General features: G+C 43.5%; 1 protein-coding gene across 2 annotated transcripts; it reads right to left on the reverse strand.

The window, feature by feature from the left end:
• Positions 1-34694: 34694 nt before the first annotated feature.
• On the reverse strand, positions 34695-39888 carry LOC123327091. Of its 2 annotated transcripts, none has more exons than XM_044922498.1 (3): positions 39532-39888; positions 35245-35374; positions 34695-35145 (listed from the first exon to the last, which is right to left on the reverse strand). In XM_044922498.1, the coding sequence occupies exons 1-3, from the start codon at positions 39612-39614 to the stop codon at positions 35041-35043; spliced, it is 318 nt and encodes a 105-aa protein (XP_044778433.1). In that variant the 5' UTR covers positions 39615-39888; the 3' UTR covers positions 34695-35040. The 2 variants fall into 2 exon arrangements, 1 of the variants encoding a protein (XP_044778433.1); XR_006541553.1 differs by having other exon boundaries at positions 34696-35145; positions 39382-39872.
• Between the last annotated feature and the right edge of the window lie 18575 nt (positions 39889-58463).

Here is a 58463-nt window from a genome sequence, read left to right on the forward strand (position 1 = left end):
ATGTTTCATTTATATTGACGACATCATCATCTTTAGTAAAGATGATGAAACACATTACCAGAACCTTGACACGATTTTCAGAACTCTTCAGCAAGCCAACATGAAATGTCAGTTGGATAAATGCGAGTTCATGAAGAGAAAAGTGGAGTTCCTAGGCTTCGTCGTGTCCGACAAGGGCATTGAAACCAGCCCAACCAAGGTACTGGCAATCTCAGACTTTCCAATTCCAAGGACACTCAAAGAACTGAGATCATTCTTGGGATTATCCGGATATTACAGGAGATTTATTCCTAACTACGCTAAGTTAGCAAAACCACTTAGCTCGCTTTTGAGAGGGGAGGATGGTCGAATTTCCAAGACATTATCGTCAAAAAAATCCGTCTCCCTAAATCGCGAAGCAATAGAAGCCTTCAAGAAATTGAAGAGCCGCTTGGTATCTCCAGACGTAATACTCCACTACCCGGACTTTAAGAAAGAATTTCACCTAACAACGGATGCTTCCAATTTCGCAGTAGGTGCTGTTCTTTCACAAGAGAACAGACCCATCTCATTTTTATCGAGAACACTCTCGAAGGCGGAAGAAAATTATGCCACGAATGAGAAGGAAATGTTAGCCATTATCTGGGCTCTAAAAAAGCTAAAAATTTACCTTTACGGTAAAGCAAAGGTGAAAATCTTTACTGACCATCAGCCTTTGACCCATTCTCTCAGTAGTTGGAATGGAAATGCGAGGATTAAGAGATGGAAAGCATACCTTGAGGAATATGACTACGAAATTTTCTACAAGCCAGGCAGAGAAAATACTGTAGCCGACGCTCTGTCCAGAGGACCGACAGTCGAACAAATTAACACAGTAGCCTCAACAATGCACAGCTCTGACAGTTCAAGCCATGGGCTGATACCTAGCGTTGAAGCCCCGATAAATGCATTCAAGAATCAAATTTTCTTCAGGGAGTCCGAGTCAGAGAACTACTCATTTAGCATTCCATTCCCGACATTTCAAAGGCATTTAGTAGATCGCAAATTGTTCACACCCGATAGTCTCTTGTCAGATTTGAAAGAATATCTTAACCCATCCGTGATTAATGGAATTTTTACATCCGAGGATGTAATGGGGAAAATACAAATTCTCTACCCCATCCATTTTCAGGGTTTCAAGATTAGATTCTGTCAAACCAAAGTCAAAGACCTTGTTAACGAAGCCGAACAAGAGGAAGAAATACTTAGGACACATAACAGAGCACACAGAAATGCTGTGGAAAATAAAGCTCGGTTGTCCGAAAGAGTATACTTTCCTAAAATGAGGAAAAAAGTTTCGGCTATCGTGAATCAGTGTTTGGTGTGTAAGACTGCTAAATATGACAGACATCCCACGCATCCAGAAATAAGACAAACTCCCTTGCCAGAATACCCCGGACAAATTATTCATATTGACATCTACTCGACAGAACGACATCTGGTGCTCACGGCGATTGATAAATTTTCCAAACTGGCCATGGGAAGAGTTATCAAATCCAAAGCTGTAGAAGACATTAGGAAAGCCCTAAGAGATATCGTGTTTTATTATGGAGTGCCTAAATTAATAGTAATGGACAATGAAAAGTCCCTCAACTCAGCCTCTATCAAATTCATGTTGACAGACCAGCTGGGTATTGAGCTCTACAAAGCACCTCCGTATAAGAGTACAGTAAATGGACAGATAGAAAGATTTCACTCCACACTCTCTGAAATAATGAGATGTTTGAAAGGAGATGGAACACATAGGGGCTTCGAGGAACTTCTCGATAGGGCCATCTATGAATATAACTACACTGTCCATTCTGTCACAAAAAAACGACCTCTAGAGGTGTTCTTCGGCAGGATAGCTACCGTAGCTCCAGAAAAATATGAACAAGCTAGACTGGACAATATAGACCGACTTAGGCAAAAACAGGAAACCGACATAGAATACCACAACCGGACAAGAAAGCCCATAAAGACCTATATCAAAGGGCAAGAAATTTTCGTTAGGGTTAATACAAGATTAGGTTCTAAGTTATCAAGTAGATTTAGGAAGGAACTAGTTAAGGAAGACCGAAGTACCACAATATTAACAGAATCAGGGAAATTAGTACATAAAAGTAACATAAGATCATGATTGCTTCAGAATAATTACTGTGGCCACATCGATAGACAAGTAGAACATAGAAACATTAAACATACTGATTAACGTAACCACGAGAATTAAATTTGAAACGATTCGACTTTGACAGATGAGTTGGCCATAGGTTTGCAGAATTAGATTGGGCTCGTGAAAGAAGAGATTGCGTTGTGAATGCGTTTCTGCGGAGCGAGTTTAAATTGAATGAGATCAGTAGCCTACTTGAAAACAATATACCGATTTCTGCCTTGACGGTCAAATAAATGTTAAAACTTTCACACGTTCTCGCTTTACACAACGGAACTACAATTTGAATGCCATTAAAATCTCCATATTGAATCAGTTAATTCCTTATTTCTTATATTTTAAAACATGATCAGTAAAGGAAACTAATAATAAAAAATAAATAATAATTTAATTTGAATAATAATAAAATTTACCAATTAAAGACGAAATGTACGGAATCAATGCCTTCTGCAAAGGTTCCAATGGTCTAAAAATATGTAGATATAAATTCATTAGTAATTTAGTAAAAACCAGAATTTTTAATAGAAGCAATCAAGTTGTCAATGCAGAACACATCCGAGTTGCACAAACCTCGAACGCACGCAACAATAAACACCTGGCATTCAAACCATTAATGCGGTGCTCAAACCACCACGAATCACACCACCGACGATGCGGCTCAACAACATTCTGTCCTTATGACGACCGCTCGAGGACAAGCGTCAATTAAGAGGGGAGGAGTTATTGCCCTGCAATTGATTCTGTAACATCTTGTGGTTCTACATAGTTCTGGGTAAACACAAGTGCCCAAAACGCTGACCAGAGGTCTGCATAGTCTCCGCTGCCATCAACGCCAACGAACGGTTAAGCGCGACATCAGCACTTCTCCGCTGCGCCGCGGCCGACGCCCGCTGCGCCGCTGCCGACGACTTCACTTGATTGCTAGGGACTGTGGGAAACATTTTGTACACTAGTTTTAGTTTCAAATGATAAATTGCAATAAACGGTCGCTTGCGATCTTCAAAATCAAATCAATAAACTGTAATTATTAACTTGTATATTTGTATGACAATGATTCTTAGAAATAAAGTATTTGATAAAGCAGAACGAGTTTATATGTATGTATGTATGTATTTACATGTGCTGCCCTGTCTACGAGAGAAGAATGTGGTTTCAGTTTTTTGAGCGGAAGTCGGCGGCTGACCGGCCGCACTATCCGCTGGTGTAATGCCTCTGATATTTATGTTGCAACTTTGTCCGTTGGTATAACAAAGCTTCCCGGTTCAATGTCTTCTATGTGTGTGAGCGTGGTGGCTTAGGGGGAGGAGTGGTGTACTTTGGGTTTTCTTTCTGGGTATATGGAGCCGTGAGCTGGTGGCGGCCCCCATTTCCTCCAGAATCCTTCTGAACGCCCTGCTTGTGAAATGCACTCTGTTGTTCGTTATCATCACCTTGAGGACCCCGTATCTGCCCACTATCCGCTCTCGAACAGCCTTTCGAAGTGTCTCGGTGGTTGCCCTTCGCATCGGGCCCTTTCCACGAAGACCAACATCATCGAATTTCCGTGTTTTGACCTCGGTAAGGGCTCACAAAATCAGCGCACACTGTGTTGATATTTCAACACCCCTTAAAATTAAACTAGCGGCCAATGCATTAGGAGCTTCAGTAGGAACTGAACAGGCGTCTGTTGGGACTGGCTGAGACAGAGCAAGGTACAGAAGGTTGCGACTAGCAACGCGTTCGCCATGTGAGCCCAGCTCCTATTATCCTTAGTCAGACCACCTCCTCGCCACCGATTACGCGTGGCCGCTGCAGTATCACGTCCAGTCGGCGGAGAGAATAAAAGTGTAGAGCGAGTCAAAATAAATACTAAGGAAACGAGAACTGCTAAGTGTGGCTACTGGTACCGGGTGATCAGGTTTCATTTAAATTTTCTGTTACGAACACATGAAATCTTCTGAGCTAGCCACAAAAATTAGTGTGTTATAGTGCGTTAGCTGTTAACGGTGCTTGCGGTTGATTTCTCTCTCTTTCCCTCTCGTGCTCGAAATGGTTGTTTGCTGTATCGATGCGGCGGATAGCCTACTTCACATTCGAAATCTACTGCCTCCGTCTTACCATTTGGTGTGCCCGGTTTCAGGTCGCTGATGTTCCTTTTTTACCTTCTTTCATTTTTGTTATCCTGGACGGCACGTTGAACCTTCGTCCCCACTTTGGGTTTTCAGGAGACTATAATCGCGTGCTTCGGCTTGCGCCACCTTCCGCGTTCTCTGTTGGCGAGATATTACAACTTTTGTAGGGGGGAAAAACTTAACGTTGCAGATAAATATTTTTGTACGCGCAACATCTGTTTTTAACAGCTGATTTCTTTGTTGTTGCGCCATCCATATTAGTTTTTGGTATGCAGAACTAAACATGGGTCAATTATGAATGCATGCATTTTATTATTCGACATACTTTCAGAAAATGGGTTTTGGTCAGAAAAAGTGGGTACATTCCCCATAGTGCTTTGGTGCCTCCCCTTTAAGGTGTGCTCGCGCTTCTTTTTGATGTAGTTGGAACGCGCGCTAAATTACATTTGGAGAAAGCGCGGGTATAATCTGACGGGTTGCTTCTCCTTGGAGCATAAGTCTCAGCCGTTCTGCTCAGTGCTGACCTTTGTCTTAAAGAATGGAAGTTTTTTTTTTAATTTCCTGAGTCGAAAACATATCCATGATGGCCTCTAATGTCGGATACCTTTCGCTCAGGATGGTGTTCGTTTCTTCTCAAGCTGGGATCTCAAGATATTTGGATATTAAGGACTGTTCACATAAGGAGAGTGTCAGCTTTGGCAGCGGATATGTGAGAATGCGCTAGAGCTGTTAAACACATCTAAATCGTGGACTTCAGCTCCTTGAGAGCATGACCAGATTTTAGGGATATCGAATTCAAGCTGAAAAGATGCTTGCGTTGGCTGTTGACTAAAAGATGTTTGTTTAGGAACCGCGTCCCACGCCGAAGCAAACCCCTGTCGTAAGAGGGGATTTGGATGCGATGGCCTTTACCTCGTCGCTTGTTTTTTTAAATAGATGAAACAGCTCCACGACTGGTGTCATCCTGGGGTTAAGCAAGTATATATAAGTTAAGTAAAATTCGGAATTGGAAAATTTGAAACAAATCGTTTTAACAAATAGCTAATAGTTAATATCTGGAATATAAAGTTGAATCTAGCTATTAATATTGTTCGAAATTATAAGCCAATGAAGTGATATTCTCGTCTTCGAACTTGGTTTAGAAACGACAAACAAACCGCACAACACTGTGCGACGTTCAACAGCTTGCTGTCGGACGCTAAGTGAGAATACAAGGTCGCGCGCTTTAGATAGGGCTCGGCGTGGCTTCCTGTACCCGCCGTTGGTGTGGAATTTGACCGATTCTGTGTGTAATTATTTAATAATTATTTTTTTTTTCGATTGCAGGGTATAGTCTCCTCGGCACTGTGTTCCCGTTCTTTGTCGGTGCAGTGTGTAAGTATGTGTACCGATTTGCGTGCACCTGCTGTCGGAGCAAAAAAGGAGACGAGAGAACTTACACTTAGGCAAGCCTCTGTAATGGTATGTATACACATGGAATTGGCGCTAAAGGCAGATTAGCGCTGTAAGTATATGTCGCAGAGTTGTTATTTTCTCGTGGCTGGTCTGCCATTTTGACACACAAACTTTTCGAGGGATGCGAATTCCAACCGGAGTGTACCATCGTCTGCATGTCACTGCTCGCATTTTCTACTCGCGCATCGATCTATGCTTCACACACGATAGCTGGACTACACTCGGCGACAGCGCGACAACGTCATATTCTAGCTGTAGTCACATTCTAAGAATGATTTCACTATATACCAAACTCATTGCGCAGTAGCGTTTTGCAAGCGCAGTGGTCAAACCATGTTAATAATGTGACAGACACGTACAGTGGTCAAAAAACATTCACAATGCGAAACTGCCTTTCTGACATAATACACGTTCTCGTGTGTTGTCTCAAATCTACCACATAAGGGACAATACTTCAGGATTCAAAGACTCTCTGAATATTGCAAAGAATTCTCCCCATTCAAATCAGTTCCAAATTCATTCTTATCGTAACATAATAAAATCATTTCAATTATCGTAACATAATATAAATTTAATAAATCATACCATTCGTGTAATTCTTTTAACACCTTTTCCTTTTACACGTTCTTAAATTATCATTTGTGTGGTTCCATTAACATATAATTTTTTTTTTTTAAGCGTTGCTTTGTTTATGAAAGCTTCTCATTATGAGACTAACAATAAGCTTACAAATCTTAAAAAGTACTTAACTAACAGCCACTATTGCAACTGATATGTGGTGGCCCTAATAATTATCGTTGGGTTGGCATATCATTACGACGAAGTCAGGTTCGGCTAGATAGCCGTGTTAAGTCTCTCGCAAGCCTGTTCGGATGGGCACGTAGTTGGCTATTTCATCTCTGACCGGAAGTATGAATAAATCCCTATGTAAGTTACCACGGTGCGCCGGTGATGGTTCTTAGAATTTTCGATTGGGCTCGTTGGCTGATTTCTACGCTGCTGTTACTGGCGTTCCCCCATAGCTGGGAGCCATAGGTTTTAGGACGGAATTGAAGAGTAAGACCTTAAATTCTAGTCTTAAAGGAGAGCGTATACTAAGAAGCCAATGTAGACTATTGGCTTTTAGTTTGAGCTGTGTTCTTTTTGCCTCGATGTGTCTACGCCAAGTGAGTCGTCTGTCAAGATGAATACCTAGATACGTAACTTCATTTGATTTTGGAATAAAAGTGTTATTTAGTATGAGCGAAGGGCAATCTTGTCTGTTTAGGATAAAATTTACGTGTTACATTTCTGTGCATTGACTTTTATTCGCTAGTCAGAAAGCCATTTATAAATATGTGCCAGATAGAGAGCAAGTTGTGCAGTAGCTTGCCGTGGAGATTAAGAGCGGCTCAGGATTGCAGTGTCATCGGCAAATGTAGATATTGTTAGCTGCCTCGATGTTGGTATATCGGCTGTATATAGTAAATATAGTGTTGGGCCAAGTACGCTGCCTTGAGGAACCCCAGCCCAGACGTAACAGTGCCGCATCTAACTGAGAACACTCTATTGTGAAGGTATGACTTTAAATGCTTACGGGTGCATTCAGGGAGTGTTAATATAATTTTATGCATTAGGCCATCTAACCAGACTCTGTCAAATGCTTGGGCCACGTCGAGAAAAATGGCAGTGCAGTACTCTCTCTTTTCGAATTCAGTTTGAATTTCAGTTGTGAACCGATTGACTTGTTCGATTGTTCCATGTTTCTCTTGAAAACCGAACTGATGCTCCGCTATTTTGTTAAAAGTTCGCAGATAGGGTATAATAAAGGTCAGCAGACATTTTTGCCGGGGCTCTTATTAGGTTTTAATTCCTTAATGATTTTAGGAATTTCAGTTGGTCGAAATTCTTTTGGATCCTGTTTCGTTTGGCTTACAACTGTTTGCTTTTGTAATACGAAATTGTTCGTTGCTGAGTTTGGTTGAAACACGTTTGGAAGGTGCTCCGCGATAGTAGAAGCTCTATGTTTATCGCTGCGGACCCATTCACCTGCAGAATTTCTTATTGGCACAACAGATTCCACCGGGGGGCTTAGAGATGGGTGTGCTCTCCATAATGGGTATTTTGTGCTAAAAAGTGATAATTGCTCTATGTAGCGGCGTTGTGCGCATTCCTGCTCGTTGATTAGCTCCTTTCTTAATCTACGAGTTGCGTTTTTGAGCCTTTGTTTTGCAAATGGCGATCTAAAAGATTGCCATTCTCGTCGTAGGCGGCGCTTTTCCAAGACAAGCTACTCAATTTGAACATTTGTCTTACGTTGCATATACTGTAAATTTTTTTTTTTTTTTGTGTTGAGGCATGGGCTGCTGCAACAAGGACATACTTCAAAAGTTTAGTTGTGCTTTCTATGTCAGCATTATTGATGATTCTTGGGTTCAGTTCAATTTGCGAACTTACGAATTTCTTGTATTTTGGCCAGTTAGTTCTATTGGATGTCAATCGACAGGGTGAATTTTTCAGATCCGGACATTGAAGATCATTAAGGAGTACCGGCGAGGGATCAGAAGATAGGTCTGGGAGGGATTCGGCGCTTATATGATTATGTGAGATGATCTTTCTAGGGTCCGTTGGCCAATATGTAGGTGTGCCCGGAGAGGCGCAACTAAGCTTGTTGCTTTCTTTAATAGTTGTATTGTACAATTTTTTTCCCTTTGGGGTTACACGACGAGATCCCCAGTGCGTATGCTTAGCATTCTAGTCACCAGCAGCTATGAAGCGATCCCCTAGTGTGTTGAAAAAATTGGTTTTCGGATATCGTAAAGCGATGTGGGCAGTATACAGCAGCAAGTGTTATTTGTCCGTTACCCAGCTGTATATTTAAAAATGTTGCGTGTAAGTAGCAGCAGCATCTGTATCAATAGATCCTGATTACGCATAAGATTATCCATGGTTGTTCTCATAAATGTCATGAATTCGGTCATGCTTTGTTGCAAGTTAAAGATAATTGTTTCAATATTGCCTTGTGGCTGTCCTGTTGGAAGCGGGCCAAGAACCGAGCCTTGCGGGAATCCACCGGTGACCTGGTGCCTGAAGGCTCCTTCCGACGACTCGCACAGTAGCACCCGTTCCGAGAAGTAGCTGAGAATGATCTTGACTAGGTAGGCTGGAACGCCGAAGCCAATTAGTGCTTCTAGGATCCAGTCCCACCTCGCTGTGTTGAAGGCGTTCCTGATGTCTAGTGTGACCATGAGGCGTACTCATTGCTACCCCCCTTCCATCTAGTGCCCTCGATTGCTTGGTCCGGTACCTTCACCACTCTGTGGACGTCGACGGTGGACCGCGCTTTCCTGAATCCAAACTGGGACCGAAAGAGGTCACCCGCGTCAGCGATAGCCCTCTCTAGCCGGATGCACACTAGTTTCTCCAGGAGCTTGCCAGTTCCATCGATAAGGCATATCGGCCGGAACGATGAAAGCTCTTCGGGTGATCGGAAAGCCGTCGGGTCCGGGGGGGTTGCCGTCCTTCATCAGTTTTACGAGCTACAGGATCTCCTCACTGATGACCGTGGCATCGGTTTCGACGTGGTAACCCATCCATCAAAGGAAACAGATAATCCGCTACACTGCGGAGCATCGCTGGGTCCAGTAGCTTGGGAGTCCTCGTATATGCCTTCTTGACCACCACCTTGTAGGCACTTCCCCATGGGTCGCTGTCATCAGAATCGCATAGGTCGAGGAAGCATTTCCGCTTGCTCGCCCGGCTATCTTGAGTGCTTTCCTGTGGGCTCTGGACATGGACTCCGCACCTCTAGCGCGTCTGGCGGAGAGGCACACTCGACGAGCCGTGCCTATCTCCTGGTTCCACCAGTAGACAGGGGCCCTGTCTACTGTGTAGACCGTGGGTAGCAACTGCTCTCGGACTAACTGCGTGTCTAGGGTGTCCGACTTGTATTTCATCCTGGTTTGGGCTGCTATCTGGGCTTGGGACGAGGAAGGGCATTCCAGGTCGCAAATGTTTGCCAAATGGTCAGTGCCAGTGTATTCCTCGCTGAGTCTCCACCTCGCTAGCCTGAACGACGAGCCGCTAGTGAAGGTGAGGTCCCCCACAGAGCCCAGTCCGGCACGTCTGAACGTGTGCCGGTTTCCTTGGTTTAGAAGAGACAGGTCCAACGTCGCAAATGCCTCCAGCACCATCCTGCCTCTCGCGTTGGTGGTTGAACTGCCCCAGCTCTCTGATCATGCGTTGAAGTCGCCAGCTATGAGAACCTGGGTGCGGCCTCAAGCATCCGCTGCCAGTCTATCCAATGCCCGACTGAATGCGATTAAGGTCAGGCTGGGAGCTAGGTATACGCTGTACACCCACCATCTGCCCACCCTTGCACGAACAAACCCGATGTCCGAAAAAACATCGGTTAATTGTTGGGCTTCTCTGCTGCACCTCCAGATAGCTGCTTTCTTGGTTCTGCTTGCGAACAGGAAGCATATAGCCTCGTTGGGACACTCAGCGGCCTTGTGACAGGCGGACCCGCATCTGAAGCAGCACTGGCTTCTGTCTACGGTGCCTCTACAGTGGGCCGCTATGTGGCCTTCCTCCAGAAATTTGAAGCATCTTTGTTGTTACATGTAATGTAATGTTGTTTCCAGACATTCTAGTTAAGTGTTGCTATGAGCAGGGGAAAAAATCTGGTTCCGGGTTTCCATGGAATGTTGCCAAGGATACCCGTCAGCCGCCCATAAATGTATGCTACGTCCTGAGAATCGATCGTTTGGCGATTTCCGTAGCTGTTAGCTTTTGTCAGTGCGTACATCCACAGAGAAAAAAGCGCCACCTATGCTTGGGGACTCGTACAACCGACCAGAGCTGCCAGACCTGGGAGCTTTAGCCGTTTACCAGCACTGCTAAACCAGTTGACTGCGTGATCAGCTGGCGTGACCAGCAAGTCTACGTGGTGGCAGCCACTACACCAAAAGGCAACAACAAAGGGACAAAGAGAAAATAGTGAAGGGAAAAGTTTGTTGCTTCTCTCACCCTGTCCTGCCCCATGGCCCTGACGATCGGCGCCAGCGGGCGATGCATGGACACTTGTAGCTTTGTTTTGAGATTTTCCAGGAGCGCGAACTCGGTGCACCAGACTACTCGCGCGCGCGCATCTATCTGACACCGCTATGTAGTAATGTATGTGTGTGTAAGTATATGTAGTCAAGTGTTATACTATGGTACATATGCTACTATATAAGTTAACACAAGCCTCCATCCGTATAAGCCAGGGGGAAATCCGTGGCCTACGTGGGAACCCCTTTCTAAGGCTGGTGCTTCGCCTAGGTAACTTAGGCCATCCTGTAGTTGATGGACAGCTCAGTGGGGGGCAGTCCCCCTGATCGCAACGACCCGTTCAGGAGGAGCTCCCGACTTTCGAGATCCCCCACCAGAGGAGTCAGTAACCCGACCCATGGTGACGGAATCTCAGTCCCGTCGGTGGCGAGGGGTGAGCACGCAGGCTCCCAGCCGCCGTTGACTAGCGACTGCAGCGATGCTGTAGAGGTGGAGAACTTGGCTCCTACAGCAACTACGACCGCGACAAGTCAGAAGACGATGGACCACATCGTCGTGCCATCGCAAAAGACGGGAGGGAAGTCCCCAGCTGGTTCCCCTCATCGGTCTTCGGACCTGACCACGGCTCTCCAGAACGAGGACCTGAGGGGCATTCTCGCCAGGATGAATGGCAAGATAAACATCCTGCTATCCGCTTTCGAGACCCAACGGCACGTGACACGAGAGACAAAGGGCATAGCTTCCGAACTCTCAGCCCTTAACAACAGGGCTATAGAGCTGTACGAAGGTACTTCTAGCGAGCACCGCTTGAAGAGCAGTGGTACCCAGACGGAGGTACAAAAGCCTTCCAAAAAGGCTCCTCAAAAGGCGCAGGTACCCAAGGTGCAAGTGCCAAACGCCCAGGCGCCCAAGTCGAGCAACGGTGAAGAAAAGGCGTCCAGACCTATCGAGTCCAAGCCAGGCAGCTACGCATCTGTCGCCAAGAATGCTAGCACGGGTGCAGAGTGGACCAAGGTGAAGCCTACGCGCCTGCGTAAAAAACCTGAGGCACTCATTTTAAAAAAGACAGGAGAGGCTTCGTACGCAGAGATGCTTCGGAAGCTAAGATCGGACCCGAGCCTTAGCGAACTGGGCAGCCATGTACGTAAAATCCGGAGAACGCAGAAAGGTGAGCTGTTGCTTGAGGTAGAGGGGAAAGCTGCGGAAAGCGTCCCCAAGTTTAAGAGCGACCTGGAAGCGGCGCTCAATGACTTGGCCTCTGTGCGCACGGGAGCGCAAAGAATAGCCCTATCTTGCAGCGGCTTGGACGAGGCTACGACAGCAGTTGAGCTCCACAGCTGCATGGTCGCCAATTCCAGGGTCTGCAGATAAACCCTGAAGATATCAGGGGCCTTCGCAGAATGCGGGATGGCACGCAGATAGCCTCAGTGCTGCTGAACGCGAACGTGGCGATACCAGTCCTTAAACAGGGCACCGTAATCGTTGGATGGTCAAGATGTCGCTTTACCCAGGACGTCCGACCCACGAGATGCTACAGGTGTTTGGGATATGGACATCGTTCAGCAACCTGCAAGGACACCGACAGGGCAGACTGCTGTCTTAGATGCGGTGAGCGTGGGCACAAAGCAAAGGGGTGCGTTGCAGCTCCAAAATGTCTGATCTGCAGCAGCGAGGTGGACAGAAACCACCCGACGGGTAGCTTTGCGTGCCCGACCTACAGAGCGACCCTGAAAGAAGCCAAGAGCCACCTTAATGCACGCCCACATTAGCGTAGTACAGCTCAATGTCAATCATTGCGCAGCAGCTCAGAGCCTCCTGGCCCAGACTGCGGCTGAGCGCAATGTAGACATCATGCTCCTAAGCGAACCCTACGTCTCAGGTAGTGGACAATCATCCATGATCCTTGACGAGACAGGTAAAGCAGCTATCAAATGCTGCAGCCCTCTCCACGTCCAGGAAGTGGCTGCTTTACCTATGCGGGGTATCGCTTATGCGAAGCTAAACCACGTGCACATGTACAGCTGCTACGCTCCGCCGAGCGACACCCCCGATCAGTTCGAGGAGTTCCTGGAGGCGCTCGTGGACCATGCGAGAGGGCGAAGCCCGAAGGTCGTTGCCGGCGACTTCAATGCCTGGGCAGTGGAATGGGGCAGCAGGACATCCAACGCCAGGGGCCGAGCTGTGATTGACGCCATGGGAATGCTGGACCTTATACTGCTGAACGACGGAAGGAAGCCGACGTTCAACAACGATAGGGGTACGTCCTTTATTGACGTTACCTTTGTCAGCAGAGGGCTAGTGGACATCAACAACTGGATGGTCCATGACGTCATGACGCTGAGCGACCACGCCCTGATCTCCTTCAGTCTCTCCCCGGAGGGCATGCCCAGGAGACGGCAGAGCAGAACAGCCGGGAAAGCATGGGACACCAGGAAGATCGATGAGGCCATGCTGGCCTATCAGATCAATTCCCTGGAAATCCCAAATGGGGACGCAGAGAGTATGGCGGCAGGCCTTATGTTTATGCTCGAAGATATCTGCGACGCAACCATGCCTAGGAAAAATAAGGCACAGCGCAAACCACCCGTTTACTGGTGGAGTGCCTCCCTAAGCCAACTAAGGTCTGACTGCCTCAGGGCTAGGAGAACGGCGCAACGAGCCAGAGGCAGTACCCACCACGCGGAACTCTTAGAGGTTTTCAGAAGGAAACGCCTAGAGTTCAAGCACGGCATCGCGGCTGCCAAAGCTCGGTCGTTTAAGGAGCTGCAGGATGGCGTAGACAGCGATACCTGGGGCCTCGCCTACAAACTTGTCACCAACAAGCTAAGGAGGAGAGCGGCAACCCCATCCGACCCGGGGGTCCTGGCTAACATAGTAGGGGAGCTATTCCCAAAGCAAACCACTCTATGGAGGCCAACAGAGGCAGCCCCTGCCCCAGATTTCCAGTGCGTCACGGAACTTGAAGTCGTCGAGGCAGCCAAGCGCATCAAACCTAACAAAGCCCCTGGACTAGACGGTATTCCTGGAGCTGTTATAAAAGCAGTGGCGCTGGGTAGACCTGAAATCCTCAGGGCCACCTTCCAGCAATGCCTTCTGGACGGAATCTTCCCAACAAGGTGGAAAAGCCAGAAGCTAGTCCTGTTGCCGAAAGGCAAGGGACCAGCACATGCTGCAAACAGCTACCGCCCCCTATGCCTACTGGATATAGTAGGGAAACTATTCGAACGTATCCTGTATACTAGAATAGAGGCAATCACCGAGAGCAACAACGGCCTGGGAAGCCATCAATATGGCTTTCGGAAAGGAAAGAGCACACTGGACGCTCTTTCGGCCGTTAGTAACATCGCCAAGACCGCTCTATCTGGTGATAGATGGTTAGGGGGCAGGAAGGAATACTGCGCTATAGTGACTCTGGACGTAAGGAACGCATTCAACACCGCCAGATGGCCCGTAATACTCACAGCCATGAACCGCATGGGGATCCCGGAGTACCTAAGGATAGTCGTTGGCAGCTACTTTAGGGACCGGGTTCTATGGTACGATACTGAAGATGGCCCAAAAAGATACCGAGTTTCGGCAGGTGTTCCCCAAGGATCGGTACTTGGACCAATCCTATGGAACATTATGTACGATGGGATCTTGGGCATCAACAGGCCCGTAGGAGTAGAGCTGCACTGTTTTGCTGACGATGTGGCAATCACAGCTGTCTCCAAAACAATCGCAGGGTTGGAGGACAAATGCAACTCTACGATCGGTGCTGCCATTCTGTGGCTCGAGAAAGCCGGGCTAGCAATAGCGGCTCACAAGACCGAAGCAGTCCTTCTCAGCAGCAGGAAAAAGGTGGAGAACATGCTGGTCTTCGGCAATGGAACACAGGTGACCTCTCAAGAGTCCCTAAAGTACCTAGGAGTAATGATAGATCGCAGGCTATCGTTCAAGGACCACGCGAGCTACGCCAGCAAGAAGGCAGCAGTCACAGCCTCTTCGTTGGCCAGGCTGATGCCCAACGTCGGTGGCCCAAGACACCCGGCCAGGAAACTGCTGGTGTCAGTAGCAAAGGCTTCTCTGCTATACGCTGCACCAATCTGGAGCAATGCCACTAGCAGGGGCTCATACCTGAAAGGAGCTCGTTCGGTGCTACGTTCAATGGCCCTCAGGCTCATTAGAGGTTTCAGGACCATATCCGAGGACGCGGCGCTAGCCCTGGCAGGCCTGCCGCCAATTGATCTGGAGATCAAGGCTCTCAGCCTAATGCGAAGCGGCGCTTCCAAGCAAGAGGCACACGAGTGGCTAACAGGTGAATGGCAGAGCAGATGGCAAACTTCGCGTCGGGGGAGGTGGACTCATCAGCTCATCCCTGAGTTGACGGTCTGGGCAGAGTGCCAGCACAAATGCTTGGACTACCACCTAACCCAGTTTCTTACGGACCATGGCTGCTTCCGGGCCTACCTACTCCGGTTCCGTCACGTAGAGTCAGCTCGATGCTTGTTCTGCGTCAACGGTGAGGAAACAGCAGAACACGTGCTAATGCACTGCTCCAGGTTCACGGCGGAGAGGGAGCAGCTAAAGACGCTGTCAGGTACCCCGCTCAGCCCTAGTGGCTTGTTCGCGGCTATGCTGGCGAACAGCGAGGCTTGGGAGCTGGGACACAGCCTTATCACTAATATGATGAAGCGTGTCCGATCAGACGAGATGGCCAACAGAGTGGATGCCTAAGCCCAAACTGGCGCCCTGGGTGACGGCGGGCGAAGAATTCTACTCCAGAGTTCCAGGCTCGTCGTAAAAAATCAACTAAAGGAAGGAGGAGCCGCCAAGGACTACACTGAAGGCAGGGGGTGCGACCTGGCCTCACATCCTGCTCACCGAAGTCATACCTTGACTGGCAGTCCCGGTGAGCGAGTAAGGACTGAAGAGCACGCGGAGGTTTTTGTTTTAGTACGTAGGCATAATTCCAATAGGGCTTATGAATCGTGCATGCCACCTACGAACAGTAGGTGGTATCTTTAGAAGATTTTAATTTTCCTACCGTAAGTCGAATAAATAAAAAAGTTAACACAAGCCAACGGACTAGAACAGTTGGCTCAGTGTATGAAACATAATATCAAAGTGCTGACCCAGCATTGGTCCGGAAACCCGTGCGCAGCCGGCAAACACAGCATATTTGCGTGGCCGCTGCGAGTCTTTGTTAGCTTTAAGAATCATTTTAAGCTCAGTTTGAATTTGCATTTACAAGAATAAAGAGCGGCAGCTCATCAACTCCGACTAAGCGTCGTAAAATATATTTTTATTAGTTACTCTGCCAAACCACAAGGCTGGCAGTTGCATACCTAAACGAGTTGGACTGCTCATGCAGCCCGGATTCTCACAGTATAGGAATGATAGACCATACTCCACCGACTCAGAGTCCGATAGCGAAAATCAAGATTCCCCTCTAAGACGTGTAACCGCGAATCTCCCTGCAATGGCGATAGATAGAAAACAGCTCTAAGCTGTAATACAGGCAATTGTGGCACATACCTTAACGGAGGAGGCCGCCAAAAACGAACTCACACAAAATGAAATGCGTCAGAAAATTCAGGAGCTGGCCAGCGGGTTGGCAGCAGCACATGTCGCACAAGCGGTGATAGCCGCATATCGCATATTTAAAAATTTCAACGGCACCTCTCGCCATTACGAGGCAGTGACAATTATTAGAAACAAAGATAGGGGCGCGGCCGATAACGTTTTATCCTCGTTTGGCAATGTACTGAATTTTTACTGAATTTTCGATGCTCGATTTCACTTACAGTGACAAGCGTCCAATGCATATCATTGAACAACATGACCCTGTTACAATATTATGATGAGGTCGAGAAAAAACTCACCTTACTCACAAATAAAGCTCATATGTCTCACGAGCCATCGACGGCAAATATACGCCTTGCGTATTTTCATCTCGGGACCTAAACTCACTGACGTGCTTTTCGCGGCAAAGCCGAAAGACATTCCGTCAGCTCTGGCTTTAGCGCAAGAAGTGGAATCTAACCACGAAAGGTACGTTTTTGCAGGCAGTTTTGCAAAAAGTCAGGAAGACAAAGATCGCAAACCTACTGAAAAGCGCAGGGTCGTCAACTTGCCAAGTACGACCACCATGACCCACAACCTAATAATAGAAAAAATCCGTATTTCAATAGGGAGCACAGGATGCCACATACGGCACAGGCTCACGCCGACCCGCAAAATGTGCTTCGTAAATTTTTTAGAGGAAAATCTCTGTTACCTGTCATCATACGAAGAGTAGCAGGGGTACCAATGAATTTCCTTTTAGACACCGGCGCGTCAAAACATTTCATCCGACCTCGCCAAGAGCTAAAGGGTATCCGCCCGGTGGACTCTCTTTCGAAGTTTACTCAATTCATGACGCCACCACTGTAACAAAAAAATGCTTCGTATCGATTTTTAATTTGAAAGCGACTTTTTTCATTCTACCAGATTTTACAACGGGATAATCGGGGCCGATTTGTTACACAGGCCGGCGCATCACTTTGCCTCGCTTCCTCCCAACTCAATTAACGAGGTTGAGAAGATTTCATTCCATAAATGCACTGACGTCAACTTCACTAACGTGGAGCGCGCAGATGCACCACCTTTGGTGAAGAAGGCATTTCTGAGGATGATCAAAGGCCAAATTTTTTACGACACTGGACCTCAAGTCCGCGTATCACCAGATCGTCTTAGCGGAAAATGACCGCGAAAAAACTTTCCCCTCCGTAAACGGAGGGAAGTGCGAATTCAAGAGGCTTCCCTTTGGCTTGAAAAATGATGCCAGCATCTTCCAGAGAGCCATTGATGATATTCTCAGAGAGCAAGTTGGCAAGACTTGCTATGTCTACGTCGATGATGTAATAATCTTCTCAGAAAATGAGAAAAACCATAAGCGATGCAAATATGAGAGTCTCAGTAAAAAAGTCAAGTTGTGGAAAAAAAAGCGTAAACTTTCTTGGCTTTATAGTCACCAGTGATGGCACCACTACCGACCCAGAAAAGGTCAGAGAAATAAAAGAGTTCCCCGAACCAAAAACTGTATTTGAGGTTAGATCATTCCTAGGTCTCGCTAGCTATTACAGATGCTTTATTAAGGACTGTGCAGCCATAGCAAGGCCTATTTCGGACATCTTAAAGGGAGAAAATGGAAGTGTAAGCAGACTTAGATCGCGACACATCCAAGTACAATTCAATGAGGCACAAAAAAAAATCTTTCGAAAAACTGCGCAACATTTTGGCTTCCGAAGATTTTATGCTCAGATACCCGGATTACAATAAGCCATTCCATCTAACGACGGATGCTTCAGTCTACTGTATTGGAGCAGTTCTTTCACAAGAGAACCGTCCTATTACAATGATCTCGAGGACATTAAAGGATAGGGAAATGAACTACGCCACAAATGAAAGAGAATTATTAGCCATTGTCATTCTCGGTATCAGATTCTAACCCTAACGCGAAAATTAAATGGTGGAAGGGTCACATCGAGGAAACGGGTGCGAAAGTAGTATATAAACCGTGAAAAGAAAATTTGGTTGCTGATGCCCTGTCTATGCAGCAAATTAATGCCATAGAAGAACAGGACTTCATGCGCTGCGACCATTCACAGTGAGATTTCCCTCACCCACGCCATAGAATCAACGGATAAGCCCCGAAACTGCTTCCAGAAACAACTAATTCTAGAAGAGGTCCGCTAAAACGCTCTTTCGTTCTCTTCAAAGATAAGAATCGACACGCAATCAACTTCACCGACAAGGAGTCATTACTCCTGACCTTGCGGATTCAATAGTCCCCAAGGGCGTCCTCCATTGCGATTTGCACACGTTAGCAACGGTGCAGGACGATTTAGTGCGGAGATTCCCGACTACAAGATTCTGGCACTGCATAAACCGTGTTACAGATATTTTTGGGGTCGAGGAAAGGAAGAAAGTGATATTAGCACAACACAATATTGCCCACCGGTCGGCCAAAGAAAATGTGAAGCAGGATCTCACAGAGTTCTACTTCCCAAGAATGGCCAAACTGACCAATGAAATTGTCCAAAACTGCAAAGCATGCGCGAAAGGTAAATATGATAGGCATCCGAAGAAAATTGGCGAGTCACCGATTCCTTCTGATGTAGGAGAAATGCTACACATAGACATTTTCTCAACGGATAAAAAATATTTTCTCACTTGCATTGACAAGTTTTCGAAATTCGCCGTCGTACAGCATGTGCCGTCAAGAACAATTGAGGATATGAAACCGGCCATGTTACAGGTCGTGAATTTCTTCCCAAAGGCCAAGGTAATTTACTGCGACAACAAGCAATCGTTGAAATCGCACACGATCACGGCCATGCTAGACAACTATTTTGGCGACAGCATCATGAATGCGCCACCCCTTCAGTGTCTCAAACGGGCAAGTCTTGTTAGCCACTACCAGGTATAAAAAATCAATCTATTCGGTAATCGATAAGAGGCCAGTCGACGCAATACAAGAATCCATGGACGACACACAAGAACGGATTGTTGACAAAATTAAGAGTGCACAAGATGCGCTAAGGTCTAGAGAGAATACATCTCGACAAAACAGAGTCTTCGAAGTGGGCGAAAAGGTTTTGGTCAAATCTAATAGAAGGCTTGGCAATAAGCCTTGCTCATTGAAGGGAGGGTGGTCCACAAAGACAACTTAAAATGACTCTTTCGCTTAATATTAAGCTTTTTATTATTACTACCTATAATCAGCCGTTTGGCAAACTTCCATTTAATAGACATTAAGTCCGTTGCCAAAGGCACAATGTTTTAGTTTGAGGATAAAATTAATTGGTGATGGGATAAACCTCAGCGAACAAGAAAAAGCGACTAAAAAAATACATTTCCACGGGCGCAGAATTTTCATCCTTTCGGTCCCGTTCTCGGTCCCGTACTCGGTCCCGTACTCCTTCCGTAATCGGTCCCGTACTGGTCCCGTACTCGGTCCCGTACTCGGTCCCGTAGTCGGTCCCGTACTGGTCCCGTACTAGTCCCATACTCGGTCCCGTACTCGGTCCCGTACTCGGTCCCGTACTGGTTTCGTACTCGGTCCTGTACTTATCCCGTACTCGGTCCCGTACTAGTTCCGTACTGGTCCCGTACTCGGTTCCATACTCGGTTCCGTACTCGGTCCCGTACTCGGCCCCGTACTCGGTCCCGTACTCGGTCCCGTACTCGGTCCCGTACTCGGTCCCGTACTCGGTCCCATACTCGGTCTCGTATTTGGTCCCGTATTTGGTCCCGTACTCCGTCCCGTAATCGGTCCCGTACTGGTCCCGTACTTCGTCCCGTACTCAGTCCCGTACTCGGTCCCGTACTGGTCCCGTACTCGGTCCCGTACTCGGTCACGTACGCGGTCCCGTACTCTTGAGCTCTGATCCATTTATCACTGGTCAAAAAAAAAAACCCCGGCCCCGTACTTGGTCCCGTACTCGGTCCCGTACTCGGTCTCGTACTCGGTCCCGTACTGGTCCCGTACTCGGTCCCGTACTGGTCCGTACTCGGTCCCGTATTCGGTCCCGTACTCGGTCCCGTACTCGGTCCCGTACTCGGTCCCGTACTCGGTCCCGTACTCGGTCCCGTACTCGGTCCCGTACTCGGTCCCGTACTCGGTCCCGTACTCGGTCCCGTACTCGGTCCCGTACTCGGTCCCGTACTCGGTCCCGTACTCGGTCCCGTAGTCGGTCCCGTACTCGGTCCCGTATTCGATCCCGTACTCGATCCCGTACTTGGTCCCGTACTAGTCCCGTACTCGGTCTCGTACTCGGTCCCGTACTCGGTCCCGTATTTGGTCTCGTATTTGGTCCCGTAAAAAGCATAACAATACTCTCTCAAATACGCACACTAAGTGCTCTCCGACACAAACGGCCACCACAGCAGTTGGATATGACAAATTTTTTTTTTGATTAATTTACATTTTTAATTGGTAACATTTTATGAGTTAAAGTTTATTAATGATTCCGGTGCCTTATTAGCGATTGATGTACACATATACGGTCATCAAACACAGCAACTTGTTGGTATAATTGTTGCAAATTGTCCCGCACAAGCGATCCCGGTACCTTATCAACGATTGATGTACACAAATACGGTCGCTTGTGTAGCAATATGAACTTGATTTGGTTTGTTTCTTTTGTTTTATTTGCACTTACACGTCATTATATTTCAAAACCTTTTTACTTATTTTCTTATTTCACCACTCACTACTAAAATCCCCACAACCACTGCCGTCACATGTTCATCACCTCTTTAGAATTAGAACGAAAGCGTATGGGGCATTCTTAATCCCTTGTCCGTAGACCGGCTGCGCCAGTTACAAACCTGTGGTCGAGGGAGGAAAGCTTTAAAAAAAAACAACTGAAAGTTGTATGCTTCTCCCAAATGCGTCATCGTCCGAGTTCTTATTCTCGGTTCTCAGTCCCTTGTTGGGTCGGTGTTGTCTCTCTTTGCAGTACTAGTTGGCCGGAGAGAGGGGGTATGTTATCTAGCGTGCTCAAATATTTAAACTTGGCTTAAGTTCTTCACTTAGTTCTATTCTTCCGTCATCATATCTCTTATTAATATTTATATTTAATGTGCGCGGTACGCGTCTGTATCCCCGTTTTCCCTTTCGGGTGTTCCGTCTTTCTGTATCATCAGCCGATCAGCAAGAGAGGCATTTACTTTTTCAATTCGGCCAGACAAAAAAGCCCGTTTTACAAATTGCAAAAATTTTACGAATTTGAAAACCGGAGAACTTATTTTGCGATATTAAAATCGAAATCGTTAATTTTTTATGAATTCGATTGCCGGAGCATGCCCGATCATTACGGGTCATATCACATAGTTCAATGCCCGCTGAAACTTAACCGACGCGAAGTGCAGTCCAAATAGCATCATTTTCTACTGAAACTGGACCTTTCTTTCACGGACCTTGCGTTAATTTTTTCGGAAATCTACGCTTTACCAGGATACGGATGGCGAAGAGTCCGATTTTGATGACCACGAATGCGTCTTGGTGGGCGTTTGTCCACTCCCACCTTCAATGCTTCTTGAGGAGAGCATTCAGTGGTTGAACCAGCGTCGCAAAATCGGGTACAAAAAGTCTGTACCACGACGACATTCCTAGGTACTGCCGCGGCTCCTTGACGTTTACTCGGGCTTCAGCTTCGCTATTGCCGCCACCTTCTCCGGGTCCGTTTCAATACCTAAGTATTGCAGCTCTTTCTGAAAGAATTTGCACTTATCCAAATTTACTTTCAGGTTTGCCGCCCATATCCTCCGGAAAACCTATATATCACTATAATACCGTTCAGATATGCGAGGGCGTGTGGCTTCATCTCGGGTCCTACCAGTTGGTCCAATGCCTCTTGAATCGTAACAGACACGGAGTGCAGTCCGAATGTGCAGTCCGAATGAATAATTAATCAACACAAAAAATTATTACACCCTGATATTGAAGAAATGACACGACTTTTTAAAGAAACTCATTACTTTCCCGACTGTTGCTTAATAAGCTTTTAAAATAGCCTCGTTTGCTAAAATAACGAAGATTTTGTGTTATCGAATTTGAACGATTTATTCTTTTGGTTTTTCATGAAAATTTGGCAGCGATGCGTATGCTTTGGGTACGAAAAAAACATCGAGATCGGCAGGTCTTTCTAAATTAGATACTAAAGATACCAAGTAGTTGCTATGTCGGACCAAATTTGTCGTAGCCTCCTTCTTGTGCATATAAATCGTTTTAGGTCGTGCAAGAACGCAATTGTGGAAAGATCTTTAATGAGATCAAAGTGTTTCCCCTTGGTTGCAAAGCAAATAAAATAACAAACGCATTATTTTACGGGAGCCTTATTGTGCGCCGCAGGCTTGTAGAAAAATGGTCCACAGAAGTCGGTGCCAGAGACTTCAAACGCATGAGATCCATCCAGACCTCCTTTGAAGGATCCGACATTATGTGCTCAACTAGTCGAGGTATCGTTAGGAAATACCTAAGGCCCAGTACGTAGGATGCGCTCATGAGTGTGATTTATAATGGCCATTGTAACTGGGTGATCGCTTGGTAGGATGATTGGGTGACGGCCATTGAAATCCAACGAAGAGCTCTACGACCGACCATCTACTCGAAGAAGTCAAACTTGGTCAATGAAGGGTGACAGCGAGGCAAATGGACTAGACGGCGGAACTACACCATTGGTCTGCAAAGATTTAATGTCACTCCATAAATGAGCACGCTGAATCAGAGGCAGCAAAAGAATAGTCCCACCTTAACGTCAGTCACAGCAAGCTCAAAATGTCGAATGCGCTTGCAAAACTAATTTAGGGCATGCAATAATATCAGTTTACGGATATTTTATAAGCAAGACCTTTCGACGAAGTTCCAGCACTGGCTTCTCCGTTACTACTGATTGTGGCCAATCAGTTATGGGACTGCTAAGAAAGGGCGCTCTATGGGCCCACAAAGGGGACTTGTTAAGCTCACTGGGAAGATGTCCTCGCGACAGAATATCTGCTGGACTTAAAGAAGTGCAGCCACTCGGTTTGCTACAAATACGTTGAATATTGAGGGATCCTGCCGGATCCACTAAAGCACCACAGTTGAGTCGCACCAGCAGTAGAATTTATGGATCAATTTATGGATTTCAGCTATAAGCCGAGCTAGGGGTTCAGCTTCGCAAAGTTAAAGTTTTGGCACGGTTAGGATTTTCAAAGGAGCCACTCGAGACTTTGAACAAAGTAAATGGCTTCTGTGCGATTGCCCCCTAAAAACGACATATACACAGGGTCATAAGCATAAGCATCAAAGGATCGGAAAAGCCATGAATCTTTAAATCAGAGCTTGGAGACAGCCCCAATCGTGGGAATAAAGCATGCCGAATTTTCGCAAAACTACAGCATATATATTTCTATACCTGGTGCCAAAGGAAGGCTTTCGCTCCAGGACAACTTTTCCTTGCACAGCAGTTGAAGAAAAATCTTAAACTTTGTAATTACTGGGCAACAAAATCAAGAGGGACGTAGAACCGAGAGATTGCAGATAAAACTGAACGTCGGTAAGAAATGAGAAAAGTAGCTGGTCACATTGAGCGGTTGTTTATAGTTTTTGTTCGTGAATTTCACTATAACTTTTAATCGCAAGCCTGCATTCGTAACTGTGCAAAACAGCACACATTCTAAACTTTGGACTCTGCCTTGCAGAGTCGGCATATGGACAACAACAACAACAGTGGGTAAGGTGCGACAAACTTGCATTCTCTGCCCATTGGGCTCCACTCCACGTGGCAGCCGCCAAGGGGGTAAGCTTGCGAAGTTGTTTACAGTGCGTTATTTAGAAATAAACAATATCAATTGTAAAAATGGATAATAAACCAGTGACTCGCTCCCTATCCAGAGAAAAGCTAGAGGAGATGAGAAAAATAGCTGGAACAACCCCTGCAACAATTCGCACGCAGATACTAAACGGCGCAACTTCATCTAATAATAGATTACCGCTGCAAACAATGCACACTCTCCCATCGGTGACAACTAGTAGTAACACCAATGTTACCAACACCATAACCACGACTCAAGCTAGCTGTTCGACTACAAACTCATATACTATGGTAGTATCAGCTAGTTGCTATACGTCCCCAATAATGGCTTTTGGAATGCCTACGTTCTACGAATCAGCACTTCCCAGCGCCCAAAAAGGGAATGATACGAACAAGTGCTTGTTCCAATCAGTCATAGGCAGAAAACGTAGGGGAAATTCAAGTGCGTTTAAAAAAAAATGAAAACTAAGAAACAGGCTTCTTAGCTGCAGAAGATGCCATCTAATGTTGAGACACCTTCAATGTAGAACTGCCTGAAAATAGTTCTGATGAAGATGAAGCAACTCCATCTGCTGATAATAGAAGCAGACAATCATCAAACACGCTTAAGTCTTCAGCCATTTGTGTCCCAAACATTAGTAATCCTTACTCACTGGAACTAGATCTGAATTCGTGTGCTGGTGAGAGCAACTACACTTTACGAACATCGAAATTTGGAGTGTCAAGGATATACACGGTCAACTCGATTAACTTCTATTAATTGTAAGTTTTGGCATCATCAATTAAAAGAGGACAAACCCTACAGAGTCGTGCTCAAGGGAATGCATGCAAGTGTTCCCAAGGAACAAATAAAGAAAGCACTTGCTGATCTGGGTTACGAAACTCTCAACATATATTGCCCGAGAAAGGGAGACTGGTGGAAAGAACCAATTTGTGATGGGGATGACGAAGCGGCTATCAACCACAAGACCAGGCAAAACCTGTTCTTCGTTAATCTAAAACACTAATTAAAAATTTCCGATGTTCTAAAGGTAACGCAATTTGGTAGACACAGAGTCACCATAGAACGCGCTCGTCGCAGGCAAGAATTGCTGCAATGTCTGAGATGCCACATTTTTGGGCACTCCAAAAACTACTGTCTCCAGGATCCAATCTGTGGCAAGTGTGCTAGGCCCCACGCAACAGGCTCTACGCTATGCACGAGGGACAATTATTCGTGCATCAACTGCGGTGGTGATCAACTGCGGTGGTGCTGCAACTGATAAAAACTGCCCTGTCAGAATTGAAAAAGTGAAGAAGCTCAAGCCCAACCCAAGGCTCCCTACCTTTGTTGCTCATGGCAACACTGTCAATTCTAAAAGGGGTGAAAGCTTTACTCAAGGATTCATTCCGGCTGAGGCCATCAGAAGCAATATTTCATACGCTGATATCGCAAGGCCCAAAGGACCTCAATTAAGTTCACTTGCGACTCACCAACAACACAGCGAACTAGACTCACCACAAGATTCAGGCCTTGGAAAAAAATTTCGGGCGCTGGAAAGCGCCACTCGAGAATGGACAAAATGTTCAAACTCATTGAGTAGATTGTAGAATCCAACAAGGCTTTTAGAGAGCTAGTTCAGATCCTCATATCACGGACGTCAAAATTACGCAACCAATAATAAAAATCGGATTGTGGAACGCACGAGGACTAGCTAGGAACTTCGAGGAGCTTCAGCTTTTCCTCAGAATGCAAAATATTGATGTCGTGCTTGCCACTGAAACACACATGCGGGAAGGACAACGCATCTCCCTACCTGGTTACTTCACCTACCACGCCATCCACCCCAGTGGAAACAGCAGAGGTGGAGCCACTGTCATAGTGCGCTCTTCCTTGAATCATAGTCTTCAACCTCCAATCTCAACCAACGACCAGCAGATAGCGAGCGTGCAGACTTCAGAGGGCACGGTCACTTTAGCATCGGTGTATCTCCCACCCAGAGAGCGGTTGATAAAAGCTTATATTGAGTCAATGTTTCTCTTGGTAGCAAATTTATAGCAGCAGGAGACTACAATGCCAAACATCATTGGTGGGGAAACTCAAGAGCCTGCGCTAGAGGCAAACTCATACAGGAAGTAGTCGCAAACGGCCACTTCTGGAGAGCCAACATTTTTCTCTTCCAACACACAGGTAGCTCCATATGCATTAGATTTTTTTGTAACCAAGGGCTACTCCATGAACAGATTTAACATCCGAACTCTGCACGATCTTTCATCAGACCACACCCCTCTCCTGGCTGATCTACAAGCCATGCCACTGAAGAAGCCTCTACGCTCCCGATTCCTAGCTCCTGGTACTCATGTCGACACCTTCAAGGATCACCTGTCTGAACAAATTGACTTAAACATGGAAATTCAAGGGACAGAAGGTATTGGCAACGCCATAAGCTTATTATGGAAAAACTTAAAGAAGCAGCAACACATGCTACTCCGAGTGCTCCACGCAATACACAAGCCTTTGTCCAGTCGCTCCTACCTTCTGCAATAGTTGATCTCCTTCGCCTCAAACAGAATGTCAGAAAGGAATTTGCAAGAACAGGAGATGTCCGAATCCAGCAGATCTACAGGTTATCAAATCGGCTCCATAAAGTGCTGACCCAAAGGAAACAGCAACAGATAGACAACCTCTTGGAGAACTTGGGCACCGATGCCTCTTCACAATTCTCCCTGTGGAGAATCACGAAAAGGTTCAAGTTTCAGCCCATCTGGTGGTTGGTGCCGCACATCACAGGATAGAGCTGAAGTGTTTGCAAGCAGCTTGGAGCAAAGTTTTAAGCCGCTCGCACTTACCGATGCGAATCATTGCCGTCTGGTTGCGGAATCTCTTTAAACGCCATTTCAAATAGCACTGCCCGCGGATCCTGTCACTCTCGAAGAACTGAAACAACTTGTTTCCTTGTTGAAGTCAAAAAAAGCCTCGAGTCATGACCTTCTCGACAACAGAACCATAAAAATCCTACCAGTCCAAACTCTGCGATTTCTGGTATTCATTTTCAACAGACTTTTACTTGAGGGTTCTTTCCCAAAAGTCTGGAAGATTGCAAAAATAATTCTGATACTGAAACCAGGGAAAAAGCTAACAGAGGTAGACTCGTATAGACCAATCAGCCTCCTCCCTTCCCTTGGTAAAATTATGGAAAGGATAATTCTCAACAGGATGCGTGACGTTGAGCCTGTAGAATTGGCAATACCTGATTTCCAATTCGGATTCCGGACTTAACATGGAACACCCGAGAAACTCCAAAAAGTTGTCAATTTTGCACAAGAAGCCCTAGAAAGGAAAGAGTATGCAGTAGCAGCTTTTCTGGACATTCAACAAGCTTTCGACAGAGTGTGGCACCCTGGACTTCTACATAAAGCAAAGAAAATTCTAACACCCCAGCTATTCCAGCTTGTGAAGAGCTTTTTGCTAGGAGGTACCTTCTGTGTGACGACCGATGGATGCACTTAATGTATTAAAGCCATCAAAACGGGAGTACCTCAAGGAAGAGTGTTGAGCCCTACTCTATCCTCCATCTTCTCCGCGGACATGCCCACCCGGACAGCAGTCACTGGATTTGATCGCAAAGATGTTCTGATTGCAACATATGCTGACGACACAGCTGTACTGACAAAAAGCAACAACATTATCGAGGCCTCAGACGCACTGCAAGAGTAATTGGACGCATTCCAGAATTGGGCAGAGTTGTGGAACATCTGCATTAAGGCCGACAAATGCGCAAACGTCACCTTCGCAAAGCGCATAGGTAGTTGCCATTCTGTTTCACTTACAGGAAGAGTGCTTGACCACAAGTCGTCATACAAATATCTTGGAGTGATTTTAGATAGAAGCTTAACCTTCGGAAAGCATATCACGGCGATACAGCAGTCCTTTAAAAATAAGGTTTCTAAAATGTCCTGGCGAGCTTTCCCTCGCCAACAAGGTTAAAATTTACAAGAGCATATTAGCTCCTGCTCTATTCTATGCCATAGAGGTGTAATGAATCGCTGCCAAAACGCACCAGAATAAAATTCGGATTCTTCAGGCAAAACCCATGAGGAAGATTACAGGCGCTCCTTGGTACATGAGAACCAGAGATATCGAACGCGATCTGAATGTGAAAAAAATTGGAGACAGGATTCAGGAAATTGCGAAGAAATACAACGACAAGCTAGAATCTCACCCTAATAGCCTAGCTAGACGACTAAGAATCGCAGCCCAAAGCCATCGGACAAGTACGAGAAGAAGATTAAAACGCCACCACCCTGAAGACCTGTCTGACCGGAACTTGACATAAATCCTACTTAATTCAAATCTTCTATATATTACTAAACATTCCATTTCTTTAATACACTTAAGCATATAATCTTTGTAAATAACTTAGATAATAAGAACAGTTAAAATTGATACCGATTAGATTAAGTTGTCCAAGAAGGGTAATAGTACACTAGTCAATTAAATAAAACATTAATTTTATTTTAATTTTTTAATTCAACATAATATTTCATCAATATTCAATCTATATTTATCAAACAACAAAACAAAAACAACATATCGGCATCCCCTGCCTTGCTCAAGCTTTTTTTTGCAATTTAAATTTGTTTGACTTTTTTTTTTTTTGATCAAACAGTAATCGTATTTATTGCCACACCTCTTTCTGTTTTTCATTCTTTACTCTACCATTCTTTCTCTTTGGTCTGCACTAGTCACACTCTCAGGCTCTTGCTGCACTCCTTGCAAAGATCTCACGCATCCTCATGCGTCATGGAGGAAGCAGGACGCAGACCAATGTGAGAGATCGCCGACTGAGGCATAGACTCTGGTTAAACTATTCACAAGTCTACAGCTACACCATATGGTTATCTGCGCAGTAACCATGTGGCGGGTCTATGAGGGTCCGGAGGGAAGCAGGATTCGCGCCATACATAACAGTATCCAGTGTAAACACGCTCAGATCATCTTGAGGAGAATCTCTCGACACGATGCACTGGAAGTAGCTATCCTCAGACGAAACACTGACACACCGGTACATTTTACAGATGTCTCCTGTGATTCCAACTGGATGCGAGCGAAACGAAGAAGAATATGGAATAGTTTTGGATGAATCACTGGACCAGACATCAGAACATCGTTTAAAGAGTATGCTGAAGAAGTTGACGCCGATCCATTAAAAACGATGCGAAGCTTGGTGGTGGTGCTGTCCTCTTTCATGACACAATGATGAGGCAAGAAATACCGACAGGAATTGAATTCTTCGTCGGAACTTCTGACGTATGTCCCATCTGCAAGTACTCAGTACACAGTAAAGCTCTTCTCAAGTAGCACGAACTCGGCGCAACTCTCCACCTCCCAATACCGCCGAAACAGCACCTCAAGAAGATCCCGTTGGGTTTCCTTCTTGAGCGGAACACCCTCGCATGACGACATTAAATCCTTGCCATGTGAGCGACTGCAGTGGAATTAATCGGATAGCTCACGAAGCGTAGAAACGGAACCGCCCCAATTTGCCCTCCTAAATTTAAAGTGAGTGAATGGTTTGCACCGCAGTGGCCCTGAGACAAGATCGTAGATGCTGTATCCTTTCTATGCCTGTGAGGACAGGATAGCTATCTATAATCGCCTGAAACACAGAATAAAAATCCAGCCTCCAGCGAATTTCGGTAGTTGGGTTTCCTCCTTGGGCGGAACACCCTCGCATGACGACATAAAATCCTTGCAATGTGAGCGATTGCAGTGGAATTAATCGGATAGCTCACGAAGCGTAGAAACGGAACCGCCCCAATTTGCCCTCCTAAATTTAAAGTGAGTGAATGGTTTGCACCGCAGTGGTCCTGAGACAAGATCGTAGATGCTGTATCCTTTCTATGCCTGTGAGGTCAGGATGGCTATCTATAATCGCTTTAAACACAGAATAAAAATCCAGCCTCCAGCGAATTTCGGTAGCTCAAGAGGGGCCAGCGACAGCGCCCTATTCCGGATTGAACGCTGCTGATGGCCACAATCGCACGGAGAAACGCCGTCAGCAAAGATTGAAATCTCCCCAGGAACTGAGAATCAAAGCGAGCATAATAAAATTTCTCACTCAAATCGCTTTCAATTTCATCCAAATCAAGCTCTTTAAGCTCGATCAGAATTTTTCGAAATGATTGTTGCAGCTCATCACTTACCTCCAACCCCACATGAAGGCCGGAATCGTCAAATGATGAATCTATCTTTTATAGTTCCTGAGATTTCGACGTTCATACGGACAGACGAACATGGCTAGATCGAAATTATATACATTATATACTTGGAAACGCTTCCTTCTTCCTGTTACATACTTTTTAACGAATATTCCCTTTTACTCTACGAGTAACTGGTATAATTAGTAATTTGACATAAAATATAGACAAACCTCATAATACGCTCCAAATATAAAAATCTCTGTAGGAAAAAAGGCAGAATTGAACAATAGATGAAAAACATGATAACGAAAACAATAGAGGCCAAAATGTATCATATTACAAAAGCAAATTTAAAGAGAAAAAAATTGTTAATAATAGCAAATATTTACAGCCGACCGTCACAATCCAATCAATGGACTTATTATATATACAATGACTTTAATGATGACACAAACTACAGCAGAAAAAATCGAAATAAGCCCTATCGAAAACAATAAAGGATTCATTTTATTTGAATCACGAACAATTCAACTTCCTACTACATTTATGCAACACTGTCTCACAATCCACATTACACAAATTGAAGAAACATGTAACAATCTTATTACAACAAGTATGGAATTTAGAAGCATAATACAAATAAATTCCCTAATTGAAAAAATGAAAGGAGAAATGAACGGCATTCGTATAACAAAACGCAACAAACGAGGACTGTTTAAGTTTGTATGTTCCACTTACAAATAGCTTTTTGGAACATTAGATGAAGACGACAGACAAAATATTGAACATCAGACTTCAGCCCTATCACAACACACGGTACAGATTAGGAGTCTAAATAATAAGTCTTAATCACGGTATTGAAATGATTAATTTTCACTCAAAATCCTTAGGAAAAGAAAGAAAAATATCCCTTTTAATATTTAACATTGAACATTTTGCTGAATATATTAAAGACGTTAAAATGGGTTCACAACTCACACGACTATGAATATTTAATCCAAAATTTCTAAATCACGACAACCTTGGTTAACGGTAAGTTATACAGTTATAGTTATAATTAACGTTAAGGTACAAAAATTTAATGGACACAAAAACTTCTGACTGGTATAACACTGGTGCTAACAAACCACTGGCAAATGATCAACAGGACTCCACAGCTGATCAGTTGTCTATCGCAGCAAATCCTCCAATGTTGCACGATCAGCAGCCAAAAAAGATTCGGTGCAATCCCAACAAACCGTTGTGGAGGCAGTTCAGCATGGGATTGCTAATGATAGGGTATCGCGTGACAGACTAAGGTATTGGAACGGACACTTTTAAACAATTTTCCAAATTTTCTCATTTTATTCCCCAAGTAAAAGGATGGCTTCAGGAGAGAATGATGCCATTCGGACTGCACTCCGTGTTGGTTACGATTCAACGGACCAACTGACCCTCTATTGTCTGAAAACAGCTGTTCACTGTTTACGAAACATTCAGATAGCAAAAGTTTTGCGAAAACGAAATCGAAAGATTTTGCCCAAATCGAAATCGAAAACAATTACGATTACCGGAGCATGCCTGACAAGTTAAAAATTGTTAAAAAGTGAATTGGCAAGACAAACAATAAAACGAAGAAAAGAAAAATGTAAAAGTGTGGGCGTATCCAAACATTTTTCAAAAATATGGGAGTGGCAGCTTTGGGCGGTTTGTCGGCGTTGGAGTGAGCATGGAAACATGGGCCAACAAAACTGCTTATGGTTTGCGAAAGCGAGAGTGGTGACAGGGGACAGTTGGTTTGGTGCAAGACGCTTCATTTGTCAAATGCAGCGGAGAAATGCAATGCAAAGCTGGCGCCGAAGAAAGACGGACCGGAAGGTATTGAAATTCACGTCACCAGTGATCATCACGGTCAAAGACCCAATCACCCGAATGGCAAAACGCGTGTGCATCGGGGATACAGACGCGTACCGCGCACACGTGTTGTGAACCGAACAACGTGAAAATTGTGAAATTAGTTTTCACCGCAAAAACCCATAGAGAAGTCCAGAATTCTGTCAAAAACAGAAAACGAAAACAATTTCAATAAAAAAAAAAAAAAAAACTGTAAATTTATTCGAGGTGGCGCTCCGCTGCCTAGCTGCCACGCGGTCGCACAAGCAGGTGTCATTTTTATAAATGGGGTACCCCAGCAGCAGAAGCTCGTGTAGTAAATTCAGGTCGCCAACTATTTAATTTTTTAATTTAATTCTTTTTTGATTTTTTTTTTACCGGAATATGGAAAATATTGGTCCAAAGCAAAAATTGGACTTTAAGTTGATGAAGTAAATTGCTGCCGTGGGCCCAAGTGAAATTTGTGAGCAATTGTTGAAGACCTTTCCGAATCAAGACTGTGCGGCGTCCCCACCCCTGGAGATTATGGGTTGGCAGGCCGCCCCTCGCGTCCACAAGCTTGGCAAAACAACACCTTGCAAGAAGGTTTTCAGAGCACACAAGATCAGCTCCAGCAGCGAGGGAAGCACCTCGCACTCGGATCCGTGCGAGATTAAGCGCAAATCGGCTAGAAAAGCGCAAGGGGGCACCGCACATTCCAACCAAAGGAGAGCATATAAGGTGGTCATAAAAGGACTTCATCATACAACGCACCAGACAGAGATTAAAGAGGAGCTAAAGAGACACGGCCACACTGTAAGGGATCTGCATAACCCTATCGGCAGAAAATCCAAAGAACCCCTGGGGATTTTCTTTGTAAATCTGGAACCAGCGAGCAAAAATACCGAGATTTACAAAATTAAGAGGATTTTTAGGTCGGTCGTCACCGTTAAGCCTCCATTGAAGACACACACAGCGCTACTGCTTCCAAGAATTTCGCTGCGTTAAGTGTGGTGGCCTTCACGACTTGCGAAAAAACGACGACGAAAAAGCATGCTGACTGCATTGTCAAGCCGACGTTCAGAGGATGCCCTGCCTATAAGAAGGCTAAGGCTCAACAAGCGCCCAAACCCAGACATGTTGAAAGCAGCAACAAGCCTTCCTTTGAGCTCCCAAACATCATCAACGGCATGAGCTCCAGACGCACTATATGGAACACAAACGTCCCAAACAAAAAGTCCCCAACCAACACCCCTAAAGCCCCCACCTGAAGCCCCACAACCCAGCCATATAGAGGCAGTCTTTTGAAACGCAAACGGCTTGCAGGGAAGCAAAGGCGAAGTTGAGCACCTCATCAAAACTGACAACATCGACGTACTTTTGGTTTATGAATCCCATTTTTGCCCCAGATCCCACTTCAACATATGTGGATACGGTCTGATCACAGCCCATCTTGCAGAGCACGTTGAGGAGCGGGTATGCTCATCAAGAATTGCATCCAATTCACCGAACTATCCGCGATTCTGGAGGACTGGGCACAGTGTGCTGTCTGCAGCCTTCAGGGAGACATCACGGTCGGAGTGCTTTACTTCCCCCCCAGGCACGCCATAACAGCTGTATTAAGTCTTCGAGCCCTTGGACCTCGCTTCATCGCCCCTCCTCCACTTTGATATGCATCTCTCGGTCTTCACGGACTTTATGATGCGGCGCTGTTCGTGGCACACCTCCTGCAACTTGTCCTGCACACTCTTGTTGAGATCCCGCGGGACCTGCTCCTTTTTCCCCTACTGGGATTCCACTTGACGCTAAAGGACACGCAGCTCCACTGTCAGCCGGCTGACGTTCTTCTCGCTGTCCCCATGACGTTGCAGCAGCAGTTTCACATTCTCCTCTGCAATCACAAATCTATTGGATTGATGAAATAGGCAGATTTCACCATACGGAACGATTCTCAGCTTTTGTTATTGACGGATCATTTATTCGACTAATAAATTAATAACTACGTAAGTGGCGCAGTCGGTAGGATGATACTAATTGATGCGATATTAAACATATTCAATTCTCTGTGTATCATCCGCTAAAGAACTACAACTACAACTTCAAAAGCTCGCGTCGGTAAATCGGTACAGTCAGTTCAGAACCAACAACATATCCGAAACCACAGAGTGATAGTGAAATTGAAAAAAAAACTTAAAATTATATCATATTTTAAGAAGACGCCTTTGAATTCACTGAGTAGTAAATCCACAAAAGGTTACTCAAAACAATGTGAAATGGCTAAGTGCGCAACACTAAATAAACGTAACTACAATTAAGTGAACTGCAATAATATCCGATAAACTAAGTAAAAACTAAGTAAACGTAACTACAACTAAGTGAACTACAAAAATAACCGTTAAACTAAGTAAAAACTAAATAAACGTAACTACAACTAAGTGAACTACAATAATAACCGTTAAACTAAGTGAAAACTAAATAAACGTAACTACAATTAAGTGAACTACAATAATAACCGTTAAACTAAGTAAAACGTAACTACAACTAAGTGAACTACAATAATAACATTTAAACTAAGTGAAAACCAAATAAACTTAACCACAAATAAGTGAACAATAATAATAACAGTGAAAATAAGTGGAAATTAACCCTTTCGCGCCCACCGTTGCTTGTGAGCAATTTCTGTTTTCAGAGCTAACTGTAAGCGTGCCTCTTGTTTTATCGGCTCATTCTTTATGATAGCACCGTGCTTTTATGTGCCTACTTTGAATACGAAAAGCAATAAGCAAAGACACAAACCATTAGTTAGAACACAAATTCTATCCAAATCACAAACCTAAATAAAGACACTAACAAAAAAAATTCAAACCAACAAACCACGATGGCCGTAGCAGCACCAGCACAAATAGAATTGTCTGACTCAAACATGGTTCAAGTAGAAAGACAAATACACGCAATCGAGGTTTTCAACGGAGATCCCAACACTTTGTACACTTTCATCAGTCGCGTCGACTTCATCTTGGCTCTGTATCAGACCACAGATGAAAGACAAAAATTAATAATCTTTGGACACATCGAACGGAACATCAGTGGCGATGTTATCCGCACTCTCGGAGTTACCAACCTCAGCAGCTGGAGCGAACTCAGGACTCAGCTTATACTTAACTACAAGCCCCAAGCACCGAACCACCAACTTCTGGAAGAATTCAGGAATATACAATATCGAGGTAACATTCGACATTTCCTCGAAGAAGCTGAAAGAAAACGACAGATACTTATAAGTAAATTAGAACTGGAAAATAATACTAACGAAACCATTCTCTATACTAAATTAATACAAACCAGCATCGAAAATCTAATTCAAAAACTTCCAAGCCACATTTATCTCAGAATAGTTAACTGTAATATTCCAAACCTAAGATCGCTAATAAATATATTACAAGAAAAAGGTCTTTATGAGGCACCAACCTCAAGTAAAGATAATATAAAGCCCATTTCAATTCCAAACAAAATAACAACCAACCCCCAAAATAGACAAATGAATAACCAAATTAGACCCTTTGTACCCTTACAACCATTCTATAATAACGTCTATCAACCCTATCACCAAGCACATTCTCATATGCCCAGGTTTAACCCAAACACGGTTCCTCAATATCAAAATAGGCCCATTTACCCACAATCTAACATACCCATGTCACAAGTACACAGACCAAACCCAGCTTTTAACAGACAAAATATTTTTGACCAAAACCGATTTGGACCTAGCCACACTAACATGTCCACAACATATCCTCAAAACAGAAACGTACAAACCAATAACCCAATAAAAAGACCGAGACCATCAGACAGTGGACAGTCTAAGATGAGCACAGGAGAGCTAAGATACCAGGAAGTAACGTCTAATCAACCCGAAAATCCTTATAATTATAACTACTATTATCCCTGCTATCCAGAATACTTTCACCCTCAGCCTTATCCCGACCAATTGAATTATACTCAAGAATCAATTCAGTTTCCACCTGAACAGAACTACGACAATTCAGAGATAACAGAAGAGGAATTACCAACAACAAATGACAACGAACCAGTTGACCTTGAACAAGCAGAAAATTTTCGGTTAGTAGCCCCGGATCAAACCAATATATAATGATAAAACATAATAATACTGAATTGAAATGTCTAATCGATACAGGATCTACGATAAATATGCTCACGCGAAATATTTTCCAAACGCCAATACAAGAAACCAATCAGCTAATCCACACTAGTAATGGCCCACTAATTATTAACACACTTACGAATATACCACCTAATAACTACTTCCCTGTTGCCCAAGACTTCTTTATCCACCAGTTCTCGGATCATTATGACATGCTGATTGGACGCAAATTGTTGTCCGAAGCCAAAGCAATAATCGATTATAAAAAGAAAACTGCTACCCTATTTAACAAAATATATAAGATAAAAGACAGTAATAACATTACAGAACGGAATCATATCCAAATGGACCCTTCATTTCCACAAGACCCCACCTATTTAGAAACCTCCACACTTCAGGAAAACTTGTTCCGACTAGAACACCTTAACGTAGAAGAAAAACAAAAATTAATTAACCTACTGATAAAATACCAAGACATTCAATTTCACGAAGGTGACACGCTCACGTTCACAAACCAAGAAAAACATGTTATCAACACCACACACAATATCCCCGTCTACTCTAAAGTTTATAGTTTCCAACAGACATATGAAAAGGAGGTAGAAAAACAGATCCAAGACATGCTAGAACAGGGTATTATCCGAGAAAGTAATTCACCGTACTGTAGCCCCATTTGGGTCGTACCTAAAAAGCTAGATGCTTCTGGACAGCAGAAGCTTCGTATCGTAATAGACTATAGGAAATTGAACGAAATAACAATAAACGACAGATACCCCATACCAAACATAGATGAAATATTAGGAAAACTAGGGAGGTCAAATTATTTCACAACAATAGATCTTGCAAAGGGCTTCCATCAAATAGAAATGGACTCACAGTCAATAGCCAAAACTGCCTTCTCTACAAAATATGGACACTACGAGTACACGCGAATGCCATTTGGTCTTAAAAATGCCCCCGCTACATTTCAACGATGTATGAATAATTTACTCCGTCCGCTTTTAAATAAATGTTGCCTAGTATACCTAGACGACATCATAGTTTTCTCCACATCATTAGAAGAACATCTTCAAGCCTTACAGGCTGTTTTCGAAAAATTATCACAGGCAAATTTAAAAGTACAACTAAACAAATGCGAATTCTTAAAACAAGAGACAACTTTCTTAGGACATGTTATCACTAAAAACGGGATTAAACCAAACCCGGATAAAATAAAAGCTATAGTCAAGTATCCATTACCAAGAAAAACTAAAGAAATAAAAGCCTTCCTAGGACTCACAGGGTATTATAGGAAATTTATACCTAACTTTTCTGACATTACCAAACCACTGACCAAGTGCCTAAAGAAAGGAGCAACAATAGATATAAACAGTTCAGAATACTTAGAAGCATTCCAAAAGTTAAAATTATTAATCTCTGAAGACCCGATCCTAAAAATACCGAATTTCGAGAAGAAATTTACATTAACAACAGATGCCAGCAATGTAGCTTTAGGAGCTGTTCTATCACAAGACGGACACCCTGTTAGCTACATCAGCAGAACATTAAATGAACATGAAGTAAATTATAGCGCCATAGAAAAAGAATTATTAGCAATAGTTTGGGCCACTAAAACCTTCCGGCTACACAAACTAAAAGAACCTAATTCAAAATTAACAAGATGGAAAATTATACTTTCGGAATATGACTTCGACATAAAATATATAAAAGGAATGGAAAATTACGTAGCAGACACACTTTCTAGAGTAAAGATAGAGCACACATTTTTTGGTGAATCTACACAACATAGTGCCGAAGAGGACAGTAACAATTTGATCGGACTATCAGAGAAAGCTATTAATCAATATAAAAGGCAAATCATCTTTACTAAAGATTCCAATAAAACAGAAATAGAAACTTACTTCAAAAAACAAATTATACACCTTTCTTATAAAGAAATGACCCCCGAAATAGCCAAACGATATTTACTCGATTATTTCTGTTCAAAAACCAGCGCTCTTTACATCGAAAGCGATGCAGATTTTGAAGTAATTCAAAAAGCATATAAGGAGACAATGAATCCAAGACATACAAAAATTTTCCGAAGCCTCATCTTACTAAAAAACATTCCCACGTACGCAAATTTTAAAGAACTAATTCTAAACACACATGAAAAACTCTTACACCCCGGAATACAGAAAACTGTAAAACTTTTCAGCGAAACATACTACTTCCCAAATAGCCAACTCCTCATTCAAAATATAATTAACGAATGTCAAGTTTGTAACTTAGCAAAAACAGAACACCGAAATACAAAAATGCCAATGAAAGTCACCCCTAAACCCGAACATTGCCGCGATAAATTTGTAATAGATATCTACTCCTCTGAAGGAAATCACTATTTGAGCTGTATCGACATCTATTCTAAATTTGCCACCCTCGAGCAGATAAAAACAAAAGATTTGGATAGAATGTAAAAATGCTCTAATGCGCATATTCAATCAGTTGGGAAAACCAAAAATCCTAAAGGCAGACAGAGATGGCGCATTTTCTAGCTTAGCCCTCAAACGTTGGCTCGAAACTGAAAATGTGGAATTACAACTTAACACTACAAAAACAGGTGTTGCAGATATAGAAAGGCTTCACAAAACGATAAATGAAAAAATCCGTATTATAAAAAATTCCGATGACAATGAAGCCAACCTCAGTAAAATAGAAACGATCCTTTATATTTACAACCACAAAACCAAACACGATACTACTGGACAAACTCCTGCCCACATATTTATTTATGCTGGACAACCAATTTTAGATACACAACACAACAAAGAAATTAAAATCAACGAAATAAACAAAGACCGAACAGAATACAACGTCGACACTAGATATAGGAAGGGACCGTTGCAAAAAGGGAAATTAGAAAACCCTTTTAAATTAACAAGGAACGTCGAACAAACTGACGAAGACCATTACAAAATCACCAATAGAAATAGAGAAACACATTACTACAAGACCCAATTTAAAAAACAGAAAAAAATTAATAAACTTTACATTCCACAGGCCCATGGTTCATCATAATATTCCTCCTTACGTTTTCAAATAAACAACATTGATACTAACCATGGATACCTCTTATTTTCCGATAAAACAATTCAAGTCCCGTCAGAATATGAACATCATTGTCTTCGCGTAAACCTTTCCGATATAGATAACCTAACTCACTATTTCAACAATAAAATAACTAAATACACTAACATTCCCCAAATTGACCTTTTATACAATAAAATGCGAAGAGAACTTAGCGGAATAACTTTACACCAGACAAACAGGCAGAAACGAGGACTAATCAACATAGTAGGATCTGCGTTTAAATATTTAATTAGTACCAATCAAATACTTATCATAGCACACATCCCTATTAAACAAAAAACCGTTCACACCATTAACATAATACCCTACCCAGATAATAACGAATATCAACTCGATCACAACGAAAAAGATACTTATTTTGAAGAACATGGCAAAGTCTATAACCAAAATCGTAAAGAAATAAATAAGGAAGGAATTAAGAAAATTATAAAAAGAACTAAACCAATATGCAATTTCATCCCTACAACAGTTAACCAAATAGTTAAATATGTAGAGCCAAACAATATCCTTACTTGGAATATAAAAAAAAAAAATACTATTATAGAACAAGATTGCCAAGAAATAAATAAAAATGTAATAATTAACGGCAACAAAATAATAACAATAAAACAATGTAAAATCAGAATAGGAAAAATAACGTTAAACGAAAATCAGCTGAATCCCGAATTAAATCTAACACCATTGTACACACCCATCGAATTAATAAAAATAAAACCAATAGAACATAAGGACATTGTAAAACTAATATCAAATAATAATATTACAGGCTTTATTATCGTATCACTCATTAGCCTCACGTTTTGTATAGTTTGTATCAAACCCAACTGCATTACCAAGATTATATGCGTCAAGCCCATTACAAGCATAAGCTTCCTTTTAAGGGGAGGGAAGTAGCAAATATGCTTCACATATTACGCTTACAACCATTGTACATACAATCTTGCACGTGCACAAACACATAAACAACCAATTCACATTTTTGCTTACATATCGTTCTTTTTCATATTCTTTTTCGTTCACCCACAAATACACTGACTAGATATTCCCGTTTCTCGCGATTCACTTCGAGCCCGTAAAAACTCTGTACAGTAGTCTTAAGCTGATATTCTTGGAATAAAGACGTTAACCGAAATTGTTCGTGTTTTAATTTGAAGGTTTCAGCGTTGATCCTTGTTTTTGTTATTGACGGATCATTTATTCGACTAATAAATTAATAACTACGTAAGTATATATATTTCATGATCTGTATTGATTATGTTATATAATTTATAATAATGAGGATTTCCTATGGGTTGAAAACACAAATCGATTGATTTGCAGGAGGTCCCACGCAGCAGTCCGTGACATGTTGGCCTGGCGATTATGCGAGAATGATGGCTGTGCTTCGCCAACTGCGTGTTATTTCCCACGCAGCTGTGTTTGCAGGTGTAATCCAATTGTTGAATTAGGATGATTGGGACGACTTCTGGGCTAGAGACTCGGATAGAGTGATAATAGAAAGATATAACTCTTTATTGAATAAGAAAATGAACAGACTTAAAGGATAACATAAAAATGCTCTCAATATACAGATCTATGTGAGAGCTTCCGGTCAAAGGCTGGGTCAGAAATTGGGCCGGTGTTAATGAACCGACCGGACTCGGTGTCCTTATCCTCAGCAACGACGACCTTGTTTGGCAACATTCCGCAGAATTCTACTCTGCAGATGTTATTTCTGAAAAGCCAGCTTGTATTTGTAGTCTGGAATCAATATTCACTTGTGGTGGAAATCTAATAGGGTCAGGTGAAATCACTGGTTAAGAAACCAGTGCAGACAAATCGGAATCATTAGCAATCCCATGCTGAACTGCCTCCACAACGGTTTGTTGGGATTGCACCGAATCTTTTTTGGCTGCTGATCATGCAACATTGGAGGATTAGCTGCGATAGACAACTGATCAGCTGTGGAGTCCTGTTGATCATTTGCCAGTGGTTTGTTAGCACCAGTGTTATACCAGTCAGAAGTTTTTGTGTCCATTAAATTTTTGTACCTTAACGTTAATTATAACTATAACTGTATAACTTACCGTTAACCAAGGTTGTCGTGATTTAGAAATTTTGGATTAAATATTCATAGTCGTGTGAGTTGTGAACCCATTTTAACGTCTTTAATATATTCAGCAAAATGTTCAATGTTAAATATTAAAAGGGATATTTTTCTTTCTTTTCCTAAGGATTTTGAGTGAAAATTAATCATTTCAATACCGTGATTAAGACTTATTATTTAGACTCCTAATCTGTACCGTGTGTTGTGATAGGGATGAAGTCTGATGTTCAATATTTTGTCTGTCGTCTTCATCTAATGTTCCAAAAAGCTATTTGTAAGTGGAACATACAAACTTAAACAGTCCTCGTTTGTTGCGTTTTGTTATACGAATGCCGTTCATTTCTCCTTTCATTTTTTCAATTAGGGAATTTATTTGTATTATGCTTTTAAATTCCTTACTTGTTGTAATAAGATTGTTACATGTTTCTTCAATTTGTGTAATGTTGATTGTGAGACAGTGTTGCATAAATGTAGTAGGAAGTTGAATTGTTCCTGATTCAAATAAAATGAATCCTTTATTGTTTTCGATAGGGCTTATTTCGATTTTTTCTGCTGTAGTTTGTGTCATCATTAAAGTCATTGTATATATAATAAGTCCATTGATTGGATTGTGACGGTCGGCTGTAAATATTTGCTATTATTAACAATTTTTTTCTCTTTAAATTTGCTTTTGTAATATGATACATTTTGGCCTCTATTGTTTTCGTTATCATGTTTTTCATCTATTGTTCAATTCTGCCTTTTTTCCTACAGAGATTTTTAAATTTGGAGCGTGTTATGAGGTTTGTCTATATTTTATGTCAAATTACTAATTATACCAGTTACTCGTAGAGTAAAAGGGAATATTCGTTAAAAAGTATGTAACAGGAAGAAGGAAGCGTTTCCAAGTATATAATGTATATATTTTCGATCTAGCCATGTTCGTCTGTCCGTATGAACGTCGAAATCTCAGGAACTATAAAAGATAGATTCTTCATTTGACGATTCCGGCTGAAATTGAAAGCGATTTGAGTACGAAATTTTATTATGCTCGCTTTGATTCTCAGTTCCTGGGGAGATTTCAATCTTTGCTGACGGCGTTTCTCCTTGCGATTGTGGCCATCAGCAGCGTTCAATCCGGAATAGGGCGCTGTCGCTGGCCCCTCTTGAGCTACCGAAATTCGCTGGAGGCTGGATTTTTATTCTGTGTTTAAGGCGATTATAGATAGCCATCCTGACCTCACAGGCATAGAAAGGATACAGCATCTACGATCTTGTCTCAGGGCCACTGCGGTGCAAACCATTCACTCACTTTAAATTTCGGAGGGCAAATTGGGGCGGTTCCGTTTCTACGCTTCGTGAGCTATCCGATTAATTCCACTGCAATCGCTCACATTGCAAGGATTTTATGTCGTCATGCGAGGGTGTTCCGCCCAAGGAGGAAACCCAACTACCGAAATTCGCTGGAGGCTGGATTTTTATTCTGTGGAATCTGCTGGATTCTGTCTGTGTGCAGATGGGACATACGTCAGAAGTTCCGACGAAGAATTCAATTCCTGTCGGTATTTCTTGCCTCATCATTGTGTCATGAAAAAGGACAGCAGCACCATCAAGCTTCGCATCGTTTTTAATGGATCGGCGTCAACTTCTTCAGCATACTCTTTAAACGCTGTTCTGATGTCTGGTCCAGTGATTCATCCAAAACTATTCCATATTCTTCTTCGTTTCGCTCGCATCCAGTTGGAATCACAGGAGACATCTGTAAAATGTACCGGTGTATCAGTGTTTCGTCTGAGGATAGCTACTTCCAGTGCATCGTGTCGAGAGATTCTCCTCAAGATGATCTGAGCGTGTTTACACTGGATACTGTTATGTATGGCGCGAATCCTGCTTCCCTCCGGACCCTCATAGCCCCGCCACATGGTTACTGCGCAGATAACCATATGGTGTAGCTGTAGCCTTGTGAATAGTTTAACCAGAGTCTATGCCTCAGTCGGCGATCTCTCACATTGGTCTGCGTCCTGCTTCCTCCATGACGCATGAGGATGCGTGAGATCGTTGCAAGGAGTGCAGCAAGAGCCTGAGAGTGTGACTAGTGCAGACCAAAGAGAAAGAATGGTAGAGTAAAGAATGAAAAACAGAAAGAGGTGTGGCAATAAATACGATTACTGTTTGATCAAAAAAAAAAAAGGTCAAAAAAATTTAAATTGCAAAAAAAAGCTTGAGCAAGGCAGGGGATGCCGATATGTTGTTTTTGTTTTGTTGTTTGATATATATTGATTGAATATTGATGAAATATTATGTTGAATTAAAAAATAAAATAAAATGAATGTTTTATTTAATTGACTAGTGTACTATTACCCTTCTTGGACAACTTAATCTAATCGGTATCAATTTTAACTGTTCTTATTATCTAAGTTATTTACAAAGATTATATGCTTAAGTGTATTAAAGAAATGGAATGTTTAGTAATATATAGAAGATTTGAATTAAGTAGGATTTATGTCAAGTTCCGGTCAGACAGGTCTTCAGGGTGGTGGCGTTTTAATCTTCTTCTCGTACTTGTCCGATGGCTTTGGGCTGCGATTCTTAGTCGTCTAGCTAGGCTATTAGGGTGAGATTCTAGCTTGTCGTTGTATTTCTTCGCAATTTCCTGAATCCTGTCTCCAATTTTTTTCACATTCAGATCGCGTTCGATATCTCTGGTTCTCATGTACCAAGGAGCGCCTGTAATCTTCCTCATGGGTTTTGCCTGAAGAATCCGAATTTTATTCTGGTGCGTTTTGGCAGCGATTCATTACACCTCTATGGCATAGAATAGAGCAGGAGCTAATATGCTCTTGTAAATTTTAACCTTGTTGGCGAGGGAAAGCTCGCCAGGACATTTTAGAAACCTTATTTTTAAAGGACTGCTGTATCGCCGTGATATGCTTTCCGAAGGTTAAGCTTCTATCTAAAATCACTCCAAGATATTTGTATGACGACTTGTGGTCAAGCACTCTTCCTGTAAGTGAAACAGAATGGCAACTACCTATGCGCTTTGCGAAGGTGACGTTTGCGCATTTGTCGGCCTTAATGCAGATGTTCCACAACTCTGCCCAATTCTGGAATGCGTCCAATTACTCTTGCAGTGCGTCTGAGGCCTCGATAATGTTGTTGCTTTTTGTCAGTACAGCTGTGTCGTCAGCATATGTTGCAATCAGAACATCTTTGCGATCAAATCCAGTGACTGCTGTCCGGGTGGGCATGTCCGCGGAGAAGATGGAGGATAGAGTAGGGCTCAACACTCTTCCTTGAGGTACTCCCGTTTTGATGGCTTTAATACATTAAGTGCATCCATCGGTCGTCACACAGAAGGTACCTCCTAGCAAAAAGCTCTTCACAAGCTGGAATAGCTGGGGTGTTAGAATTTTCTTTGCTTTATGTAGAAGTCCAGGGTGCCACACTCTGTCGAAAGCTTGTTGAATGTCCAGAAAAGCTGCTACTGCATACTCTTTCCTTTCTAGGGCTTCTTGTGCAAAATTGACAACTTTTTGGAGTTTCTCGGGTGTTCCATGTTAAGTCCGGAATCCGAATTGGAAATCAGGTATTGCCAATTCTACAGGCTCAACGTCACGCATCCTGTTGAGAATTATCCTTTCCATAATTTTACCAAGGGAAGGGAGGAGGCTGATTGGTCTATACGAGTCTACCTCTGTTAGCTTTTTCCCTGGTTTCAGTATCAGAATTATTTTTGCAATCTTCCAGACTTTTGGGAAAGAACCCTCAAGTAAAAGTCTGTTGAAAATGAATACCAGAAATCGCAGAGTTTGGACTGGTAGGATTTTTATGGTTCTGTTGTCGAGAAGGTCATGACTCGAGGCTTTTTTTGACTTCAACAAGGAAACAAGTTGTTTCAGTTCTTCGAGAGTGACAGGATCCGCGGGCAGTGCTATTTGAAATGGCGTTTCAAGAGATTCCGCAACCAGACGGCAATGATTCGCATCGGTAAGTGCGAGCGGCTTAAAACTTTGCTCCAAGCTGCTTGCAAACACTTCAGCTCTATCCTGTGATGTGCGGCACCAACCACCAGATGGGCTGAAACTTGAACCTTTTCGTGATTCTCCACAGGGAGAATTGTGAAGAGGCATCGGTGCCCAAGTTCTCCAAGAGGTTGTCTATCTGTTGCTGTTTCCTTTGGGTCAGCACTTTATGGAGCCGATTTGATAACCTGTAGATCTGCTGGATTCGGACATCTCCTGTTCTTGCAAATTCCTTTCTGACATTCTGTTTGAGGCGAAGGAGATCAACTATTGCAGAAGGTAGGAGCGACTGGACAAAGGCTTGTGTATTGCGTGGAGCACTCGGAGTAGCATGTGTTGCTGCTTCTTTAAGTTTTTCCATAATAAGCTTATGGCGTTGCCAATACCTTCTGTCCCTTGAATTTCCATGTTTAAGTCAATTTGTTCAGACAGGTGATCCTTGAAGGTGTCGACATGAGTACCAGGAGCTAGGAATCGGGAGCGTAGAGGCTTCTTCAGTGGCATGGCTTGTAGATCAGCCAGGAGAGGGGTGTGGTCTGATGAAAGATCGTGCAGAGTTCGGATGTTAAATCTGTTCATGGAGTAGCCCTTGGTTACAAAAAAATCTAATGCATATGGAGCTACCTGTGTGTTGGAAGAGAAAAATGTTGGCTCTCCAGAAGTGGCCGTTTGCGACTACTTCCTGTATGAGTTTGCCTCTAGCGCAGGCTCTTGAGTTTCCCCACCAATGATGTTTGGCATTGTAGTCTCCTCCTGCTATAAATTTGCTACCAAGAGAAACATTGACTCAATATAAGCTTTTATCAACCGCTCTCTGGGTGGGAGATACACCGATGCTAAAGTGACCGTGCCCTCTGAAGTCTGCACGCTCGCTATCTGCTGGTCGTTGGTTGAGATTGGAGGTTGAAGACTATGATTCAAGGAAGAGCGCACTATGACAGTGGCTCCACCTCTGCTGTTTCCACTGGGGTGGATGGCGTGGTAGGTGAAGTAACCAGGTAGGGAGATGCGTTGTCCTTCCCGCATGTGTGTTTCAGTGGCAAGCACGACATCAATATTTTGCATTCTGAGGAAAAGCTGAAGCTCCTCGAAGTTCCTAGCTAGTCCTCGTGCGTTCCACAATCCGATTTTTATTATTGGTTGCGTAATTTTGACGTCCGTGATATGAGGATCTGAACTAGCTCTCTAAAAGCCTTGTTGGATTCTACAATCTACTCAATGAGTTTGAACATTTTGTCCATTCTCGAGTGGCGCTTTCCAGCGCCCGAAATTTTTTTCCAAGGCCTGAATCTTGTGGTGAGTCTAGTTCGCTGTGTTGTTGGTGAGTCGCAAGTGAACTTAATTGAGGTCCTTTGGGCCTTGCGATATCAGCGTATGAAATATTGCTTCTGATGGCCTCAGCCGGAATGAATCCTTGAGTAAAGCTTTCACCCCTTTTAGAATTGACAGTGTTGCCATGAGCAACAAAGGTAGGGAGCCTTGGGTTGGGCTTGAGCTTCTTCACTTTTTCAATTCTGACAGGGCAGTTTTTATCAGTTGCAGCACCACCGCAGTTGATCACCACCGCAGTTGATGCACGAATAATTGTCCCTCGTGCATAGCGTAGAGCCTGTTGCGTGGGGCCTAGCACACTTGCCACAGATTGGATCCTGGAGACAGTAGTTTTTGGAGTGCCCAAAAATGTGGCATCTCAGACATTGCAGCAATTCTTGCCTGCGACGAGCGCGTTCTATGGTGACTCTGTGTCTACCAAATTGCGTTACCTTTAGAACATCGGAAATTTTTAATTAGTGTTTTAGATTAACGAAGAACAGGTTTTGCCTGGTCTTGTGGTTGATAGCCGCTTCGTCATCCCCATCACAAATTGGTTCTTTCCACCAGTCTCCCTTTCTCGGGCAATATATGTTGAGAGTTTCGTAACCCAGATCAGCAAGTGCTTTCTTTATTTGTTAATTGGGAACACTTGCATGCATTCCCTTGAGCACGACTCTGTAGGGTTTGTCCTCTTTTAATTGATGATGCCAAAACTTACAATTAATAGAAGTTAACCGAGTTGACCGTGTATATCCTTCACACTCCAAATTTCGATGTTCGTAAAGTGTAGTTGCTCTCACCAGCACACGAATTCAGATCTAGTTCCAGTGAGTAAGGATTACTAATGTTTGGGACACAAATGGCTGAAGACTTAAGCGTGTTTGATGATTGTCTGCTTCTATTATCAGCAGATGGAGTTGCTTCATCTTCATCAGAACTATTTTCAGGCAGTTCTACATTGAAGGTGTCTCAACATTAGATGGCATCTTCTGCAGCTAAGAAGCCTGTTTCTTAGTTTTCATTTTTTTTTAAACGCACTTGAATTTCCCCTACGTTTTCTGCCTATGACTGATTGGAACAAGCACTTGTTCGTATCATTCCCTTTTTGGGCGCTGGGAAGTGCTGATTCGTAGAACGTAGGCATTCCAAAAGCCATTATTGGGGACGTATAGCAACTAGCTGATACTACCATAGTATATGAGTTTGTAGTCGAACAGCTAGCTTGAGTCGTGGTTATGGTGTTGGTAACATTGGTGTTACTACTAGTTGTCACCGATGGGAGAGTGTGCATTGTTTGCAGCGGTAATCTATTATTAGATGAAGTTGCGCCGTTTAGTATCTGCGTGCGAATTGTTGCAGGGGTTGTTCCAGCTATTTTTCTCATCTCCTCTAGCTTTTCTCTGGATAGGGAGCGAGTCACTGGTTTATTATCCATTTTTACAATTGATATTGTTTATTTCTAAATAACGCACTGTAAACAACTTCGCAAGCTTACCCCCTTGGCGGCTGCCACGTGGAGTGGAGCCCAATGGGCAGAGAATGCAAGTTTGTCGCACCTTACCCACTGTTGTTGTTGTTGTCCATATGCCGACTCTGCAAGGCAGAGTCCAAAGTTTAGAATGTGTGCTGTTTTGCACAGTTACGAATGCAGGCTTGCGATTAAAAGTTATAGTGAAATTCACGAACAAAAACTATAAACAACCGCTCAATGTGACCAGCTACTTTTCTCATTTCTTACCGACGTTCAGTTTTATCTGCAATCTCTCGGTTCTACGTCCCTCTTGATTTTGTTGCCCAGTAATTACAAAGTTTAAGATTTTTCTTCAACTGCTGTGCAAGGAAAAGTTGTCCTGGAGCGAAAGCCTTCCTTTGGCACCAGGTATAGAAATATATATGCTGTAGTTTTGCGAAAATTCGGCATGCTTTATTCCCACGATTGGGGCTGTCTCCAAGCTCTGATTTAAAGATTCATGGCTTTTTTTTTAGATGGTCGGTCGTAGAGCTCTTCGTTGGATTTCAATGGCCGTCACCCAATCATCCTACCAAGCGATCACCCAGTTACAATGGCCATTATAAATCACACTCATGAGCGCATCCTACGTACTGGGCCTTAGGTATTTCCTAACGATACCTCGACTAGTTGAGCACATAATGTCGGATCCTTCAAAGGAGGTCTGGATGGATCTCATGCGTTTGAAGTCTCTGGCACCGACTTCTGTGGACCATTTTTCTACAAGCCTGCGGCGCACAATAAGGCTCCCGTAAAATAATGCGTTTGTTATTTTATTTGCTTTGCAACCAAGGGGAAACACTTTGATCTCATTAAAGATCTTTCCACAATTGCGTTCTTGCACGACCTAAAACGATTTATATGCACAAGAAGGAGGCTACGACAAATTTGGTCCGACATAGCAACTACTTGGTATCTTTAGTATCTAATTTAGAAAGACCTGCCGATCTCGATGTTTTTTTCGTACCCAAAGCATACGCATCGCTGCCAAATTTTCACGAAAAATCAAAAGAATAAATCGTTCAAATTCGATAACACAAAATCGTCGTTATTTTAGCAAACGAGGCTATTTTAAAAGCTTATTAAGCCACAGTAGGGAAAGTAATGAGTTTCTTTAAAAAGTCGTGTAATTTCTTCAATATCAGGGTGTAATAATTTTATGTGTTGATTAATGATATATTCCTTGAATTCAGCGTAAGAGTTTGTGACCTTTAGTTTATTTATACTTTGTAAAATTGTAACGTAACTGTTTGGGTTAATAATTTCATGATACGCATTTTGAAAAATGGAAAAGTCACTGACATTATCTATGTAAATTACGCTAGTTTGATTTAGAAAATATTTTATTTAGAAGGCTTTTCTATGGTAGAGTCATTTCGAAGTATTTTATGATGCTTTTAGTTTTAGTTCTTGGTTGATGGATTCTTTTATAAATTCTATTTGTGTATTAAAATGATTTATAGGGTTTTCAGTGATTTTAATATAATTTTCGTTACTTTTTAATGCATTATGTATGTATTGTTGCTGATGTTCAAATATCTTCTTCTTTACTTATCATTTTTTCTTCATTTTCAACGAAAGATAAAGCCTCTGCTACATATTTTCCTCTTCATTCCAAATATTTTATTTTGAACTCACTTGGTTTTATTCTTCAACGTTGTAATCCTGCGCTTTTATTAGGAATAGGGAGAGAGCTCGCAAATGCAAATAAAGTCGAAAATGAAGTTTTTGGTATGGACTTAGGATCCATTTCGATTTGGTGAGGCCTTTCGATAAAACAATTGTTGTATAAGTGTTTACATTTCCTCTAACTTGCCTAAAATTTCATCCATGTTCATCCAAGGATCTTACCGTCCAGCAGTTCAATGAGGTATGCATTGTCTACAAGGTGGAGCTTGAGCAGATTTCCAAGCACATAAAAAAATTTTAGAAGGAGGCTCTAGGTTGGTGACAGAAGTATGAGAAATCTAATAAGGAAGGCGAAAAAGGCGGCGCGCGAAAAGAAGTTGACTGAAAAATATATATACATATAATGAATGACAAATCCGACGTTCGAAATGCAGCAGATTTTGAAGGCCCATCTAACACTTCCACCATTTGTAATTATATGAAGATGTAGCGACATGTCCAGGACAATGACGATGATTGATCATCTGGGACAGATGCTTGCCGAGTGTAAGAAATTATTGCGGTCATGGATGAAAAGAAGGGTCCAAATAAGAGCGCGGCAAGAGAAGCGACAGCAGAACCGCAGGAGAAGCGACAGCAGAATAAAAGCAGAGCGACAAAGGAGAACAGAAAAGACGGCTTTCGGTGTGTGGAATTGAGCAGAGACAGCCGCAAGCGTGAAGTAAAGCCGAAAGTTGTTAAAGGAAAACCTAAACGTGGTTAACAATTGTTAACTATAATTTACTATATTAATAGAGCTCTAAGTTGAGTATATCTCAGCTTACTTATATACTTTTACTCCATGAGTAACGGGTATAATTATGCCATTCGTAATGCTCTCCGCGCTGGACCAAATGATAGGACCCGAGATGATTCCACACGCCTTCGCATATCAGGACGATTTTATAGGGACCGGACGGACACTTCAGGTCCACATGCATAACCTAAATGAGGTTTTCCCAACGTTATGGTCATAAAAGTACTTCATCATACAACGGACCAGACAGAGATTAAAGAGGAGCTCAAGAGACACGACCACACTGAAAGAGATCTGCATAATCCTATTGGCAGAAAATCCAAAGAACCCTTGGGGATCTTCTTTGTAAATCTGGAACCAGCGAGCAACAATACCGAGATTTACAAAATTAAGAGGATTTGTAGGTCGGTCGTCACCGTTAAGCCTCCACTGAAGTTCAACGATGTACCGCAGGGCTTCAGATGCCAGGGGTTCGGACTCACACAGCGCTACTGCTTCCAAGAATTTCGCTGCGTTAAGTGTGGTGGCCTTCACGACTCCAAAGCATGCGAAAAAAAGGCATGCTGCCTGCATTGTCAAGCCGACCACCCTGTGTCCTTCAGAGGAAGCCCTTGCCTATAAGAAGGCTAAGGCTCAAAAAGCGCCCAAAACCAGACATGTTGAAAGCAACAAGCCCTCCTTTGAGCTCCCAAACATCATCAACGGCATGAGCTACAGAGACGCACTATATGAAACACAAACGTCCCAAACAAAAAATCCCCAACCAACACCCCTAACCCAACCTGAAGCCCCAAAACCCAGCCATATAGAGGCTATGTTCACCCGATTTGAAGGCATGATCGAAAGAATGATGGAGAAGATGTTCGCTCAGATGACGCAGTTTGTTGCATCCATTCTCAACAGCAAGTCCTGCAAATAAGTCTCAACTTAGTCCTTTGGAACGCAAACGGCTTGCAGGGAAGCAAAGGCGAAGTTGAGCACCTCATCAAAACTGACAACATCGACGTACTTTTGGTTTATGAATCCCATTTTTGCCCCATATCCCACTTCAACATCTGCGGATGCGATCACAGCCAACCACCCATCCTGGTGAGGGTCCCGCAAAAGCAACCCCAAAGGTAAAACGCTCCACAAATACCTGCAGCGCAAAAATCTGGACTGTCTTTCAACTGGAGAGCCCACACTCTGGCCCTCAGACCCTTCAAAGCCGCCGGATCTGCTGGACATTGCCATCTCCAAAGTCATAGGTCGCACAAGACTATCATGCACCACCTATGACAAGCTGCTCTCGGATCACAGCGCCGTCAACCTACTCCTCAATATCCCCGTCCTCAGGAAAACGCCGGCCCCTAAGTTCACGTTCTGGATGCTCTCCTCCCTAAACCTAGACCTAACATCTCCACACCAAGCCACATAGATGCGGCCATAGAAAAACTCAACAAGGAGATGCACAGTGCCGCTGAGTTTGCAAACCCTTCTCCCCCTACGACCCCGAGAACTCCCGAAACAGACTTGCACCTGTGGTCCCAAGAAATCGCTGCCATCGTGGCCGAAAAAAGGCGCCCCAAAAGAGATCGCGCAGGAAATTGCTTCACTGAGAAACGGGAAGTCTCCCTCCCTGATCGCATCGACGCAACAGCTATGAATTTGCCCGTGTTTTGCTCCCCGTTTGCTGGCCATCACTGGAAACACTGGAAACGCGCCGAAGTGATCACTATCCTCAAACCTGGTGAACCTGAAGCCAATCTAGCCTCTTATCGTTTATAGCGCAGAGTGTTGCCAGTACTGGATGAGGCCGGTCTGATCCCCGATCACTAGAGCAATGCCACCGGCTTGTTGAGCGCACACTAAAAGCGTTCGAAAGGCAGCAATACTGCTGCGCCATAATGCTGGACATCAAACAGGCGATTGAAAAAGTCTGGCACAATGGACTCCACTTCAAAATAAAGATGCACCTTCCCAGTTCCCACTTCGCCTTCCTCAAATCCTTTATGGAGGGTAGAGAGTACCAAGTCAGATGTGAATCAACAATCAGCACGCCTAGACCAATAAGAGCCGGAGTACCTCAAGGCAGCGTTCTTGGACCAATCCTCTACACGCTGTACACAGCAGACCTTCACATCACACCCTCCCGGAGCCTTATAGTGGCCACATACGCTGATGACACCGCCTTCCTAGCCTCCGCCTCAGACCCCCAAGAAGCATCAGCCATCATCCAAAGCCAACTGGATGCCCTCGATCCATGGTTGAAACGATGGAACATCGCAGTGAATGCAGAGAAGTCCTCCCACCCCAGTCATGCTTTCCCATCGTCAAGCTCCCCGAAAAACTTAGGACTGACTCTAAATCACAGGCTTACATGGCGCCCTAGTTCCTGTGGCCGACGGAGGAAAGCTTTCAAAAAACAACTGAGAAGTTTGAGGTATGAAATAAGAATAAATCTCTTTATTACAAAAGTTGCATGCTTCTCATAAATGCGTCTTCGTCCGAGTTCGTATTGGCGATCTTCTTTGAACTTTCGCTCAGCTCTCAGTCCCTTGTTGTTGGGTCGGTGTTGTCTCTCTTTGCAGTACTGGGTAGACCGAGAGACCCCCTCTCTAACTCCCTCACCTGATCTCCAAGCGACACCAGGCTGACCTGCGCCTAAAGCAACTGCACTGGGTCATCGCGAAAAGGTCCAAACTGAGGGATATCCTATAACTTCTCCTTTACAAGGCCATACTGAAGCCAATATGGACATACGTATCCAGCGCTTCCAAAACAAGTGCCTGAGGTTAGTCGCAGACGAAAACTCCACAATACACAAGGAGCATGGAATGCCATGGGTAGCAGAGGATATCTACCGCCTCAGTGGAAGATACAGTAAAAGACTGAACCACCCAAGCTATCTGGCCATGCATGTACACCAACCCCCACCAACCCGTATTATGTATGGGCTGATTTATAGCTGGACCCACTGTTATGCAAATATCTCAAAAACTGTGGATAATTATTTGTAATTTTTCTGCAAAGTCCTTTAAGTTGGTCATTTTTTCAGAATTCAACTTAAGTAACGACAAGAAAATAAGTAAATAAAAGCCTTCCCAAGTAAATTATATGTATTCATGATCTAGTCAGTCCGTGTAAACTTCGTGATCTGGAGAGTTATAAAAGCTAGACAACAGAAAGTTGTCACGTCCATTCGAAAAGTCACAAGACGCCCAACAAAAATTAAAATATGTTTCGGTTCTTTTAAATTTAATTTCCGGAAACCTGACAAAACTGCCAAACTTAAAAAACATTTGTTTTTTATCGCCGTTTATTAATGATATATTTTTACCGATCTACTTTTTCTATGATCTGACCTAAGACCTAAACTAACAATTTAAAAATTTCTAGCAGTCTAAGATTGCGAAATTGTACTGGCTAATGCCACCAAGACTCAAACTGGCCTTAGAAAATAATATTAGCTCCTGGCCCATTTTATGCTTTCGAAGTTTGCTGCCAAAACCCACCTGAAAGTATTGCGAGTACTTAAGTAAAAAACTTTGCGCAAAATCATCGGTGGTATAAAAGTTGCACTGAACGTGACCTTAAGCTCACCAAAATAGGATTTAGAGCGTAGAAAAATCACAAGGACAAAAGGCACTTCGCAGTGCAGAACCCAGATCAAGAAAGAGAAGGAGACTCAAACGTCACCACCCTCAAGGCCTCACTAATATTATTTATGTTATCTAAAGCCTCAACATAATTTAAATATATATAAATATTTACATACATTTCCATCTAAGGATTTAAAAAATTGCAATATTGTGCAAGTTATCCAACCCGTAAATACAGCACTCTGTCCTAGTTTATAAACAAATTTCAAACTCCAATCTCAGCAGCTTCTCAATTATCCAAGCCGTAAATATAGCACTCTACCCCAATTGATAAAAAAATTTCAAACTCCAATCTCAGCAGCATTGCCTTTGCCCTTGTTTTTGTCGCCACACACGCGGTCCCGGGCTTTTTAATTTCTGGAGGACTCAGCCGCAGCAGCCTAACAACAAACATTTCCGCCCTCTACATTACATGGTCCTTCGAGCCGGATAAATCCTGATCCTGCCAGCGCTCCTTGCGGAAAAAATCAAGATAAGTATGGCTCTAAATCCTATTCCGTCCGTGGTCGCCATTTTCGTTTTTCCAACGGCGTTCATTCTTTCCGTCCATCCGTATCAAGTGAAAAGTGAAAATATATAAGTACATGCGCCCAGCCACCGTGATTACTTCTTTTTTCTAAGTGCATAAACAAGCACTTTGCCAATACCGGCCCCCTAATTCGTCTCACGGTGATCCGCTGGTACCCAAGCGCATATACATATATATATATATACACTGTCCAAAATTCACTATTATCGTCCGCTGCTAAATTGCTGTTTTTTTGCCTCATTAAAATACACAAACCACAAATTCAACTAAAATTAATTCAAAATTTTACATACACATAAATATACGCATACATATCCATATACATTACACATATTAGCGACATACATTGCGCAGATTATTTGCATTCCCTTTAACCAAAGTGTACCAAAGTTTACATTGCCTGTTTCCCAAGTGCCGACGCGGAAAAGGCGTATAACCAAAGTTTACCTAAGTTTTGATTGTTTCCCGTCGGCAAATCCATACCACAAATAAAATTTATTCCAAGTGCCGACGCGGAAAAGGCGTTTTATTTTCCATCAATGTTTTTAATAATATTATATTAATAAATAAATATATTATATAATATAATAAATAATATTAAGAACAAATTTTATGTCTAAACTCCAAATAATACATACATATTCACATACACACAGTCGCGACTTACATAGACTTGCCAAGTGCAAGTTCTTTCGTCTCCTCTTTGTTCTTTATTGCCCTGACAAAAACCGGCGCATAGCGACGAGAGAATACCCTACAATCGAAATATAAAATAAAATATTAAAAAAAAAAAAAAAAAAAAAACTGACCCGATTATTTAATAATTATTTAAGCCAAATAATAATTTTTTTACAAGCTATTTCTGGCTCCTATTTCTGGTTCCTAAATTAAAATAATAAAATTGTCGCGATTTTTTCGTTGCGGTCCTAAATCCGGTAGCTATTTTTTATAAATTCAAGTTTATAGCTATTTTCTATATAGTAGCTATTCTTTCTCGGGATTTCAAGTCGGTAGCGATTTTTATAAATCCTTGGCTATTATCCAGACTCCAGCTGGTAGCTATTTTTTTAGCTATTTTTTCAGAAATCATTTAAGCTTTTTTCCAGTTGATTTAAGATCTATTGGGGCCTTATTTCACAAAAATTGGGATTTTTTTTCTTTCGTGCTCCAATCTCCAGATCCCAATTGCAACTTTCTCCCGAATTCCGACGGGATCTTTTGTCCATCCAGATTTGGGTGCCCTCTGTGTCTGGTTCCTTTTTAATTCCACATTTTTTTTTTGCGGCGTGCAGGCCTTCTTGACTTCCTTCTCTTAGGGCATAGCTGAGCATGCTCCTAGAGGGAGACAAGATAAAGACACCCGCATCTGGAAAAGAACAAAAGTTCAACCCGCAATCTCCGCTGTCCACTCGCGGTAAGCCAGCACCCAAGTCCGTTAGTCCCAGGGTCAAAACCGCGACTCCCACTCCGAAAGCAAAGGTTTTGCCATCGACCAGTTCGAAGACCACTCCTAGGTTGGTCATTTCCCGACCAGTGACGCGAGCGTCTAGTGAGTCTTCTCTATCGAGAAAATCCGAGAGTCCCTCCGCTGTCGGGACTGATTTCCTCCGCGTCACACGCTCTACCACAAGGAAAATGGCATAAATTTGCATAAATTCATCGCCGTCAGCGATCGCGTAAGCCTTTTCGAAGCGAAGATCAACACTCCTGATCAAGCCTCTCCGTCCCTACACACGTTACAAGTCCGTCTGCAACAGGTGCGAGCCTTATGGGACAAAGTGGAAAGAGAGTACGAAACATGCTCTAACCTAATGGCCCAAGAAGGATCCCTCGACACAGTGCCTATTCTCCAGGCCAAATATGACTACTGCTACTCAGTATACGAGTCATGTGCAGCACAAATTGGCGAAACAATCGACAGAGCAACGCCTCAAGTCGCGCAAGCACCCTCTCAGCCGCTAATTTCGTCCGGCTGCCGCTTACCTCCATGCGACACGGAAGTCTTCGATGGCGACTACCTCCGATGGCCCACTTTCCGGGACCTATTCACGGCAATTTACGTAAACAACCCCAGGTTGACTCCGGTCGAGAAGCTATTCCATCTCCTTACGAAAACAAGTGGCGAAGCAAAAGCCATCGTGGCGAAATCTCCTCTCACGAATGATGGTTTTGCTTCGGCGTGGGAGGCGCTGCGAGATCGGTTCCAAAACCAGCGACTTTTAGTCAACAGCCAGCTCAAGCTTCTTTTTAACTTGAGCTCAAGAATCTGGTCATGCTCTAAAAGAGCTACAATCCACGATTCAGGGGTGTTTAACAGCACTAGCGCATTTCCAGGTATCCACAGAAAACTGGTATTGTCTCTTGGTTTTCCTTTGCGCGAGCAAACTGCCCAAGCAGACCCTGTCCCTATGGGAACAGTCGCTAACTGCCAAATCCGAGATCCCAGCTTGGGAAGGAATGAATGCCTTTCTGAGCGAAAGGTATCGGACATTGGAAGCCATCGAAGATATGAAACCGACTCAGGCAGTTCCAAAAAGGCTTCAATCCTTCGAGACAAAGGTCAGCACCAAACAGAAAGGGTGTGACTTATGTTATAAGGAGAACCATCCGGTAAGATTGTGCCCGCGTTTTCTTCAAATGTCTGTTGACTCGCGCTCCGGCTATATAAAAAAGAAGCAGCTATGTCTGAATTGTTTTGCCAGAGGTCACCAGCTACGTGACTGCACAAGCACACACAGCTGCTTTACATGTAAGGGCAGGCACCATACGCTGCTGCATCGCAGCCCCCCAAATTCCGAAAATGCGAGTTCCTCAACCTCGCCCCCTACACAGCAACTTCCGAGACCCTCTAGCAGAAATGCATCGGCAAGCACCTCAGCGGTGCAAACTTTTTTCGCGTCCGGCACTTCAGCCGTCCTACTGAGCACAGCGATGATTGACGTGTGCCATTTGGGGACGAACTACCGAGCCCGAGCCTTAATCGACTCGGGATCCGAGGCGACGTTCATTTCAGAACGCCTGTTCAACCTAATCAAGTTGCCATTCCGCAACACCCAGACCCAAGTCTCCGGGTTAAATCATTCGGTCTCCGTGAAATCCTCGAAGCTGTGTCACTTCGGGATTCGCGCTCCTACTAAGCCAGGTCTACAGTTAGACACTGAAGCGTACGTCCTTCCGGAGCTCTCAGGCAAACTGCCCTCCTATCCGATCCCTCGGAATTCTTCGAAGGACCTGCCCGCACTCCGCTGGGCAGATCCTACCTTTTTTGAGAGCTCTCAAATTGATATACTGATCGGGGCTGACATTCTACCATCCATAATGATGGATGGCACCCGACAAAATATTTGCGGCTCGCTCCTGGGCCAAGAAACTATTTTCGGGTGGGTGCTAACGGGGCCGATTTCCAAGGGTAAGCCGAAACGGGTCGCATCCTTCACGACCCAGGTGCACCAAACAGGCGACCCTGATTCGCTCGACACGCTTCTCAGCAAGTTCTGGGAGGTGGAGGATCTAGCAGTAAAGATGGTAAAAGAGTCGGACTCCTAT

The sequence above is a fragment of the Drosophila simulans genome, chromosome 2R (assembly GCF_016746395.2).
Source record: "Drosophila simulans strain w501 chromosome 2R, Prin_Dsim_3.1, whole genome shotgun sequence".
In the NCBI taxonomy this organism is placed as follows: domain Eukaryota; kingdom Metazoa; phylum Arthropoda; class Insecta; order Diptera; family Drosophilidae; genus Drosophila; species Drosophila simulans.

Coding starts and splice junctions, on each gene's coding strand:
- LOC123327091 (XM_044922498.1), bottom strand. CDS start 39,614: ATGTTGATTAGTCCTCGTTTCTGCCTGTTTGTCTGGTGTAAAGTTATT. Junction 35,375..39,531: donor CGCATTTTATTGTATAAAAG/GTCAATTTGGGG, acceptor GTTTTCTTTCAG/CTTCTTCGAGGAAATGTCGA. Junction 35,146..35,244: donor AGTTCGCTCCAGCTGCTGAG/GTTGGTAACTCC, acceptor GGTCTGATACAG/AGCCAAGATGAAGTCGACGC.